The sequence below is a fragment of the Lactuca virosa genome, chromosome 8 (assembly GCF_052849685.1).
Source record: "Lactuca virosa cultivar CGN04683 chromosome 8, Lactuca_virosa_CGN04683_v6, whole genome shotgun sequence".
Lineage (NCBI taxonomy): Eukaryota > Viridiplantae > Streptophyta > Magnoliopsida > Asterales > Asteraceae > Lactuca > Lactuca virosa.
In genome coordinates this window covers 126,853,193-126,925,281 of record NC_136433.1, presented here as the reverse complement: position 1 = coordinate 126,925,281, position 72,089 = coordinate 126,853,193, and the positions used below count along the sequence as shown (strand labels likewise).

At 39.7% G+C, this 72,089-nt stretch overlaps 1 protein-coding gene and 1 non-coding gene across 2 annotated transcripts; one reads left to right on the top strand and one right to left on the bottom strand.

Annotated features, from left to right (window-relative positions):
- Positions 1-17,224: 17,224 nt before the first annotated feature.
- Positions 17,225-22,343, bottom strand: LOC145132587 (ABC transporter B family member 20-like). The gene is made up of 9 exons (XM_079067432.1): positions 21,889-22,343; positions 21,753-21,807; positions 21,501-21,676; positions 21,220-21,420; positions 20,878-21,137; positions 20,483-20,802; positions 19,357-19,921; positions 18,663-19,278; positions 17,225-18,583 (listed from the first exon to the last, which is right to left on the bottom strand). Exons 1-9 carry the CDS (start codon positions 22,249-22,251, stop codon positions 17,348-17,350), a joined length of 3,792 nt encoding a protein of 1,263 aa, XP_078923558.1. The 5' UTR covers positions 22,252-22,343; the 3' UTR covers positions 17,225-17,347.
- Positions 22,344-43,779: 21,436 nt separating this feature from the next.
- Positions 43,780-43,851, top strand: TRNAH-GUG (transfer RNA histidin (anticodon GUG)). Its single transcript has one exon. It is a non-coding gene; the product is annotated as a tRNA-His (tRNA).
- Positions 43,852-72,089: the final 28,238 nt, after the last annotated feature.

Genomic DNA, 72,089 nt, shown 5'->3' with positions numbered 1-72,089 from the left:
GTGGGTTTTGGTCTCCCGATATTATGTTATTTATCTGATGACTTGAATATGTATTTCAGTATGGTGGTGATGAGACGTGTTGCTACTGGATCCGGATCAGGATCAGGATCAGGATCAGGATCAGGAGACGGAGGGTTAGACGTGCCGATAGCACCTGAGCCCGTGGTACAGATAGGGACCGAGGAGTTGGATGCCAGGATCCGGGAGATTATGCACGACGAGATTGCTGCACCGTTCCGAGCGCAGCTGCAAGAGATGTTTGGGTCGATTATGTTGGATAAGGTGTCTAAGTCCATAACTATTTCTGGTATGTACTTGACCCGACCCGGCATGGTCCATTTGGGTTGCATGGCACCATGCAATTGGATAAACTAAAATGAGAGAAATAACATTTATGGTTTATTAATATATTATAAGTTCTAATATATTAATAATATTATTTAATTAGTTTGATCAAGAATTAATTTAGAATTAATTAAGTGATCAAAAGATAACTAATTAAATATATGGGTAGATTATGTAAATCTTTCATATCTTATATAGTGGGCTAAGAGGCTCCATGGATTATCAAGTTGGGTTCCACCCATAGGATGCTCCATGGATGCTCCATGGGAGTTACAAAACCATGGGTCATGGAAATGAAGAGTCATGACACATTAGGGTTTACATGGTGTAACCCTAGATATGTCAACACTATATAAGAAACCCATTCTCCACCAAAATTGGGACACATAAGAAACAAGAGGGCTAGAGCCGATTTTGCAAGTGTAAGATTCTCTCAAAGTTTACAACTTTGCATTTGGTGTTGTGTGAAGCATTTGAGGCATCACACTTGGGGTGCTAGGCTCACAAGGTTTCAAGGATCATAACCAACAACAAGGTAAGTTATTCTATCTTTCATTCAAGTTAAAAATGTTCCCCATGTATGCTAGATAGGAATATAACCTTGGAATTCAACTTTGCATGATAATTAGACAAACATAGATCCAAGGTTATTAGGGTTGCATGTACACTTAGGAAGTGTTAGAATGCTCAAAACCCATCAGTGGTATCAGAGCATGGTTCGTTTGTTGTTTTTTATTTTTGTGTGCAAACAGCTTGGAAAAAAAACCGTTTTTCTGTTTTCTGCTCGTATGAAAGTTTGCACATTTGTTGCTGGAAATGGACTAGAAACATTACCTTAAACTGTTTTGATGTTTTAAAGCTTGTTTTAGATGGTGTAATGTTTATGCTAATCCATTTACAATGGCAATTATTAAAATTACAAGTTTTTTTTTTAAGTGTAATTTTTGATTCTTGAAAGTGTTCATATTCATGTTCTTGAACTTATGAAAATTAGATGATCATAGGAATTGTTTGTAACCTTCATGGTAATTTAATTCATGATCATAATGTGTTTTAATGGAGTCCATAACTTGTCCTCAAGTTATGGAAAACCAAAAGTCTCACTTTTATTAAAGCCATTAAAAGACCACAAGAGTTATAAAAATGAAGAGTCTTCATTTTTATTACTCAATTAATTCATAAGTTATAAGAAATGAAAAGTTTTGGAAGTTTACAAAACTTGCCCTCAAGTTTTGGAACATGTAAAGTCTTGATTAAAACTTTAGTTCCAACCCTTAGAATTTTAAAAGTTAAAATTCAACCCTTATACTTTATAATATTATAAGTTACTAATATATATATGTATAACGTCAAGTCGTCTTACCGCTAGTACGCCTCATTCACGAAGCCGGTCTATAAGGGGGTATAAGGTTGTTGCCTATAAAATGGCAACTTAATGGGTGTCCACTCTCACCCACCGCTTCCTTGATCGGTGGAGGGTCGTTAGCCGAACGGGTAAGACAAGGACTTATAAATTCTCATTAAAAGTATGATGAATATTATAAAGTAACTAAATGCTTTTATTAAATTCTCAATCTTAGTTACTTTAGGAAAATGTGAATAAGGTGCTAATCCATGAAATTACACTTTACACTTTGTTTAAGTCGTTGGTGGAGCGTGTGTGGTTAACCGGCACACTAACTTGGACTTAACAAGGTAGGTAAAGGGTGACTTAAGGTTTACCATAGCATCGGTGGAGCGTGTGTGGTTTACCGGCACATCGATTGAGTGATAAACCTTGAGGGTACCAAGTGATTTGCATGGTTACTTCACACCTCGTTTTGTGATCCTCGGTATCCCAGTCACAAAACTTGGAGGGCACACTCGAGATTGAAACATGCCTTTGAAAAGTTCATTGAATCTCAAAAGAATCTAGGAATTTCTAAGAACCAATTAAAACCTAATATTTATATTTCGTTTTTCATGGTGGAAATTGGTGAATCGTCATTCACCTACCTTTCAAATATGTTATAGCTTGGATTACGGCATACCTCTTCTAAGTTATAATATATTGTGATTGGATCCTAGCCTTAATATTACATTTGGGTGTTTTATTAAGGACTCTCTTAATATCTAAACTAATCTTGTCCTCTTCTTTCAGATGTCTTCAAACAATGCTGTTTCTGGCTCTAATCCTAATGGCTCCTTTACCCTTATGAACTTGTGTGGGAAAGTCACTTTTGATGGATCCAACTTCAATGAATGGATCAGAAACATCAGGATGATTACCCGCTACAAAGAATATGTCCTTGACAAGGAGCTTAAGGAGATTGATGAGACCACTGCAACTCCCCAGGAGATCGCTGACTTCCGGGCACATGAAGGGGATGCTACAAAAGTGGCATGCATCATGTTGGCCACCATGACAGCGGAACTCCAAAAGTCCTATGAGGACTTCTACCCTTTTGAAATGCACCAAGATATGATGGAAAGATACCATCAAAGTGCACGACAAGAGAGGTACGAAATCATATGCTCTATCATAACAAACATGATGAAGGACGGGGAATCCGTCACGAGCCACATGCAGAAAATGCAAAGGTATGTGGATCGGTTGCTGAAGCTTAATGTGAACTTCCCTGAGGAGCTTGCAATAGATATCATTTTGCACTCCTTACCATCGTGCTATGATCAATTCCGCATGACATATCACATGAATAACGAAGAGGTCACACTCAGCAAACTTCAGGGACTCCTCAAGACCGCAGAAACAGGTCTTAAGGGTAAGTCGGTTGTTAACACTCCTACTCCAAACTCCGCCCCGGTTTTGGCAATCGGGAAAGGTAGAGGGAAGAAGAGGAAGAGCTCTTCGAAGGGTACCAAGGCTAGGACCCTTGATGGCTCTTCTTCAAGTGGAACCAAGAAAGGTTTTGTCACTCCTTCTTCTGACCCTAAAGAGGCTGAATGTTTCTATTGCCATGAAAAGTCACATTGGAAGCGGAACTGCCCAAAGTACCAGCAAGATGTGAAGGATGGGAAAGTTAAACCCAACCATGCAGGTATTTACACTATCTTATCTAATAACTCACCCCATTCTAACTCTTGGGTCCTTGATACCGGTTGTGGTATTCATATCTGTTATGATTTGCAGGGACTAAGAAGAAGTGAGAATGTGGAGCATGGAAGAATAAACTTAATCATGGGGAATAGGAAAGCTTTACCTGTCACCAAGATTGGAGTTTATAATTTATCGCTAAGTAGTGGGTTTAGTTTAGATTTGAATAAATGTTGTTATTCACCAGAAATGGCAAGAAATATTATTCCTTTCATGCATTGTATAAACAAGGTTTCACCTTTTCATTTGATAATGAAGTTGGTTCGATTAATGCTTTCTTTAATAATGTTCTTTATTTTAAAGCATTACCTTGTGATGGTCTGTATGAAACTGTATCTGTGGTTGATAACTTAGGAAATAATGTATTGTGTATTGATTCTGTTAATGATAATAACTTGGATAAAGCATCATTATGGCATTGTCGTCTTGGACATATAAGCAAGAAACGCATAGGCCAACTCCAAAAGGATGGAGTATTGGAGTCATTTGACCTAAAGTCAGATGATAGTTGCGAATCATGCTTACTTGGAAAAATGACAAAGTCACCCTTCACAGGTTCTTGTGAGAGGGGTGAAGGTTTGTTGGATCTTATACACACGGATGTGTGTGGGCCCTTCAAACATGCCACAAGGGATGCTAATCGTTATTATTTGACTTTTACTGATGATTACAGTAGATATGGATATGTCTACTTAATAAAGCATAAGTCAGAGACTTTTGAGAGGTTTAAAGAGTTTAAACAGGAAGTCGAGAATCAATTGGGCAGGAACATTAAGATGCTTCGATCCGATCGAGGTGGTGAGTATCTTAGTTCAGAGTTCCTCGACTATCTTAGGGAATGTGGGATTGTCTCACAATTGACACCTCCCAGGACACCGCAGTTGAATGGTGTAGCTGAGAGGCGTAATCGAACCTTGTTGGATATGGTTCGTTCCATGATGAGTCGAGCTTCGCTACCAATCTCATTTTGGGGGTATGCCTTAGAGATTGCCGCCCATATCCTTAATCTAGTTCCCACAAAGAAAGTTGCCAAAACTCCTCATGAGATGTGTACTGGTAAAGTACCCAAACTAGACCACATTAAGATTTGGGGTTGCGAGGCTTTCGTGAGATGCGAGACTCATGATAAGCTCGAACCTCGAAGTGAGAGGTGTATTTTCATCGGCTACCCATAGAAATCCTTTGGTTACCTCTTCTACAGACCTAGTGAGAATGTGGTCTTTGTAGCTAGGAGGGCTTTCTTTCGAGAGAGAGAGTTCATAAGCCAAGGAGACAGTGGGAGGCAAGTTGACCTTGAAGAAATTCAAGAGTCAAGTGGTGAAGGAACTTCAAACCCTAGCACTCAACTTGAGGAGGAAACTCCTGTTGAGCCAATTGACAAGTCTGTACCTCTGAGGCATTCCACAAGGGTTAGGAATGCACCTGAGCATTACTATGGATTCCATATTACTGCGGAAGGTGATACATTTATCAGTGAGGAGACACTGATAGGTCTGGATGAACCTAACAGTTACGCGGAAGCCATGGCAGGCCCTGAGTCAGCCAAGTGGAAAGAGGCAATGGACAGCGAGATACAGTTCATGTATGACAATCAAGTTTGGAACTTGGTTGAGAATGTACCAGGTCGTAAGACTATATGGTGCAAATGGATCTTCAAGAAGAAGACCGACATGGATGGTAATGTACACACTTATAAGGCACGACTGGTTGCAAAGGGTTTCTCACAAACTCCGGGAGTTGATTATGATGAGACCTTTTCTCTAGTGGCCAAGATTAAGTCTATTAGGGTTCTGTTAGCCATAGCTGCATTTCATGACTATGAAATATGGCAAATGGATGTCAAAACCGCTTTCCTTAATGGAAAGTTGGCTGAGGATGTTTACATGAGTCAGCCAGAGGGTTTTGTCAATACAGAGTACCCTAATAAAGTGTGTAAGCTTGAGAAATCCATTTATGGGTTAAAGCAAGCACCTCGCAGATGGAATCTTTGCTTTGATGAGAAAGTCAAAGAATTTGGCTTTTCTAGGAGTGAAGATGAATCTTGTGTATATGTCAAGGCTAGTGGGAGTATAGTTAGCTTTTTGGTATTGTATGTGGATGACATACTACTCATAGGAAATGACATCCCAACTCTGCAGGAAGTTAAGTCCTGGCTTGGGAAGTATTTCTCTATGAAGGACCTAGGAGAAGCTGTCTATATTCTAGGGATAAGGATCTTGAGAGACCGGAGTAAAAGACTAATTGGACTTAGTCAGAGTACCTACTTGGATAAGGTGCTGAAGAGATTCGGCATGCAGGACTCCAAGAAAGGAGAGTTACCCATCCAGAGTAACGCCAGATTGAGTAAGACACAAAGCCCTAGTACTGAGGCTGAGATAGCAGAAATGAGTCGAATACCTTATGCATCGGCTGTAGGATCGATCATGTATGCTATGACGTGTACTCGACCTGATGTAGCCTTTTCTTTGAGCATGGTTAGCAGGTATCAGGGGAACCCTGGCAAGGCACACTGGACTGCGGTAAAGAATATCCTCAAGTACCTACGGAGGACTAAGGACTGGGTCCTTACCCTCGGTGGGAGTGAAGACTTGAGAGTTGTAGGGTATAGTGATGCTAGCTTTCAGACTGATAGGGATAATTTCCGCTCTCAGTCAGGCTGGGTCTTTACCTTAAATGGAGGAGCAATTTCTTGGAAGAGTTCCAAGCAAGAGACAGTGGCTGATTCAACTTGCGAATCAGAGTATATAGCAGCTAGCGAGGCAGCAAATGAGGCGATATGGCTGAAGAACTTCATTGGAGACCAGCTATTAAAGAGCCAATGGAAATTTTCTGTGATAGTGAAAGTGCAGTTGCCTTAGCCAAGGAACCAAGGGATCACGGGAGATCCAGACACATCGACAGAAAATACCATTTCATCAGACATCGAATAGAAGAAGGACTCCTCGTGGCAAAGAGGGTATCATCGGATGAGAATCCAGCAGATCCCCTCACGAAGGGACTGACTCGGGTTAAGCATCTCCAGCATGCTCGGAGCATAGGGCTGAAGGATGATATTAGATTTAGTAGTTAGATAACCTTGAAATTTGTAAAGTGTAATTGACATTAGATGATGAATAAAAGGTGTTTTATTTATGAGTAAAGTGTTGCTATCTCTTGTCCATCGTTTACTATATTTCTTTTGCATGTTTTGACTTCCAGAATAATTATGTTTGGTATATCATATTATTCGAACCTCCACAGTCGGTCATATGTCGGAAGTAGGTATGAATCAAGACTGTCATGATTGGTTGCAGAGGTCTAAGTTGTTGGACATGGCTACAACACTCATGAGTGCTCATAAGTTCTGAGCATTGGACTCAACCCACGCTCACTGGAATCACTTCATGGAATTTATCTCGAGTGATCGTGAGACGGTAATATCATATAAGTCTTCAAACCTAGAGATATGATTTGTTACTTATGAGTTGGTTATGCATTGATTGTACGTTAACGCATTGGTAACTCGATGTTATAAAACGTGCTTTTGTGTATAATTCAATGAGTGGTAGAACAAACATATGAGTCGAAGTTTATCTGTTCCTTCTTGGATTAGAAGCTGATATCTGGGCCCCTCGATGATTTTGTTTTGACCTATGTACCGGGCCCGGTCAGAACTAAGTTGATGTGTTCAATTAAGTTCTTTGTCAAACAAATCGGAAATCGGGAAACAAACTGCTGGACAATAAGTAAGACATTGTTCCATGTATTTGTCCGGCTGATATCTAGAACAGAGGATTATATGATCACTTATCTTAAATGGCGTATCATCATCTTCTCAGTTCCGAGAGACCTTGAAAGAGCTACGATTGTCGATCGGTTCCTGAAGTATTGCAGTTATAGTTATTAGACTTATCCAAGTGGGAGACTGTTGGATAAGGTGTCTAAGTCCATAACTATTTTTGGTATGTACTTGACCCGACCCGGCATGGTCCATTTGGGTTGCATGGCACCATGCAATTGGATAAACTAAAATGAGAGAAATAACACTTATGGTTTATTAATATATTATAAGTTCTAATATATTAATAATATTATTTAATTAGTTTGATCAAGAATTAATTTAGAATTAATTAAGTGATCAAAAGATAACTAATTAAATATATGGGTAGATTATGTAAATCTTCCATATCTTATATAGTGGGCTAAGAGGCTCCATGGATTATCAAGTTGGGTTCCACCCATAGGATGCTCCATGGATGCTCCATGGGAGTTACAAACCCATGGGTCATGGAAATGAAGAGTCATGACACATTAGGGTTTACATGGTGTAACCCTAGATGTGTCAACACTATATAAGAAACCCATTCTCCACCAAAATTGGGACACATAAGAAACAAGAGGGCTAGAGCCGATTTTGCAAGTGTAAGATTCTCTCAAAGTTTACTCCTTTGCATTTGGTGTTGTGTGAAGCATTTGAGGCATCACACTTGGGGTGCTAGGCTCACAAGGTTTCAAGGATCATAACCAACAACAAGGTAAGTTATTCTATCTTTCATTCAAGTTAAAAATGTTCCCCATGTATGCTAGATAGGAATATAACCTTGGAATTCAACTTTGCATGATAATTAGACAAACATAGATCCAAGGTTATTAGGGTTTCATGTACACTTAGGAAGTGTTAGAATGCTCAAAACCCATCAGATTAAGACCGCGATGGTCGAGTACTTTGATGAGCGATATGCAGCTCTAGCAGAGACAGCTGCCGCTGCAGCCACTTCGGCTATAACTGCGGCAGGGGTTGGAGGAGGAGCCAGCAGGGCTTTCCAGTACAGGGACTTCGATAATACGAAGCCCCCGATGTTTGATGGTACACAGGATGCGATCAGGGCTATGAGGTGGTTATCTGACGTGGAGGGATGTTTCTTCACGTGTTCATGTCCTGCTGACCAGAAGATCAGGTGTGCCCTGAACCTGCTAAGGCTTGGGGCAAAGGACTAGTGGAGATTGACGACAAGGTCGTACACAGATGATCAGCGAGCTGCTGTTACTTGGGAGCAGTTCCGGGATATGTTCCGCACCCGCTACGTTCCACGTGTTGAGCGGGAGCGGCTTGCTCAGGAGTTTTTGACATTGAGACAGGATGGGGAGTCAGTGATGGAGATCACTCGTATGTTCACGGAGAGGGCTATGTTCTGCCCGGAGTTTGCTTCAGAGCAGTCTCAGATGACTCGTTATCTGAGTATGCTCAAGACTGATATTCGACAGTTTGTTGCTACGCAACATTGTGAGACACTTTTGGATATTCAGGAAGCCACGAGGCGGCGCGAGTTGGAGATAGAGCTGCAGTTGAAGGAGCAGCGTCAGGTTCCGGCACAGTCTCAGCCGGCACCTAAGCGGTCTAAGACCGTTGATACTCGGACCGGGGGTCAGCAGAGCCGCACTTGTGGAAAGTGTGGCAGGGGTCATTCAGGGATTTGTCGAGCAGGAGGTGGTTGCCACAAATGTGGCAAGGAGGGGCATTATGCCAGGGACTGTCGCCAGTCCGCCCCTCCAGCAGATATGAGGATTTGTTATCATTGTCATCAGGTTGGTCACGTGAAGACCAACTGCCCGCAGCTCGCTGCCAAGCCGGCGCCGGGATCCGCACCGGCTACTTTGAGGATTGGGGATGGGAGGCCAGTCAAGGCGGAGCCTCCGAAGGCTCAGGGGCGCGCCTTCCAGCTCACGGCCGAGGAGGCCAAGGCAGCACCGGATGTGGTTGCTGGTATGTTTCTATTTTCTGTTTCAGTCATTTTATCTATGTTGTGCTTATCGTTGGTGCCTGTGTTTAGGTACGTTTTTAGTAAACTCTTTGCCTGCATTGGTTTTATTTGACTCGGGGGCGAGTCGGTCGTTTTTATCTCAGACTTTCAGTAGAGAGTTCAGTGTGTCGGTAGATGAGCTTGAGTGTCTGTTGCGAGTTTCGATCGCCAACGAGCACGGGATTTCTGCTTCTTCAGTTTACCGGGGATGCGAGCTGGAGATTTTCGGGGTATCATTCCCGATAGATTTGATTCCTATTCCCATGGGGGAAGTATGTGTGATCGTAGGGATGGATTGGCTCAGCCGGTTTGGAGCCATGATCAACTGTGAGGGACAACGAGTAGTAGTTCGAACCCCAAGTGGGGGAGAACTGGTGGTATATGGTGAGGGCACCAGAGTAGGATCAGGGTTTTGTTCGGCCGCCAGGGCTCGACAGTATATTCAACACGGATGTGCAGGTTATTTAGCGTGTGTGGTGGACACGCGGGTCAGGGATCAGACTTCAGTTTCAGAGGTCCCGATGGTTAGAGAGTTTGCTGACGTGTTTCCAGAGGAGTTACCTGGAGTGCCTCCGGAGAGGCAGGTGGAGTTCAGGATTGATCTGGTGCCGGGGGCGGCCCCTATCGCTAAGGCGTCGTACCGACTGGCACCGCCAAAGATGCAGGAGTTGTCATCTCAGTTGCAGGAGCTGCTGGGTAAGCAGTTTATTCGTCCGAGTAGTTCCCCATGGGGAGCACCGATCCTCTTCGTCAGGAAGAAGGACGGTTCGCACAGGATGTGCATCGACTACAGGGAGTTGAATAAGCTAACGGTGAAGAACCGTTATCCACTCCCAAGGATAGATGATCTTTTCGATCAGTTGCAGCGTGCATCTTGGTTTTCCAAGATCGACTTGAGATCCGGGTATCACCAGGTCAGGGTGAGGGAGGAAGACGTGGAGAAGACCGCGTTTCGGACTCGTTATGGTCATTACGAGTTCGTGGTGATGCCGTTTGGGCTCACCAACGCACCGACAGTATTCATGGATTTGATGAATCGGGTCTGCAGACCGATGCTCGATCGCTCGGTCATTGTGTTCATAGATGATATCTTGTTGTATTCCAAGACCCGAGAGCAGCACGAGGAGCACCTCAGGGAGCTGCTGGAGATTCTGCGACGAGAACGGCTGTATGCCAAGTTCTCGAAGTGTGAGTTTTGGTTACGAGAGGTCCAGTTCCTCGGACATCTCGTTAACCAGGAGGGGATTTTGGTCGACCCGGTCAAAGTCGAGGCGGTTATGCAGTGGGAGATTCCGAAATCTCCCTCCGACATCAGTAGTTTCTTGGGATTAGCAGGGTACTACCGGAGATTTATTCGAGATTTTTCCAAGGTTGCAGTACCCCTCACTCGTCTAACGAGGAAGGGGGTGGATTTCCGGTGGGGCTCTGAGCAGCAGAGAGCGTTTGAGACCCTCCGGCGATGTTTGTGTGAGGCGCCAGTGTTGACGCTCCCCGAGGGAGTCAAGGATTTCGTAGTATTTTGTGATGCGTCCATCACAGGTCTGGGGGCGGTCCTCATGCAGAGGGGACGGGTGATAGCCTATGCATCGCGGCAGCTGAAGCCGCATGAGACGAGATACCCTACGCACGATCTTGAGTTGGGAGCGGTGGTTTTCGCTCTCAAGATTTGGAGGCATTATCTGTACGGGGTCCGATGTACTATATACACGGATCACAAGAGTTTGAGGCACATCATGGATCAGCCGAACCTGAATATGAGGCAGCTCAGGTGGCTGGATGTAGTCAAGGACTATGATTGTGAGATCCTTTACCATCCTGCTAAAGCGAATGTGGTTGCGGACGCTTTGAGCCGCAAGTCAGCTGGGTCCTCTACCCCGACAAGGTGTATGAGGATAGCGGTGGATTCCCCGCTTGTGAGCTTGATTAGGGATGCTCAGGTCGAGAGCATGAGACCAGAGAACTGGAAGATGGAGCGGATTAAGGGCGAGAACGCCCGGTTTGTTCAGGATAGCCGCGGATTATTGACCCGACACGGTCGGGTTTGGGTTCCGATGTCCGGAGGGATCCGACAGACAGTGATGGAGGAGGCTCACAAGTCTCACTTTTCTATACACCCGGGGGCCACCAAGATGTACCGGGATTTGAGTTTAAGCTACTGGTGGCCGTTCATGAAGCGAGAAATCGCTTGGTACGTCGAGAGGTGCTTGACTTGTAGGATGGTCAAGGCCGAGCATCAGAGGCCGCATGGTAAACTGCAGCCCCTGGAGATTCCCATGTGGAAATGGGAACAGATCACGATGGACTTTATTACCAAGTTGCCGAGAACGGCGAAGGGGCTTGATGCTATATGGGTCATCGTGGATCGATTGACCAAGAGTGCCCATTTCTTGGCCATACGGGAGAGTTCGTCGGCCGAGAGATTGGCTGATATGTATGTCAGCGAGATTGTCTCTCGCCATGGGGTTCCAGTCTCCATTGTCTCCGATCGGGATGTCAGGTTTACTTCCCGTTTTTTGCAGAAGTTTCACGAGGAACTGGGTACGCGGCTGGACTTTAGTACAGCTTTCCATCCGCAGACCGACGGTCAGAGCGAGCGGACCATTCAGACCCTCGAGGATATGTTGAGGGCGTGTGTTATTGATTTCGGTGGGAGCTGGGATTCTCACCTACCGCTGGCAGAGTTCGCCTACAACAACAACTATCATTCCAGTATTGGCGCCGCGCCTTTTAAGCTGTTATATGGTCGGAGATGTAGAACCCCGGTCTGTTGAGGTGAAGTTGGACACAGAGTGATGGGTCGAACAGAGGTAGTCTTGCAGACTACCGAAAAGATCCAGCAGATCAGACAGCGGCTGCAGACCGCTCAGAGTCGGCAAAAGAGTTACGCTGATAGACGCCGATCGGATTTAGAGTTTCATGTTGGTGACATGGTACTTCTGAAGGTCTCGCCCTGTAAGGGTGTGATCCGCTTCAGGAAGAGAGGAAAATTAGGTCCCCGTTATATTGGGTCATTCAGGATTATTGCCAGGGTTGGCAAGGTGGCTTATAGGCTTGAGCTACCGGAGGAGCTCAGCCGAATTCATAGCACGTTCCATGTTTCGCAATTGCGGAAGTGTATTATGGACCAGGAGGCAGTAGTATCGATGGATGATATTCAGGTCGATGAGCGCCTGAATTACGTGGAGAAGCCTGTAGCCATCTTGGAAAGGAAGAAGAAAATTTTGTGGAATAAAGAGATACCTTTGGTAAAAGTGTAGTGGGAGCATCGGAGAGGATCCAAGTGGACGTGGGAGCCGAAGGCGGAAATGCAGGAGCATTACCCAGCATTGTTTATTCCAGCAGACTTCGAGGGCGAAGTCTAGTTCAAGTAGGGGAGAATTGTAACGCCCCGATTCCCAGGTATTGTTTAAATAAGAATTTAATTGGTTTCAAGGCCTACTCGACGAGTTGGTTGCCCTGCTCGTCGAGTAGCAAAGGGTTTGGTACGCGTGTTTAGTGACCTACCCGCTGAGTCCATGAAGGGACTCGACGAGTAGGAGCTGGCAGAGGAAACCCTAAATCCCGGGGTTTTGCACCCTATTTAAGGAAGCATAAGCCTCCTTTGGCCTCTTTGCAGTTCTAGAGAGCTCTTGAGAAACCCTAATTCGTGTGGTGCTCTATTGTGTGTGTATTAAGCTTGGGAGGAAGATCTTTGGAGAAGAGGAACTTGGAAGGCAAGGGAATTGGAGCAAGGGAAGTGTGGGAATCAGAATCTACCTCAGTTAGCATCTTCCAGAGGTATCAAGTCGCCACCTTTACTTCTTTTCCCTTCTAGATCTCTTTTTGGTTGAGTTTGGGGCTTTTATGGATCTTTGAGTGGATAAGGTGGACTATGGGCTAGATCTGAAGTTGTAACTTCAGATCTGGACCCTTCTTAAGTCCTAGAGTCATAAAGTTTTTGGTTTGGGCGTGAATGAAACCTCTTTGAGTATGAAACCCCCATTGTAAGTTTGGATTTGACATTAAGAGCCTTTGTAGCTATACATGCACGTAAAGTTTGCAACTTTACGTGAAAAGCATGCCTTAGAAGCTTGGATCTGTAGTTTGGAGCCGCTGCATGGCTCAAATGAGTCTGTATGGCAAAAAGGACTGAAGGGACTCGGCGAGTCGCATGGTCGACTCGGCGAGTCATATGAAGATAGGCATGAACTCGGCGAGTTGGAAGAACAACTCGGCGAGTCCAATGAAGATTGTCGTAGACTCGACGAGTGTATGAACAACTCGGCGAGTCGGATGAGGTTGCCCCAAATTATGTATGCGCGGGTAACTGTCGAGTTGCAATAAGGAAGCTCAACGAGTGGTCTTAGGGTCTCGATCGTAAACCAAAGGAACTTGACGAGTCACTCAGGTGACTCGGCGAGTGGGTTAGTACTTCAAGGAACTCGGCGAGTAGCCGGGGGTACTCGGCGAGTCGAGGTCAACATGGACTATTGACCTTGACTGATGACTCTGACTTTGACCAGGATTGATTAGTTGGCTTATGGGTATGATTATACTATGGTTATAGGTGGTGGAGTTTGTGGCAGTGATCCGAGGGTTGAAGTTTATCTACCGAGTCGACATCTGCAAGGTGAGTTATCTTCACTATATCGATAGGGTCTAAGGCACCAAGGCCGGCCCTTTTAGTTGTTATCGTTATGGTATGCTACATGTGGATGTGATCTGTTAGATCAGAATCAGGATAGATAGTATGTTATGCTCTTATGATCCGTAGGGATTGATATGTTAGTGACCTGCTAGGTCAGTGCTCTAGTTATAAGAGATTGCTATGTTTGGATGCTCAGTGAGATAGATATGTTTGATGGTTGTATATGCCAGTATATGTTAGTTATGTGCACATGGTTACTTGCTTGTTGCTTGGGTTGAGGCGGTCCTGCTTTGTGCTGAAGGCCAACACACCCTATGAGCGGTCCGGGAAGACTGTAGGCCCACGTGGCGGTCCAGTCATGCCGAAGGCTCAGTATAAATTCAGTTGGACTGTAGGCCCTGTAGGGCGGTCCAATCAGGCCGATGGCCCAGTATGCATGTTGATTGATTGATTATTACGGATATGGTATTATCAGTGTGGTATTGGTATTTTGAGGGGTAGCTCACTAAGCCATCGGGTTTACAGTTTTCAGTTTATTGTTTCAGGTACTTCAGGAGTTCATGGCAAGGCGAAGGCGTGACCGTACCGCTCATCATCCTTATGATCTGGCTTTTGGGACACTCTGATTGAATAATGAATTGTAAACATTTTTGTAAACAATACTATTGGGTTTTATTTATGCTTGAAAAGTTTAAATTTGGCGTAAAATTTTTGGGTGTTACATCAAAAATGAAGGAGAGGGATTAACGTTTCTCAAGAGGGTTTTGGAGGTGATGGAGGCTGAGGGTGAAGGAAACCCTAGCCCTTCACTTCCTTTAAATAGGGTCCAATGTCCGAAAATTAGGGTTTTCCCCTTATCAGGTGTCACGTCGTGACCAACATAGTGTCATGTCGTGACACTTAAATGATCTTTCCCGTTTATCGTGGCCATGTAACAACGTGACGGCGCTTCCCTCACATCGTGAGCCACCCACAAATCATATTTTACTTCAAATTTCATACCTCGAGGATCCAGATGTTACAACCAAAACTACAAATTCTATATAAAAAACTTTCTGCTTCAGTTACCTTCAATGGATTCCTGAGGCAAAGCTAAACAAATCGGTTATAGCCAAAGACATAAATCCACGTTAGGTGGTTCAAGTCAAGATAATCCATTTTATTCTCCAGGATTTCAAAACCCAAACTATCAACAATACCAAAACTACCAACAAAACCAAAACTATCCACAACAATATTACCCGGTGCAATAATCTTACAACACATTTAGGCTTTCAGAGGAAAATTCGGGTTATAATTCATGTAATCAGTTTTCTCAAAGGGTTCCAGAAACCCAATTCCAATATTCTCATCCTAAGACTTTCCATTTTTGTGATTCTCAGAACGTAGAACATGACAGTTCTAGTGACGTCCCAGCTCCCGAAAGAAACGAAGAAGACGATGAGTTACAACCCATTGCCGAGAAAAAACGCAACTATACAAAGCGTCAGAAATCAAAGAAATGGGTGGAACGTGAAGAGTTGGATTTGGCTAGGGCATATGTCGATGTTTCTGAAGATAAACAACGTGGAAATCAACAAAGTTCAGATGCATTTTGGGAGCGGGTTCTAGAACATTTTAATGCTCAAATGGGAGGTTCGGATCAGTCATGACACCTAGTAAAATCAAAATGGAAAGACCTTCAAAAGAAATATAATGATTTCAACTGCATCTACAACCGTAGGATGAAGAGTTTGGCTATCGGGAGATCTGAGACCGATGTTTTAAAAGATACACAAAGCGAGTATTAGAGGACTAGTAATCATAAAGTTTTTCCTCATGAAAAAGCTTGGGAGTGGTTGAAAGACCATGTGAATGGGCGTTGGTTAAAAAAGTTGGTGAAGACTACCCACCTCTTTCTTCAAAATGAACCAAAACATCTTTATCCAACGCCTACACAACACCTTCCGATGCACAGTATCCTCCCGGACTCCCCCAACAAAAACAGGCGTTTAATGTTGAAAACTCACCGCTCAGAGAAAAAGAAAAGGAAAGAAATCGGCATCGGTATCGTCAACACAAAATGAATTATTTGATCTCATCAATGAAATTGCTGCCATCAACACTGTAACCCGAACATGGGTGGAACAGGAGACAACGGTACCGGGATGAAAAATTATGCATTTTTCAAGCTAATGAAGAACGAAAAGCTCAATTGTTGGACCGGGAAATAGAGAACCAAGATATGCAGTATTTTTCTCCAACCGCATGATCATTTGACTGAAAGCATTATGTGCACAGTGTGTAACATCATGAGTGTTATCCCAAAAAAATTCATTTTATTTAACACCTTTTTAAGAGAAAATGCAACAGAAGTCTTTTATTAATTCGTAATTTAAAACAAACCACACGTTACCATCTTTCAAAAACAACTCAATTAAAACCGTTTAAGTTTAAGAAAACCGTTATGGAACAAAAATAACAACCAAAACATGTCAAAGTGGTATCGTCTAACTAAAAACATACTACCCAAATCCACGCTCCTAAGCTACATGTACTGAGCCAAATGCGCAAAGTACAACAAACAAGTGTCAGACGCTGCTGAGTAAGTTAATAAAAGTTGCATATAGTCATAAGGATACTACAATTCCCACACGGACCAACAATTCAATTTACGACAAAACAAAATTAAGCAACTCACATATACAACACATATAATAACAAATTCATCGTGTATCACCAAAATCATCTCATACCACCAAAAAGAGCACATACCACCAAAAGCAACACATCACAAAAAGCATCACATATCACCAAAAACAATAGATATCCCCAAAAAAACATCACATACCACCAAAAACAACACATCACAAAAAGCATTACATATCACCAAAAACAATAGATATCCCCAAAAATGTCCTATGATAGGCATGAGTTTCTCCGTGCATCCTATCCCAAGGGAACTACCCAATTCCCTACTCGTGTGCCCACATTATTGAGTGTTCTAAGTGGCTCATGACTTCCACCCGAAACACCCATTTCACTACTCCGACTCTACGAAACACATGTATTAGCGGTGTCGTTCATAAATTGGTATCAACGGTGTCGTACATCCATAAGACATCTCAATCCAGCGTGATGTTTGTACTGGTCCACACCACTCTGGTCCACAAACATGTAGTGACAAAGTACATGTACTATGTGTCGCGAGATCTTCTAGAAAGCCTAGCAATGCATCAATGCACTTGACAGGCTCTTTAGCATGGTCATCTAGCTAGTCTGAAACCAACAAATAACAAATAGCAAAACCACTCATATAAACCAATGTGTAATTGTATCATCTTCATATTCTATATACACATGAGTTCACCAACTCAAAGTATTATCAATAGCCTTTACAAAAGATAAAAGAATCATATATCATTGACCTCTTTGTGCAAATTCAAATGTATATAATTAAAGATTTACAAAAACATGCAAGAATCATAAAATAACACGTGATTCATACACACTATCCAAATCTTACCTTGTAGAACCAATAAATTGAGGCCGAAGTCCTGTAACAAAACAAGGCTGTGTCAACTTCGCATAAACACCATCTTTCATCGCCGCAAGCGAATCATGAGTCCCTTGCTCCACAATTTGACCTCCATTGACAACCAAAATCTTATCAACTCGTTTCATCATCGCCGCCCTTCTCGCAACCAAAATCGTCGTTTTACTTCCGATCAAAAGCGTATCAAGAGCCTCCTGCACCACACGTCTCGATTCATGTTCAATCGTCCCATCAGCTTCATCAAGCAACAAAATCGGTGCGTTTTTCAACACCACACGCGCAATCGCAATTCTCAGTTTCTGTCCTGGCGTTAACTCCACGCCACCGGGACCCACCAGAGTGTCGTATCCGTTTGGTAAACTGCTTATGAAATGGTGAGCGTTTGCGATTCTTGCCGCCTCTTTGATTTCAGTTTCGCTCGCATTACGTCTCGCGTAGGTTATGTTTTGTTTAATCGTCGTCGCGAAGATTACCGGTTCTTGTTGGACAAACCCTAGCTGGTTCCTTAGCCATCGTAGATTGAATTTTCTCAAATCTTCTCCATCTAGAAGAATCTCCCCGGAAATCGGATTGTAAAATCTTAAAATCAGAGAAAGTATCGTGCTTTTACCGGAACCGGAAACTCCGACTACACCCACCGTATGTCCGCCGTCGATTTTCACGGTAAAATCTCTCAACACCATGATTTCCGGACTATTTGGGTAACAGAAATCGACATTTTTAAACTCGATTGTCCCATACGCGCTAACTGGTTTAAGTGCAGAAGCTTTATCAATCTCAGAAACATGATCGATGATCTTAAAAACCCTAGTGAGAGTTTTTCGTGTCTTGTGTATGTTAAACGCGAGCCCAAATGGTTCCACTAGTGCGAAAGTTGCAAATGAGAGAACGATGTATTCTCTAAGAGCTGTTGGAAGATCGATATTCCCGTTTTTTACAGAAACACAGGTGTACCAAAGTAGAACAGAATTGCAGGCGAAGAGGATGAATCTTGAAAACCCAAACATGAATCCTACAGACATTCCATGATAGAAAGTTTTTCTGTAAACTTTCTTTAGGTATAAACTGTAAAGCCTTGATGCTTCGTTTCCAGCAGAATACGCCATGAAAGTAGAGATGTTTCCCACTACATCTTGTAGAACCATGGATGCTTTCTTGTGAAGCTTCTCGATGCCACGTGAGAATCCAGAAATCCATGTTTTCTGAGAAGTTAAGATCAATTGTTTTAAAAGCGATAAAAAGGTGAAGATTAATTGTGAATATTGACAAAAAGTCAAAAACCTGTGCAGATGCAGAGAGTGTGAGAAATGGTATGGTGGTCAACGCCACCATGGTCAACCTCCATTCGAGAGTCAACCCAATAATTACAGCAGTAAAAGCAGCAGAAAAGTCTTGGGCAAGAATAGGAAGCTGATCAGTGAAAGCAGCACGAACATACGTGGCATCATTAGCCAAGTGTGTCAACAACTTGTCACTATTATTCTCTTCTTTATCAAACCATCCTACTTCACTCTCAACCATGGCTGAAAACATCATCCTTCTAATTCTTTCTGTTATTTTTTCTCCCACAATTCCAAAGTAAAAATGTTGCAAAACAGTGGCTACTAAAATAACGATAGCCATACATGCGATTATCAAGCACCATTTGTTAACTTCAATTTGAATGTTATGGCTTTTATCAGCTTTATAATATGAAGTCACTATCAACCCAACAATGTAGGCAAGAATAGGTCTAAAAGATCCATAAATTGAAGCCCCTACACTTCCCAAAACTGCATACATCCACTCTGGTAAACTTAGCTTCATGACTCTTGTTAAAGATGGTGAATTTTGATCTTTCTCTTTTAACTGAGGGGCATCATCATCTACCCTTTCATTGTGATTCTTACTTGGTAATCTACAAAATATAAAAACTCATTTAACCACCATAAACATTGCTATGAATATCTTGCATTTTGGTGAAAGAATATTATACCTTTCAGGAAGTTTGACTACTTGTTCACATTTAAGAAGCTCATAATAAACACCATGTGTGTTGATCAGTTCATCATGTGTACCCATCTCAACACATTGACCACTTTCCACAACAGCAATAAAGTCAGCATCTTTTACAAGACTTAATCTCCGAGCGATCATGACCGCTGATCTCCCAAGTGTAATCATCCTTAAAACTTCATGAACACCGTTTTCTGCTTCCAAATCAAGATTACTTGTAACTTCATCAAGCAATAGAATTGGAGGGTTTGAAAGAACAGCTCTAGCAATAGAAATTTTAATCTTGTGTTCATCTGTGAATTCTAAACCAAGTTTATCCACGTGGGTTTCATATCCATTTTGAAGGGAGGTTATGAATGTATGCACATGTGCTAATTTTGCAGCTTTTTTGATCTGTTCTGAAGTGATGTCAGGGCGTCCATATGCAATGTTTTCTGCTATGCTTAAAGATACTAAAGCTGGTTCTTTTGTAACAAGTCCTATTTGGCGTCTCAACCATTCTAGCTTTAGGGTTTTAGTGTTTACTCCATCCAAAAGAACAGAACCTGTTCCCATAAGACGATGATGACAAATATTAGAACTGAAAACAGAAAGAGTAAATTAGAATTAGGGTTCATGTGATTTCTATTTTTTATTAGTTGTAGTCCTTATTTCAAGTTTTCATATCAATTTGGTCACTAGAAATTTTGTCCTTATTTCAATGAGCATATGGATTTTGTTCTTTATTGAGTAAATCACATTTTCAGACACTATATCTGTTTTTCAATTTTTGTTCCCAAAAGTTTTCTCTTGCAATTTAGTCCTTGTTTAAGGTTTTTGTAACATTTTTGATCCTTGTTTCAAGTAAAATGACTGTTTTTTGAACCAAAATTGCAAAAATCAGCAATGGTTAGTGACCAAAAATGTACTTTACTCTTCATTCTAGGACCAAAATCAACATAAAACCTTGTAAGGAGGATCAAAACTGAAAAAGATTTCAATTTTGGACTAAACAAAGTAAAACTCAGATAGTACAAAGTACAAACACTATTTTTGTAATACAATAAAAAAAAATTAAGATTGTAACAGCTAAATGTAAAACCCTTGTAGAGTCAGAATCATGTTACCCAAAGTTGGATCATAATGCCTTTCCAAAAGAGGAATTAAGCTGCTTTTTCCTGATCCACTTCTTCCCACAAGTGCCACAGTTTTCTTGGCAGGGACAGTAAGGTAAATTCCATTCAAGATAGAAATCCCAGGACAAGAAGGATAGCTAAAATAAACATTCCGAAACTCAATCTTTCCTTGAACACAAACTAAACTATGTCCATCTGAATCATCATCTGTACAAGTAGACCCCGCATGTCTTATAACCTCATACAGTCTGTATGCAGCTATACGCCCTTCCTCAAATGAACACAAATTCCTAGACGCCTGATTCAACCCACTACAACATAACATCAGTAAACAAAATGACAATATTACCCTTTTCCAAGAACTTAAAAAGGAAAAATATGCTTACAGGCCACTTAAAACTATAGCGAAAATGGATGTCACGATTTCAGCACCTGTGCATTTTCCAGTTGTGACCAAAAACCTTCCAACCCAAAGTTGTAAAGCACAAGAACACATTCCAAATCCATATGTGAATCCAAATCCAAGTCCTTGAACAAGACTTATAATGATCCCATATTTTAATGTATCTTGAAGAGAAGAAGCGTAAGAATGCTTGGCTAATGCTTCATTTGTGAATGCATATAGTGTCCTAATGTTTGATAGTGCCTGAAAAGAGTATTAATTTGTCATCAACCTTTCTTTTTATTCCATATGTAAAAACCCACAAAAGATTTACATGTTTACACACCTCTTTAGCAACACTTGCAGCATGATCATTAGCATCTTGAAGGTTTTCTTGAAACCTATAGAAAAATACATTTGAAATCCTACCTGCAGCAATGATTATTGGGCCTGTTGCTAATGCTACAAATGCAATCTGCCAGCTGTTTAAAAATGCAATGACAAGTCCACCCAAGCATGTTGCTATGTGCTGAATGTAATTCCCAACCTGATTAAATTTTGTTCTTTAAATTAAATATGGAAAAACCAGAAGTGATTATGAACAAATATGAGAGAAAATCTTTATACCTTTTCACCAATAACAGATTGGATGACTTGAACATCAGTCAAGATTTCGTTGACTATGTCCCCATTGTTTCCATATGTATCGAAAAAGGTCATGTTCTGGTTTAATATAACTTGAACATATTTGGTCCTAATTACAGCAGTTTGTCTTTCAGCAGTAAGAATCCAACACCAAACCTCTGTAAGTATGAAGGTAAATCAAAAGATTCATATGGTATTTAGTAAAATTTAAAATGTAATAAACTTTTATCTTACCAATCCATCCAGCAGTAAAAACAGTTAAGCCTATATACACGATATACAGAGCATACTGCATATTGAAAACAACAAACAGTTCGTGAGAAATTCTGAAAGAAATTAGAGAATTCGAATAGAATATGACACTGAGTACCTGGGAAAAATGGTCGAATAGTTGATCTGCATTATTACGTAAGCTCAATAAATGAATAATCTTTCCAAATAAATGTAAAAACACTACGAGGGATGCACCATGAACAACAGCACCTAACGAACCCAACATAATCAGAAGAAAATCAAGCCCGTCTGCACAGGCAAACAATGCCAGAAATGGCACAGCCGATGGCGGAATCACTTCCTCCTCCTCCTCCTCCTCGATATCATCATTCCTTCCATTAAACTTCCGGCGACTGGTGGTTGTGTCCAAGTAAGGCAACGGGGAGTCAGGAACTTCGGGCTTCTCCAATACCGGCGTCAGGGGCTGGGGCTCCACACCTTCCGGCGGAGTCCAGAACATTGTTCAGAATGGAAGCTCGATTGGGTGGTGTGTAGAAAGTAATTTGAAAAACGTAATGATTGAAAGATGGAGATATCGATGATTAGAAGAAATAATCATAGGTTAGGAGATATAAACATGAAATGTGGAATCAAGAGGTTTGACTGATTGTTTGGAGTTTGGATTCTTGATTCCGTTTACTGTATGTGCATGCGTGGGTTTTCTCCCTCTAGGTTCCCGCCACCATATTTTGGATGTCACTCTCGTAAGCGTTAAAGCAGAGGAAAGAAAAGGTTAGGGTGCCTTGGAAAATTGTTTTTATTTTCTAAAAAAATGTTTTCAGAAAATAAAGTTGAGTTTTCATTTTCAATTTTCAATGAAATTTCTACGAAACGCGTTTGGTTGAAATCGGAGGAGTTTTCGTTTTCCATGTTAGAAATTTGGAAAACTGTAAAAATCACTTTTCTAATTTACATACAATTTGGAAAACTGAAAATTTTCATTTTCTTGGAAAATTTTGAAAAAATGAACGAACCAAACGCGTTTTCAAAATTTCCATTTTTCTTGAAAAGTTTTCCTAAAAAGCTGGAAAATTTTCCACAACCAAACGCACCCTTAGTTTTTACTTTTTAGACAAAAGAATTAGGTTTTTACATAAATAGCCAATAGTTTTGTGGAAATTATCCTATGGGCTGTGAAATTGGTTTCATAAGCACCATGGTCATGCAGTGTTGGGGTCCCACGGATGTTTTTGACATCCTTATAAGTATGATTCCAATAAGATTGATTTCCATTAACACGAGACTAAAATCTAACATAAATTCTAGGGAAAATGAATTATAAGCCCAACAAAGTCTTCAAACCGTTCAAAAAACCTCAATTATGTTTTGTCTATTCAAGATAACCCAACGAACTTAACCTTTTGTCTAAAAAAAACCCAACTAACTTACACTTCTCATTTAGGGTCAACCGGCTAATGAAAGTCAACGAATGACATGGCTTATTACGTGTAATTACATATCGGAAAATGACTTGTAAGACCAACGAAGATTCAAAACCGTTCAAAAACCCCAATCATGTTTTTTTTGTTGAAAAAAACCCAACGAACTTACGCTTTTGTTCAATTCTCATTAGAGGCAACCAGATTCATTAGGTATACAACTAGTTGGAAAATGACATGACATTATATTTAATGACATGGAATAAACATATTAGAATTGGCCCTTATATATCGATTTAGGGCTTGGAGAAGAGAAAAACGAATGACGTCTGTGTTCGATCTCTTGTAATATCTACTTCTTCTTCTTCCTCTCAATCGTTGATGTCCAACTCAATATCTACAAAGAAGATATTTGATGATGCAAACTCTTGTGGATGTAGACGTCCTTCTTAGATTTTGACATCTAGAATGGAGGATCATCCAGAGATAATGTTTAGGGCTTGTTCGAACAGATGGGTAAGTGTAATTGAAAGCTTTATCATGTCCATTTTGATAAGTTTTTGTTTTAGAAAGAAACCAAACAAATAGATAGAGTATGGACATGATAAAGCTTTCAATTACACTTACCCAACTGTTCGAACAAGCCCTGAACTTTGTTCGAACAAGCCCTGAACTTTTTTCTCTGGATGATCCTTCGTTCTAGATGTCCAAATCCAAGAAGGGCGTCCATATCCACAAGGGTTTTCATCATCAAATATCTTCTTTGTAGATCTTGAGTTGGACATCAACGATTGAGATGAAGAATAAGAAGTAGCTATTACAAGTGATCGAACACAGACGCCATTCATTTTTCTCTTCTCCAAGCCATAAATCGATATATAAAGGGCAATTATAATCTGTTTATTCCATGTCATTATATATAATGCCATGTCATTTGCTAACTAGTTGTATACCTATTGAATCTGGTTGCCTCTAATGAGAATTGAACAAAAGCGTAAGTTCGTTGGGTTTTTTTCAACAAACAAAACATGATTGGGGTTTTTTTGAACGGTTTTGAAACTTCGTTGGTCTTACAAGTCATTTTCCGATATTTAATTACACGTCATAAGCCATGTCATTCGTTGACTTTCATTAGTCGGTTGACCCTAAATGAGAAGTGAACAAAAGTGTAAGTTAGTTGGGCTTTTTTAGACAAAATGTTAAGTTCGTTGGGTTTTCTTGAACAGACAAAACATAATTGGGTTTTCTGAACGGTTTAAAAACTTCGTTGGGCTTATAAGTCATTTGCACAACAATATTAAGACATAAACATAAAGATGTCATCTTTATATACAAACAAACGAGCAACACCAACAAGATCTCTTACATCATAATTATATACTACATCCATAAATTCTATTTGCACAACAAGATCTTTGATAAAATTATGCAACCCGTGACGCTGGTAATAAAAATTGGTGTGCCTATCTACTACATCCATCTTGGTTACCATCAAATGAATCGACACATAATAATTTATATCTGCAAGCAAATTTATAACCTAGTCCCTCCATTATGATGTCAGTTTCAACAATATTAACTGTAAGGGTAGAATTGTCCTTTTACTGTATCAGGGGCATATATGTAATTTTGGTTATCTGGTTGTTATGAAAGTAGTTAGTTAGTTGATTTCTGTTTATGTAATAAGCTTTGTAATGATTCAGCATGATTGAATGAATTCATAAATGAGAAAAGTTTCAATCTCTCTCAATCTTCTTTCAATCTAACATGGTATCAGCTTGATCCTTCATTTTTCTTCCACAAATTTCATTGTTCTTCCTCGAAATTGTTTCAATTTCTTTTGTTTCAATGACTTAATCATCAACGATTTCTTCTCAAACATTGACTATTAACATCACGAGTCCTTACTATCTTGGATCTTCTGATAATCCGAGTCAAATTCTTGTTACTACTGTCTTTAATGGCGTTGGTTTCTCTGCTTGGAAGAGATCGATGATCATCTCTCTTTCATCCAAGAAAAAATTATCATTTGTCGATGGCGCAATTACTGCACTACCTGTCAATTCTCCAACATATTTTGGATGGCATCGTGTCAATTCAATGGTAATCAAGGGGATTCTCAACTCTTTACACAAGAACATCGCTGAAAGCGTTCTCTTCATACCAACTGCACACGAGATCTGGCAAGAGCTGAAACAGAGGTATGATCAGTCTAATAACGCATTGATCTATCAAATTCAACAACAGCTTTATTCCATTGCTCAAAATTCGGATGACTTTTCCACCTATTTCACGAAATTGACTAAGATATGGGATGAATTACGTGTCGTTCAAGACATTCCTTCTTGTACTTGTAGATCTGCTACTAAGATACAAAAATTCCTTGAAGATCAACGCCTAATTCAGCTTCTCATGGGACTTAATGAGTCATACAAGATCATTCGAGGACAAATCCTGATGATGCAACCTTTGCCATCTATTTCCACATCATATTCATTGATAATTCAAGAAGAACGTCAACGCAATATTACTGCTTCCTCTTTTGTCAATACTGAAGCTATTGTTATGCATTTTTCTTCTGATCCATCACCAAATTCAGTCAAGAAAACTTTTACATGCACTCATTGCAAGAAGACTGGCCATAGCAAAAGTCAATGTTACAGATTAGTTGGTTTTCCTTCCAACTTCAAATTTACTAAAGCAAAGAAAGAGGAATCTAATTCAAGTGTTCATAATGCCACTTCTTTTTCATTTACTTCAGAGCAATACCAACAACTACTTCAATTGCTCAACAACACTTCTCAGTCTTCAACAAGTCATGCCAACACATCTATTGCTGATAATGCAATGACTCCAGAGGGTAATTCTTTTTCATTCAAATCCTTTGCTGCAAATGTATACAAATCATCATTTCTTCTTCACAAACATTACTCATGGATTGTTGATTCTGGAGCAACTGACCATATGTGCTCTAACAAATCTTTTTTTGTTTCTATGACACCAATTACTCAGCCTCACACGATTGGTTTGCCTAATGGTCAACACACATTTGTTTCTTATATTGGAGATGTCAAATTACATGATTATATTATGTTACATGGAGTATTATATATTCCAGAATTCAAGTATAATCTTGTTTCTATCTCCAAATTGACATCTCAACTCAATACTTTTGTTATTTTTACAGATGAAGTCTGCCTTCTGCAGGACCCCTCATTGAAGAATAGCTTCTCTCTTGGAGTTCTTGCAAAAAGAGTCAATGATTTGTATATCTTTGATCATAATCATCTTAAGCATACTCTTTCATATAATTTTTATGTATTTTCATCCTTTTCTAGTTCCAAATCTTTTGTTTCAAACTCTGTATTGAATTCATCTTCTCAGTTATGGCATAATCATTTAGGTCACATTCCTGTTCATAAGATGAAAATGATGTCAATAACATTTGATCATTCTGATCATTCTTCTATTCAAGGTTGTATGATTTGTTCTAAAGCTATGCAACAAAGGTTATCCTTTCCTACAAGTGAATATGTTTCTAATGCTCCATTTGAACTTATACACATTGATGTTTGGGGTCCTTATAAACATGCAACCTATGATGGATTTGATGGGTTTTATGCATAAGAACAATCCTATGTGTTCATACAAACCCTAATGCTTGGATCTAGGTTTCTCTATTGTACATGCTTTGAATCCAAGACTTGCAAACCCTCATCTAGCATACATAATATCAAAATAACATATGACATCAGATCTAGATGTTTACCTCTTCAATAGTAGCTTGAATCTTCTTCTCTTGAGCTTAGAATCACAATTGTAATTCCTCTAATGGATCACAAACACCACACAAGCAAGAAGGTAACTTGAGAGAGGAGGGAGGATGCTTAATTTCGGCCCTAGGGTTTCTCTTGGGAACAAGTGGCCAAAAATTGAAGCCTTTGGGTCTTATTTATACTGTAGGGTGCTAAGGTTTCAGTCTAAACCCTAATGGATAGCTTAGCCACCAAGCAGCCCAAGGAACCTTCTGGAATGAGGCCTTGGACGAAAATATGATGATCCTTCATCATAATTTCGTTCCCCCCTTAGTCCATTAGGTTTCCCAGCCCAAAACTCAACTATCACACATTTGACAGTTTATGCCCCTTTATTTAATTAATCTCTTTTAGTCACCAAATTAATTCCTAATTAATTTATGACTAATACTAATTAAATAAATATGATTTCTCCTTTAATATATTATTCTTATAATATATTAATAAACCATAATATCCTCTCTCTCATATCAAATTACCTTGTCAAGTTGCTTTGGTGAAGGCAACCCAAAAGGACCATGCACAACCGGGTCAAGTACATACCAAATATAGTTACGGGCTTAGACACTAATCCAACAGGATTCAAATACTTTATAACCATTGTTGATGATTATAGCAGACATACATGTATTCAATTGTTAACTCACAAAAGTTATGCTTTTTCTTTGATTAAAGCATTTATTTCCCTGATTCAAACTCAATTTCAAGTTGCCATTAAAACCATAAGGACAGACAATGTAACATCCCAAAAATACAGTCTGAAAATTTCATTTTAATTTAATACAAATACCATAGTCATCAAACAATCATATAAACATCTGTTGGATTAATGTCTAAGTCCATAACTATATTTGGTATGTACTTGACCCGACCCGGTATGGTCCATTTGGGTTGCACTTCACCGACATAATTTATATGGATAGTCTTTTGAGAATAGTATATTTATGATTTATATTAATATATTATAAGTTCTAATATATTAATATATAATCATATTATTTAATTAATATTGATCAAGAATTAATTTATAATTAATTAAGTGATCAAAAGGAACTAATTAAATATGGACTCTTAGATATATATATGTGTAGTGGGCCAAGTTCATTTAGGTTGGGCTAAGTCTTCATGGATAGTCCATGGAGCTTTAACCCATGGATCCTAGGAAATGAAAGGTCATGGGTATTAGGGTTTAACCCTAATCCTCCACACTATATAAAGGGTCTTATGGTTCATGAAATTATGCTAGTGGCTAGTGTGGATACACTAAAGAGGGCAATAACCGATTTCATAGTGTGAGCCAAGTATCCATATTCTCTAAAGGCTTTCCAAGGTGTTTTGGTTATTTGTGATTCCACTTGAGGCTTCCACACTATTGGGGCTAAGCTCTTAAAGCTTGAAGACATCAAGCTACATCAAAAGGTATGTCATCTAACTAGAACTTTGTAGTATAGGTGCTTCATAATATGCTAGTTAGGATGAAACCTTGGAATATTTAATATTTGCATGTATAATAGAGAAAACATAGATCCAAGGTTTATAGGGTTGCATGTACACCATAGGAGTGTTAGAATGCGGAAAACCTAACAGTGGTATCAGAGTCATGGGTTGTTTTCTGTTATATTGATGCAAATGTATTTTTTTTTTCAAGTTGAAGGAAAAAAAAAAGAAAAAAAAACATGAAGTTTGTCAAATTTTATTATAATTACTTGATTTTATGAAAAACTAATTATTTATAAAATTTGAGTCACTTTACTACAAGAGTTGAATTAGGTCAATTTATTAAAAGATAGAATGATATGATTATTTTATTTTATTTGTTTTAAAAGTTTGATCTAAATGGTTTTAAGGAGTTACAAATTTTGTCATAAAATTTTGGAACTCAAAAGTTTTTTTGAAGTTATGATCTTAAGAGTTTTGAAACTTCCATAAGTTATGGATGTGAAATGTCTCATTTATTAACTCTTTAGGTTATGAATTCCAAGAGTCTTCAAAGGATAATTGTCAAAGTTTCAAGATTTGTATTAGTTTATATGATTATCTAATTTCTTGAAAATTGTTGATGTGAATTATCTTTACTTATGAGTTTAATCTAGATCATAGAAAAATTATTTGATTATTGTGTTAATTGGAATATTTGATCTTAATGGTTTTTATGAACTCCATAACTTGTCCTCAAGTTATGGAAAGTGAAGAGTTTTTCTTTTTAAAGTGTCATTAAGTCTCATAGGTTATGAAAATAGAAGAGTCACTATTTTTAATGTCATCATTAAATGATTTAATGTCTTCCATAACTTGTCCTCAAGTTATGGAACTTGAATTTTTTTTTTCATTAAACCTTAATTAAACTCATAAGTTATGAAATGAAAAGTTTTGAATAGTTTCAAAACTTGCCCTCAAGTTTTGGAATTTGTAAAGTTTTCACTTATGAATATTTTAATTCCAAGTTAAGCCCTTAGAATTTTAAAAGTTAAAATTCAACCCTTATACTTTATAATATTATAAGTTAATAATATTTATATATATGTATAAGAGTAAAGTCGTCTTACCATTAGTAGGCCTCATTCACGAAGCCGGTCTATAAGGGGGGTATAAGGTTACTGCCTATAAAATGGCAGTTTAATGGGTGTCAACTCTCACCTACCGCTTCCTTGACCGGTGGAGGGTCGTTAGCCGAACGGGTAGGACAAGGACTATAATTCTCCCTTCATTAAAAGTATTAATGATAAATACTAAGTAACTAAACTGTTATTAATACCCAATCTTAGTTACTTAGGAAAATGTGAATAAGGTGCTAATCCATGAAATTACACTTTGCACTTTGTTTAAGCTGTTAGTGGAGCGTGTGTGGTTAACCGGTACACTAACCTGGACTTAACAAGGTAGGCAAAGGGTAACTTAATGTTTATCATAGTATCGTTGGAGCGTGTGTGGTTAACCGGCACATCGATTGAGGGGTAAATATTAAGGGTACCAAGTATATTTGCATGGTTACTTCACACCTTGTTTTGTGATCCTCGGCATCCCAGTCACAAAACCTGAAGGGCACACTCGAGATTGAAACATGCCATTGAAAAGTTCAATGAAACTCAAAAGAATCTAGGAGTTTCAAAACCAATTAAAACCTAATAATACATTTCGTTTATCTTGGTGGAAATTGGTGAATCATCATTCACCTACCTTCAAATATTTTATAGCTTGGATTACGGCATCCCTCTTCCAAGTTATAAAATAGTTTGTTGGGTCCTAGCCTTAATATATCATATTGGGTGTTATATTAAAGACTTAAATCAACTTTACGTGAATTTCTCCCATTGTTGATGTCTGGTTTAGACAACAATGATCTTCCCAAACCAAGCTTTCCTAATGAATATGACTTCCCAAGTTTGGCTCATGGAAGTCATACTTCTCTTCCTCCACTTCCTCCAATTATTCTTCATAACCCACAAGTTCAACGTCACTCAAGCCCTAATGGCAAGCAAGGTCTAAGTGTGATCACATCTTAGAGATGAAGTCACATATTGACAAGCCAGGAGAGTTGGGTGTCAAAGTCTTGAAAAAGTTGGATGTTCAATCACTTTCTAAGTCACATAGTGAGTTCCTTTGGGACTACTATGAAACAGACTATGACATGAACCTTAATGATCATATCTATTTGCTTGGTGTTGTTGAATCAGCAATGATTTGGAATGATAGTAAAGCAAATTTGATTAGAAGATCAACTTCCCAAAAACTTTATGGACAGTGACAATGGTGACACTGGAAATCCAGAAAAAGCATTCTCTTCCCAATGGAAAGGGAATGGCCATAGTCAACCCGGTTGACCAAATGGTAAAGAGAAAGGCTAAGTCTGAGATAGTCCCATTACCAAAGGGTCCATATGTTTATATTGCCAAAGGAAGGGGCGTTGATTGCAAAGCTGCCAAATTTACCTAAGGATGTTAAAGTCAATAAGTTTGACTCTACATCAGGTAGAGCCCATTATCTAACTCTGTTAAGTTCTATTCTGAGATCCTCATTACATGATGTGACTGGGTCACATGTTGATGTTTTAAGAATCAAAGAATAGAGAGAAATCTTAAAGGAAGTATATGCTGATTCTGATCGCGAAGGTGGATTTCGATCGCATCAGAATTTTGAGCAGTTGCTTAAGAAGTTATGATATATTGCTAAGGAATAGATAACAACAATTTTCCATGTGGATTGTAAGGATAAGTTTTTCCGCAAAGTTTTAAAATAAAAGAAAATTGTTTAATTTTATTTATTTGAAGTATCCTTACAATGGCATTTGTGGAAAATTGTTGCTTATATGATTCCACTGACAGCAATATTGGAAAATGGATTTGATTCTTTCATTTGTGGTAGTGTCTAAATTTACCAAATCAGGAAAGTTCCTCATCGCCCAAGTTTCAATTGGACCGAAACTTGGAATCATGCAAGTTGAATAGTATGATGAATGAGAACTTTCAAGCATTGGAAAATCAAGACTAATTACTTGTTCACATGGATGTGTGAGTCAAGTGAAGGACTAAAGGGATCGAGTACACATTCTTGTGCACTGGTCATGTCCACCACAAAGCTCGTTAAGACTATTTGATTTACTAAAGTTTAGTAAATATGGTTATACTTACAAGTTTAAGTATAATTCTGAAACATTGGAAAAGTCTCAATGTATGGCAGAACGAATGGGAAGAATCAAATTAGGCAGAAAGATAAAAGTTTCTCAAATCTGAAAAGATGGGAGAGTACTTTAGTATCATGTTTGTGATCATCTTAATGATTTAGAAATCATATCACAATTAGTCCTCTAAAGGTCATCTTAGTGCATTCTTATGACTAAGAAGAGGAGTCATGAATTGTTGAAATGGTTAGATCAGGAAGATGAGTCATACTTCGTTCCAAAACAATTCTTAGAGTCATACTCCAAGATTGTAACTTGAGTGACATATCTTAAAGAAAGGTTTAAAACACTTGTCAAATGTAAGAGTAAAAGTGTCCTACTCTTGTACATTTGAAATTGGTAAGTTGTGATGTTTTGGATAAAACAAAGACCAACTAAGGCCAATTGTGTGAAGTGTTTGTCTTGATAAAGAATCTGCACTATCTCTTGAATATTTGGCAAGATAGTCTTATATGTCAAGAGGATAGTGGGAGTCTTAAAGATCCTAAAAAGAATTTCAAGAACTAATCAAGAATAAAACTTGAGGTTCTTCACTAGCACACGACTTGAGGTTTATAGCCTATCGTGTTGACATATTCTGTGCCCATTCCAGTTTAAGTTGGCTTTGCATAGGAGTTCTGAAAGTTCTCAATTGGTTGCATAACAACTTGGAAGCAATGACAGGCCCTGTACTGCCAGGTGGCAAGAAGTTAAGATTGCATAAGTTCAGTCCATATGAGTTTGGATTTGTCATTATCCTTGTCTTGTGACTATGGTTTTGACGATTCACATGGATAAGAACACATACACCATAAAATCTAAGGGTCATAAGGTTTCTCTCCGATTCATGAAAATGATGGTGAGGAAACACTTCCACCAAGTAGATTTGAAGCAGATGGCAAAAGGTCTAAACAATTGAGACTATGATTACGGCATCCCTTTTCATAGTTCTGAAATTGTTAAGACACACATGCATGCTATCTAAGGAAAGGTGTATGATTTTGATAAAGTTTTATCAAAGCATCTCGTATCAGAAATCTGAACTTTGGTAAGAAAGTCAATAAAGTATTGATTTCTAGAAGTCCAGCTGATTTCTGAGTATATGTCAAAGCTAGTGGGAGCATAAGTGTTATGCTAATAATCATCATGTTAGTGTGAGCATGATAATTATTGTTAGTGTTGCAAGTTAGCAATGTTAATTATAGAAAACAAAAGTTTCAATTCGTGAGGCTGCAGGGATTGAAAAAATTGTTTTGCTATAATTAAGGGAGAGGATATACTTCATTTCAGTTCTAAAGGCTTATATTGAGACCTTAATCATCCTTAGTCAAGAATATATATATGAATTTCATGTTGGATTGGTTCAACTTAAGGAAATTCTATATATTGCGTTCTCAAAATTCGATTATGATTACGACATCCCTCTTCATAGTCAAATTTTGAAAACATGGCAAATAAAAAATATTGTAGCAAAAGACTGGTCTAGAATCATGTCTTTATGTGAGACATCATGAATCGTGTACCATTTGCTTTGGGTACAGGATCGATTGCATGTGCTATAATATTTGTCATTTCTAAATTTTTCCAAATGCCCAGAGGCATTAAGAAGGGAAAAGGTCTAGAATTGGATATGACTAAAATGATTAAGCAATTGTCGAGGACAATCTGAGGTTTACCAAAGATTGGTTGCTCAGGGACAGTTGGAAGTATAGTGCTAATTTTGGAAGGACCATATTGACATATTCTGAAAATAGGCATCTCTTATTCAGAAGTGATAGTCAAAATGAGAATATGGAGTTGTCTCCATAGGTGGAAGTTATCTGTGTAAGATTAGAAAACTTAATGCAAGAAGCATGTCCAAAGCAATGTACTTTGAATATGAGACTTAGTTTCCATGGAGTTGATCTCCATTGGAATACCTTATAATGACTGTTGACAAGTCTTTGTGACTTTGTACATATTCATTACAGGAGGGTCAGTGCATATAAGTTTAAAATCTAAACAGATTTCGATAAATGATAGGAATTTGAAATTCTCACATTTTTCGATAAGGATTTGGGAGTGTGAAATTAGAATCATTGAAATTATGTTCAATTGGTTTATTTCACAAAGTAAGGATCATAGACAAACATAGAGTGCATACTTGGTGTATGGCAAAGCTATTGTTTAAGAAAAACATAGTGTACATGCTTGGAGCATGGGACAACTAGTGTTTTTAATTCAAGTATAAAGTTGATAAAACCGAAATAATGAATAATGAGTAATCAATATGGTGATAAATAAAAGTGTTTAATTATATTCATAGGGTTTGATACCATATTTGATTCATTTATTCTTGTGTTTCACTTTGCATGTTTTGACTTCCAGAATAACTAAGTCGCTCTTCCTGAATGATTAAGTTATTCAAACCATCCACAGTCGGTCATATGTTGGAAGTAGATATGAATCAAGACTGTCATGGGTTGGTTTGTAGAGGTCCAAGTTGGTGGACAAAGTGGTGCTACAACACTCATGAGTGCTCATAAGTTCTGAGTATTGGATTCAACTCGCGCTCATTTGAATCACTTCATGGATTTTATCACGAGTGATCATGAGACGATAATATCTTATATTCTTCAAACCTAGAGATATGAGTTGTTACTATGAGTTGGTTATACATTGATTGCACGAAAACACATTTGGTAACTCGATGTTATAAAACGTGCCTTTGTGTATGATTCAACAAGTAGTAGAACAAGCCATATGAGTCGAAGTTTATCCATTCCTTTTACCTTCGGGATAAAAGCGATATATGTGGGCCCCTCGATGATTTAGCGATGACACATGTGAGTGCTTGGCCAAGCCAGGACTGATTTGATTGGTTCAATCAGTCAGTCATCATAAATCGAAAATCGGGAAACAACAAATGGACAGAGAGAATGATTATAATCCATGTCTCAGTCCATATGATATCTAGAATGGAGGAATATATGATCCCTTATCTAATGGACAAGTCATTGACAGAGGTCAGAGTTCATTGACAAGATCAGAGTTCGACAGCGGCTTTAAGAGCTACGATTGCCAGTTGGTTTTTGAAGTCATACTCAATAATAGTTTTAGACTTATCCAAGTGGGAGACTGTTGGATTAATGTCTAAGTCCTATATTTGGTATGTACTTGACCCGACCCGACATGGTCCATTTGGGTTGCACTTCACCGACACAATTTATATGGATAGTCTTTTGAGAATAGTATATTTATGATTTATATTAATATATTATAAGTTCTAATATATTAATATATAATCATATTATTTAATTAGTATTGATCAAGAATTAATTTATAATTAATTAAGTGATCAAAAGGAACTAATTAAATATGGACTCTTAGATATATATATGTGTAGTGGGCCAAGTTCATTTAGGTTGGGCTAAGTCTTCATGGATAGTCCATGGAGCTTTAACCCATGGATCCTAGGAAATGAAAGGTCATGGGTATTAGGGTTTAACCCTAATCCTCCATACTATATAAAGGGTCTTATGGTTCATGAAATTATGCTAGTGGCTAGTGTGGATACACTAAAGAGGGCAATAACCGATTTCATAGTGTGAGCCAAGTATCCATATTCTCTAAAGGCTTTCCAAGGTGTTTTGGTGATTTGTGATTCCACTTGAGGCTTCCACACTATTGGGGCTAAGCTCTTAAAGCTTGAAGACATCAAGCTACATCAAAAGGTATGTCATCTAACTAGAACTTTGTAGTATAGGTGCTTCATAATATGCTAGTTAGGATGAAACCTTGGAATATTTAATATTTGCATGTATAATAGAGAAAACATAGATCCAAGGTTTATAGGGTTGCATGTACACCATAGGAGTGTTAGAATGCGGAAAACCTAACAACATCATAAACAATGTATCTCAAAAGTATCATAACATTGATTAAACATATCAGAGTATAAACATTCGAGGCTAAACAAATGGTGTGTGCACTGCAATCTTCCCGAGCTCCTCTTTTGAAAATTGAGTACCTGAAACCAAAACTGAAAACTGTAAGCACGAAGCTTAGTGAGTCTCCCCAAGCTACCACATACCATACACAGAATCACATACTGGGCCAATCCCACTGCATCGGGCCCCGCCCGGCATCGGACTGAAGTCCTGAATAACTTGGGCCCCGCCCACTGCATCGGGCCCCGCCCGACATCGGACCGAAGTCCGGAGTAACTTGGGCCCCGCCCGACATCGGACTGAAGTCCGGAATAACTGAACATAACATAAACATGAACATATAACATAATCACATATACTGCATCGGGCTTGCCCGACATCGGACCGGAGTCCGGAACATATAACACATATGCTAAACCTACTCTACTGTATTCATGTACTAAGGCCTCGCCTATCTTGGGCCCCGCCCCTGTCCTGCTACTGATGAGTCATAGAACCCCGTCCATACTCCTGCTGATAGTGAGATACGGGCCCCCGCCCACACTCACCTCCCTCCTAGCTCGGGCCTCACCCATACTCTGCTGCTAATGAAATACGAAACCCCGTTCGTACTTGGCTAGTGATGAGATACGGGACTTCGCCCAAACTCACCTCCCTACCAGGCTCACAAAGACAACAAGTATAACTACACATACACTACTGCCTCGGGTACCACCCGGCATCAGACCGAAATCCAGAACATATAAACTGCATCAGGCTAACCCAGGTAGCGGATATAAATCCGAAACATGTCACAATGAGTGCCTAGGGATAACCCCCGGGGTCTTACTACTATACATAAACATAAACATAATGGGCCGGCATTGTGGCCGTAGACCCATGCACACAGTGAGGAGACTCACATTGCCCTGCTGAAGACCTGCTCATACTCTTCTGGCTGCTAGTTGGTAATCCCCCGGATTGCTGATCCTTCGACTCCCCGAACTATCAATACCCCAAAATAACACTTAGACCACAACACCCTTGGAGGTCAATTTAGGTCAAACTTGGTCAAAGTCAAAGTCAACGGTCAATGGTTAAAGTCAACACTCCAAGTTGACTCAACTCGCCGAGTGGCTCATTCAACTCATCGAATACAAAACCCAGAACACTGAACTCCTGAACCCACTCGCCGAGTCAGCCCCTGACTCACCGAGTTCCCTGGCTAAACAGACTCGCGGTTCATCAAATCAACTCGTCGAGTCAACTCGCAGACTCGCCGAGTTCTAGCTTGAACAGAAACGGGAAAATACACTTCGACTCGTCGAGTCCCTCCTTGGGCTCGCCGAGTCCCTCAGTCTGAATGGGCCATCTTAACAGTTTAAGCCCCTACACTTCAGATCCAAACCCCAAACTGCGTCTACATGTTGGAAATTATCTCATGAGGGTAAAGTTTCCAACTTTACCCGCTCCTAATCCTTCTTAATGGGTTTAGACAAAACCCTAGCTCATTAAGACATAACTCCATGATCCAAAACCCTTATTACTCCAAACCAAAATAGGGAAATCAAGATCTAGGCTCTAGGCATCCAATAACCACGTAAAGTCTTGGACTTTACTTCCTTGCATGGCCTTTAGGGCTCCAAAAGGCCATGATAATTTCTTTAAGCTTGCATGGGACATCCTAATGGCATAAAGCTTGCACCTTTATGCCTTAGCCACCCCTAGGGGCTCCAGATCTGAATGTATCTAAGCTTGGGACGTCCTTGTCCCCATAGATCTAGCTTTTGAACCAAAACTCAAACAAAAGGGACATAAGGAGATCTAAGAGGTTGATGAGCAAGGTCAGGACTTGATTACCAGAAAGTGATGAGATTGAGAAGCTATTTCTGGATCTACAATCCTCTTCTTGATTCCTCCAAGCTTTTCTCCTTCTTCAAGCTTCCAAGTAGACCACACACTCTCCAAAAATGGCTCACAATCACAAGAAAGGCACTAGGGTTTCGTTCTGGACTCGAGGGAGAATTAAGGAGGCTGAGGGAATGAGAATATGATGCTTAAATAGGGCACCAAGTCCCGAAATTAGGGTTTCCCAACCCAGACCAGACTCGCCGAGTCAGTCCCCCGACTCGCCGAGTCGGCCACTTAATCTGTGACACGGAACACGCTCCTACTCGTCGAGTTCTTCCTTGGACTCGACGAGTTGACTCCTTGACTTAGGGTTTTCATTTCCATTCTTGGTCTGCTGGATTAGGGGTGTTACAGACAATGCTTTTGAACTTGGATCCAGTACAAAAGGAGTTGCTTATTTTCAGTCTAGGAGCATAATTCATCAAAAATCAACACCTTACACCCAACAACAAAATGGCATAGTGGAAAGGAAACATAAACACATTTTGGAGACTGTTAGAGCATTATAATTTCAATATGGAATTGGAATTGCTTATTGGGGTGAATGTGTGAAGACTACAGTACATCTGATTAATAGAATACCTTCAAAATTTCTTCAAAACAAATCTCCTTTTGAAGTTCTTTATCACAAGCCACCAAACTTACAACGGTTAAAAGCACTTGGGTATTTGTGTCATGTTTCCACTGGTTTACAAGGAAGAGATAAATTCATGCCCAGGTCACATCCTTGTATTTTTGTGGGATACCCTTATGGTCAAAAGGCATACAAAGTAATGAATTTACTTACTAAACATATTACCATTTCAAGAAATGTCACATTTTTTGAAACCACATTTCCATTACATTCCTCATCTATTTCTTTACCCTCTTCCACACCATCATATTTACCAATTCCTTCTGTTGAATCAACCATTTCAGAAATTCTTCTTAATCTGTCCATACATCTTCTGATCCTCAACCATCAACTTTGCCACGACGAACGAATACGAACTAGACAACCATCAACAAGATTACATGATTACATATGTTATCATGTTCATTCTCAAGATCAATCAGAAGTATGTACCCATACTCTAACTAATATTTGCGTATCCACTTCATCATTTCATGCTACTTGTAACACCCGGAATCCAAAAGGTCAAGAAAAGAAAGAAAAACTCCAAGTCAATAGGTCTACTCGCCGAGTCCAGGTAGGAACTCGACGAGTAGGAGCGGATTTTTAAGTCGCGGATTAAGTGACCGACTCGACGAGTCAGGGGACCAACTCGACGAGTTGGACAGGGTTTGGGAAACCCTAAATTCGGGCCTTGTACCCTATTTAAAGAACATGAGGCCTCTCACTCATCTCCTTTACTACCCTCTCAAGTCCAGAAACAGAACCCTAGCCACCCAAATTCATTTCTTGGGCTTTGTGAAGATAAAGGTTCATTTGGAGTGCACATCTTGGAGGATTGGAAGCAAGGATCAAGGAAGGAAGTGTAGATCCAGCTCTTACTTCAGTTTGGCAGCTAATAGAAGGTAACAAGTCGTTACCTTGAGCATTCATTTGATAGATCCCTTCATCTTGAGCTTCATGGCCATTCCTAGCACATTTGTGGAGTAGTGCTTGCATGGAACACGATCTGAAGTTGCAACTTCAGATCTGGACTCTCCAAGGTCCCTAATGTATTAAATTCTCAAGATTTTGAGGCTTGAAGCCCTCCTCCATAGCAAAACCCGTCCTTGTAGTTTAGTTTTGGCTTTTGGGAATTGTTTACACGTAAAGGTTGCAACTTTACGTGGAAAGCATGCTCTAGGAGGTTGGATATACCTTTGGGAGCAATGGTTTGGCTTAGAATCGTCTGAATGAGAAGTGGAATGAACGAACTCGGCGAGTTGGATAGCCAACTCGGCGAGTTGAAGAGGGTTTTCCCGTGTTTGGTTACTGCATGAACTCGGCGAGTCGATACGGTGACTCGACGAGTGGATAGGGTTTTCTTGATTATGGATTTTGCATGTGCTCGACGAGTTGATGGAACAACTCGGCAAGTTGACCAAGGTTTTGCATGGTTCTGAGTTCTAAGGAACTCAACGAGTCTGAGGATGACTCGACGAGTTGACTCGGTTAATCCCGAGTCTGAGTAACCAGGGAACTCGGCGAGTCAGGGGTTGAATCGACAAGTTGGTTCAGGATTTCAGAGTTCTGAGTTTTTAGAACTCGACGAGTTGATGAAGCAACTCGACGAGTTGAGTCAACTCGAAGCGTTGACATTGACCATTGACCGTTGACTTTGACTTGGACCAAGGTTGACCTAGTTTGACTGTTGAGGGTATTTTGGACTAAGTGTTATTTTGGTATTGGTAGCTCGGGGAGCCGAAGGAGCAACAGTTCGGGGAATTGACAATTAGCAGCCAGAGGAGTATCAGCAGGACTTCGGCAGTGTGAGGTGAGTCTCCTCATTGTGTGCATGGGTTTACGGCCACAATGCCGGCCCATTATGTTTGTGTATAGTGGGAAGACCCGGGGGTTAGCCCTAGGCATTTTTATGATATATGTTCCGGATTACGATCTGATGCTGGGCGAGGCCCGAGGTATGTTACTATGCTAGAGGTCCTTGTGATTCTTGCATGTGTCGGTAGTATGTTTCCGGACTAAGGTCCGATGTCAGGGTAAGCCTGAGGAATGTTGTATGTTGCATAGTAGATTATACTTGTTGTCTTTGTGATACTTGTATGTGCCTGGTAGGGAGGTGAGTATGGGTGAGGTCCCGTATCTCATCACTAGCTGAGTACGGAAAGGGTTCCGTATCTCATTATTAGCAGAGCAGGGGCGGGGCCCGGTATAGGAGAGAAGTGAGTGTGGGCGGGGGCCCGTATCTCACCATTAGCAGGAGCGTGGACGGGGTTCCATGACTCCTCAGTAGCCGGACAGGGACGGGGCCCAAGATAGGCGTGGCCTTAGAACAGGAATTCAGTAGCGTATGGTTGCTTTTTGTGCTAGTATGTTTATGTGGTTATATGTGTATAGCGGGCAGGGCCCGGAGACAGGCGAGGCCTAAGAGAAACAAATATGTATACCGAGCGGGGCTTGATGCCGGGCGGGGCCCGATGCCGGGCAAGTCCCGATGCAGCGGGCGGGGGCCCAGTATGCGGTTATGTGTATGGTATGTGGTAGGTTGGGGAACTCACTAAGCTTCGTGCTTACGGTTTTTAATTTTGGTTTCAGGTACTTCTGGTAGCAGAGGGAAGAGCTCGGGATGACTGCATCGCACACACCATGATGTTTAGCCTGGGATGTTTTACTCTGATTTTTGATATGGAACTCTGATGACAATGTTTTGATGAAATGTTTGATAACTTATGGTTTTATTAATTAATTAAAATGAAATTTTCGGTCTGTATTTTTGGGCTGTTTCACTACTTTTGAGGTTCCAACTACTTCATTTGCTTTTCATGTGGAAACTACTTTAAAAGAACCAACTTTTTATCATGAAGTAAAAGGAATCCCAGAATGGGAAGAAGCAATGACCAAAGAACTTAATGCTTTAGATGCCAATAACACTTGGGAAATTGTCAAACTTCCTAAGGGTGAAAAACCAATTGCTTGTCGATGGGTCTACAAGATCAAATACAAAGCAGATGGTACAGTTGAAAGGAAAAAAAGCTCGCTTAGTAGCTAAAGGATTTACATAACAAGAGGGAGTTGATTTTCATGAAACCTTCTCTCCTGTTGTGAAGTTCAACATTATTCGTTGTCTTGTATCTTTAGCTGTCAAAAGAAAGTGGAACATCCATCAATTTGATGTGAATAATGCCTTCTTGCATGGTGATCTCCATGAAGAAGTGTATATGAAACTTCCACCAGGACATCTTGTTCTTTCTTCTCCATCACTTGTATGCAAGCTCATAAAGTCTCTCCATGGATTAACACAAGCTTCACGACAATGGTATGACAAGCTTTCTCACACACTTCTCAACAAAGGGTGTCATAAGTCTACCAATGATTACTCTTTATTTCTAAAATTCACACATCAGAAGATAGTGGTGATTGCAGTCTATGTTGATGAAATTTTAGTTACAGGGAATGATGAAGATGAAATTGCAGCTATCAAGTCCTCTCTTCATACTCAGTTTCAAATCAAGGATTTAGGACATATTCATTATTTTTTGGGACTAGAATTCAACAAAATTTCAAATGGCATGGTAGTTCATCAACAAAAATACATAAAGGAACTCCTACACTCATATTCTTTATCTGATTGTGCTTCTGTTCCAATGCCTTTACCATCCAAATTATCACCCTCATCTGATATGTATGTTCTCTTAGAAGATTCCACAATTTACAGGCAATTAATTGGCAAATTGAATTTTTTAATTCATACCAGACCAGATATTGCTTTTTCAGTACAATATCTAAGCCAATTTAATAAAAAACCATCTCAATTTCATTATGATACTGCCTTGCATGTTCTTCGTTATCTCAAAGGCACACTCAACAAAGGATTGTTTTTCAATGACACTCCTTCATATCAAGTTCAAGCCTTTTGTGAGTCGGACTGGGCTGCGTGTCTAATTACACGAAAATCTGTTAGTGGATTCTTCATCATGTTTGGTGATAGTCCAATATCATGGAAATCGAAGAAGTAAATTACAGTTTCCCTCTCTTCAGCTGAAGCTGAATACGGATCAATGCGTCGCATATGTGCAGAGCTTGCATGGTTGAGTCGCTTACTTAGTGAACTCCAAGTAGAAGGTGTCACTCTTATACCTTTGAAATGTGACAACCAAGCTGCTATTTACATTGCCACAAATCCAGTATTCCATGAGCGAACTAAACACATAGAACTGGATTGTAACTATGTTCGTGAAAAATTACGAGCAGGACTTATATCTTTACATCATGTGCATACAAATGATCAATTAGCCGATGTTTTCACAAAGAATTTGTCTGGTATTCGTCATCAAGATGCTATTTCCAAGCTTGGTCTACTTCCCTATCCTCCAACTTGAGGGGGAGGGGGTGTCAGTTTCAACAATATTAACTGTAAGGGTAGAATTGTCATTTTACTGTATCAGGGGCATATATGTAATTCTGGTTATCTGTTTGTTATGAAAGTAGTTAGTTAGTTGATTTCTATTTATGTAATAAGCTCTATAATGATTCAGCATGATTGAATGAATTCAAAAATGAGAAAAGTTTCAATCTCTCAAACTTCCTTCAATCTAACATATGATGTAATGCACTACATCACATCACCTTCCTATGCCATGATCCTCTAGTTTGCAAAAGAACTCTAATATATCACACATTGATATTTTTTTTGAAATATATTTGAATAATTTCTGAAAATTGTATTTCAAGATATTCAAAACTAAATAGTATAATATGTAGTATGTACACTGTGCTTACAAAAACTTTCAATTATAGGACAAAAACATCATAGGTTCAAAATTAGAAGAATTTCGAAATCCGATGGTCCGTTTTTTAAAGTTGACATAAATATCTTGTCAACATAAAGAATTAAGGACAGAAATCTAGAAACTAGTTCAAGTTCCAAACTATATTTGTCAGAAAAAGAAGTCGGCAAAATGATATGTAACTGGAAACCGTAAATTGATGGTCATATAAACAAATTGCAAGAAAGAATACCACATCCTTGTCATCTTAAACTTACCTCACAAATTATAATCTGTAACAAACTAATATCACATTCACCAATCGAAAATTTGAAATTACAAGACATACGAAAAACATTTCAGTGCTCATCGATCCAATTAATATGTAATAAAGTCCCTAATCTCTATTAATTACAATTGATAAGTTAAATACCTACATTTTATCTGAAAATAAATCAAGAAAGCACAAGTCTCTAAGTAGTAAATACACAAGTGTTGGAAATGTCAATTGGCTGGCTATTGGCATAGACCATCTATGAAAAAGTTGAAAATCAGGAATAAACAAAACTTATTTATGCTTACTCTTGTCCCTAAAAACACCTTTCTGTCCATATATTATTTTAAGAAAGAAGATTATAACTTTATACTGTAAATTGGAGGCAAGATTCGCCCAACAATAACAAATAACAATCCTTTTATCCAAACTTGATAAAACTATAAGAGGTACATTTGTCCGTAAAAACAACTATCTATCTAAACACTTTTTTACAAAATAATAATAATAATAATAATAATAATAGTTTATAATGATATAATTATGAAAATTTGAGGCAAGATTTACCCAAAAATTGAAAATAATGATCTTTTTATCTAAAACTCATTTTAAGTCTAATCTAATGTTTAGTCGTTTTTAAATAAAGAGCTGAAAAACTAAACAACAATGTGGCTGTAGTTTAGTGGTAAGAATTCCACGTTGTGGCCGTGGAGACCTGGGCTCGAATCCCAGCAGCCACATTCTATTTTTGCTTAATTTCAGGTTTATTTTTTTGCTTTACAAATTATTTTGACGTCTAAATGGTATTTTTAGACTCTTTTTAACTGATAGCCAATGATTTTGTTAGATATCTAATATTAATATTTTATTAGAAAATTATACATTGTTTATTTAGAGTTTCATAAAAAATTAAAATTCTCTTAAACCTGACTTTTCTTTTTTATTTTTATTTTTTTATATGATAGTGTTTTCTTACTTGTTTGATCAGTTTATAACATAAAAATAGTAACTAGGATTTAATATTTTCATATACTAAACAATCAAAACAAATCCAAAGCACTTTGATTTCTTTAACTATTATTATCTATTATTAAAAAAAAAGTCATAAATGTGTAAACAATTTGGCTGTAGTTTAGTGGTAAGAATTAAATAATAGCCAATGATTTTGTTAGATATCTAATACTATTACTATTTTATTAGAAAATTATACATTGTTTATTTAGAGTTTTATAAAAAATTAAAATTCTTTTAAACCTGAATTTTCTTTTTTGTTATTTTTTTATATGATAGTGTTTTCTTACTTGATGTAAAGTTTGATCGGTTTATAACATAAATTATTGGTAAAATAGTAACTAGGATTTAATATTTTTCACATACTAAACAATCAGATTGATCCAAAGCACTTTCATTTGTTTAACTATTATTATCTATTATATAAAAAAGTCATAAATATGTAAACAATTATTATTACTTAAAAAAAATCATGAATTAGGGAATATGTGGGTTATCAGCCGAATTGTAACACCCTTGATCCAGGTATTTTCCGTTTTTACCTCTTAGTATGAAATTTGTTTGCAAATTGGTCCCTTAAAATGCGCCTTTTGTGGGTGCGTTGGGCGTATACTTATATACGATGGGCATACTTGTTGATGCACAAACCCTAATTTTTAGGGTTTGAGCCCTATTTAAACATCATTATCTCATTGAGACCCCTTCATTCATCAGCCTCCATCCCCATTTTTGTCCCTAGCAAAGCCTAATTCCGTGTGTGAGCCCTTATGAGTTTAAGAGTGCATTTGTAGTGTTCTTGAAGGAAGGAGAAGGAAAGGAAACCATCTTGGAAGCTTAAGGCACTTTGGATCCAAAAGTGTTTCGCCCTCAAGCATCAGCTCATGTCTGGGTTGCTCTCGATCCCACAACATAAGTCTGTCTTGCCGTTCCGGCCCTCCTTATGTCTGGCTTGCTCCCGAGCCCTCAGCATAAGTCTAGCTTACCTTTCCGGCCCACAACTTATGTCCGGATTGCTTACGGGTTTGTTGGCTTTCCGCACAGAGCAGTATTGCATCAACCCAACCATACTATGTCGACATATGCAACAAATAAACATATAAATAGCAAACAGATAATCATGCAGATCTAACAGATCACTACAACATATCAACATCCTATATACTAGGATACATAACCGAATGGGCCGGCATTGGTGTCTTCGACCCATAAGTACAGTGAGGAAACTCACCTTACAGTATGAAAAATAGCAGAAAGGAACGTTGCTCCAAAAGTCAACACTATAGGTTACTTATACAACAAACAGTGACCTAAACTCAAAGTACATCTCAAAATACCCAAAATGCCCCTAAGTCAAACTTGATCAAAATTCCGGTCAAAGGTCAAAAGTCAAAAGTCAACAGAGTCAACTCAGACTGAGTACGTTCGGTGTACTCAGCCACTACGCCTAGCTTAGTGTACTCTCTTGGTCAGATTACGGGGTGTCGACCAGGTACGCCAAGCGTACTCGGCTAACACCTTTTCTTGCTATTAAGTGGTAAATCTATTAAGACACCACGTCTAAAACTTAGATCTAGTTCCAAATAACGTTCTAAGTCATAAAGTTTCCAACTTTATGACTTTCCAAGGCTAGAAAGGGTTCAACAACTAAACCCTAACTTAATACATAAACCAAAACCTCATATATCATGCATGAAGAAAGGAAAGGGACTAAGATCACATTTTTATTGTCCTAAGCACCTAAAAACGTCTGGAAGGACAATCCTTATGGGTTAGAGTAAGCCATACTCATGAACACCAAGCTTATGGGACCAAAATGAACACAAACTCCAAGCTAACAAGATCTATGCAAATACTCATCAAGTGTCAGACTTTATACCTCCAAATGATGCTTGAGGGTGAAAAACTTCTGGATCCAAAGTGCATTAAGCTTCTAAGATGGTTTCCTTTCCTTCTCCTTCCTTCAAGAACACCGCAAATGCACTCTTAAACTCACAAGGGATCACATAAGGAATTAGGGTTTGCTAGGGACGAAAATGGGGACGGATGCTGATGAATGAATGGGTCTCAATGAGATAATGATGCTTAAATAGGGCTCAAACCCTAAAAATTAATGTTTGGGCATCAGCTACGTACGCCCAACGTACATAAGTGTACGCCCAGTGTACCCACAAAAGGCATGTTTTCCTCTTAAGGAGCTAAGGGATCAATTTGCAAACAAATTTCATACTAAGGGGTAAAAACGGAAAATACCTTGATCAAGGGTGTTACACGAGGCAATCTAGGTAAAAATAGAATGTGAGTTTTAGAATCTGTGTTTTTCCATAACATGGCTCTTCTACTCTAAACCGATTATACTACATACCTACTGATAAAACCGACAGACCAAAAGTAATCTTCTGTATTTCAATAATCAAATCGGATTACAAGGAAAGCTAGCTAAACGGAAAGGTCAGATAAACATAAAGGGCTAAAAATAAGGCTAGATATTATAACATAAATATGGGGAATATTTTATTCCAATACCCCCCTCCCACCCCCACCCCCACTAAAGTTGGAGCGTGTGGTCTCTAGCGCCCAACTTGCCAAGTACGGATTAAAGTTGTTGAGCCCCTAATCATTTTGTAATGAGGTTTGTGATTTGCATTTTGGTATCGATGTGGAGAGGTTGTATTTTTTTGTAAGTTTACTATTTCTCGAACAAAATAACAATCCATCTCCAAATGTTTCATTCGTTCATGAAAAACTGGACCGTTGGTAATATGAAGAGCAACTTGATTGTCATAAAATAATAGAGTTGGTCCAGTGACGACCACCGTTAATTCCTCTATGTAACACCCGTTTTCCAAAAAGTATCAGGTAAAGACTTAAAGGGATCAAAATAGGGTTTTCTCCAAAAACCCTCTTCCACAACGTGGTGCATGGATGCCTACGACATGGCATGAGTTATACGAAATGCGTTCTCCTGGTGAGATCCATGATGTAGCATGAGGATGTACATGACGTGACAATTGTTATAGCCCAAGCCCGTGATTTTATGGTGTCTCCTATATTTAAGGACCTTAACTTTATATTTAGGTAATCCTCTTCAGCCTCTACCCTCTTATATCGAAACCCTAGCCCCCATTTCATGTTTGTGAGCTTGTTTGGTTGATTGGAGGCCTTATTCTTGTTTTTTGGTGAAACTTGAAGAAGAAGGAAGTTCATTGTGGTGCAAGGAATCAAGGAGCTAGCTTGGATCCATCCTTATCTACAAAAATTCTGAGTTGTTGGAGGTATAAAGTTCACATCTTGAACTTTTTTCTTCTTGTTTCAAGTTTGAGCTCATTTTAGATGATTTTGGTCCCTTTCATGAATGCTCTTGGAGTTTGAGGAACTCCAGATCTTGGTGTGACTCTCAAATGGTCCTTGGGTTTCTGAGAATGAGAAAAGAGTCATGTTTGGAGCTACTTTGGGTCCATGAGAAAGATAGGGTCATATTAAGGACTTAATGGACTTAGAGCTTAAGATCTTGTCTTATGGTGAGGTCATAATGGATAAAGTTGGAAACTTTTTCCATTAAGTCATTGAGAAGGATTACATCTAAAGTTTTGAGCCTTGATCTGTAAGATGACAATTGACTTTGTGGACCATTTACCATTGACTTTTGACCAGTTTGACCTTGGTTCAAACTTGGAGGATTTGGGTTGCTGATTGAGGATGTATATGTGTTGGTGATTAGTCAGTTCGAGGGATTGATCAGTGCAAGAGTTAGAGTGTTGTCGTGTTTCTCCGGTTCTGCGATTCAGGTGATTTTATAACTATGCCAAATATCCCATTATATATCATTTGCATGGTAGGATAGAAGTATTGTTAGAGTACAAGTATGCTAGTTGGCTAAGATAAATCCTTGTATGCATGTGCAGTTTATGACACATGGTGTCTTGGTATGATAGACTGGTATGGTCTTTCCTGTTGATCATATGATAGTGTTAGGAGGTATGTTTCGTTAGGGTAATTGGGATAGTCCAGTTATTAGGATTATGTATGACTGACCAACGAAGGACTTAATTCAGAATTGGTCAATGGTAGGGTAATTAGGGATGACTAGTTGCTAACGGTATCGATATTCTAGTATTTGTTATGCGTTTATGATATATGGTTAGGTGGTAATGATATCTTGGGTTCTATTTAGCTTAAGTTGGATAGACTGAGAACTCTTGGTCTAATGACTAATTGTGATGTTCTTGTATGATTGTTCGTTCTTGGGTGGATCATCTGTTCGACTGTCTATCTGATCCCTGACTACATATGACTTTATGTATTGTATGTAAGAACCAAGATCTAGCCCCTGTAATTTGTATGGAAGACCAGGATCTGGCCCTTGGCAATTATATGCAAGACTAGGATATGACCCCTGGCAGTTGTATGGAAGACCAGGATCTGGCCCCTGACAGTTGTATGTAAAACCGGGATTTGGCCCTCGACATTGCAAGGAAAGACCATGATTTGGCCCATGGCAAGATGTGACTGTAAGACTATGATGTGGCCCATAACATTCACCATTGGTTGGAGCAGACCCGTTATTTCATTTATGATTGCTACATATATTTATGTGGATAGGAGATTTAGTTGGTTGGCGCTAGAGTCGAATGCTTTGTGTGGATGCATTGTATGTATAATAGAATATGTGTTATGCTGGGGAACTCACTAAGCTTTATGCTTACAATTATGGATTAATCATTTTTCAGGTTGTTCGTGAGAAGAGCTCGGCGAGACTGTACACACGCACCTGTGACAACCCTGAGAAATTTCATCACTAGTCACCACTAGGAAATAATAGGAAAATAAATGTAATAGAATGCATTGTAATATTCAATTTTTAATACAATAAGAATCAGATATGTTGTTACATTTATTTGCTAAAAATCGTCCATTAGGCTCTAAAAATTAGCGATCAAAAAGTTATGACGTTTTCCGATTCGGTTAACATACTTGGAGTACTCGTTAACCTGATCTCAATGATATAAGATTCGTAAAAATCCGACTCCGCAGGAGAGAGTTATGTATTTTATAAAAATAGAAATCAACTGCGCAGTTAAAATTAATTACGTCAAAACGATACTTAGTGATTGGTTGAGTTTTAACTAAAAGTGCAAAAAGGAGTTTCGTAGTACTCCTCGAGATATAAACTTTAGGAAAAGTTTGTTGAAAACTTGATCCATATGATTAAGTTATGATGTTTAAAATATCATTAATTCTTACCCCCATTGGGCTCGAAAATGAAAGTCAAAACTGAAGGATCTAGTATGCTCAAAAATCATATTAAAGTGATATTGCTAATTAACATATGATATTAATGGGTCACACTAACAACAACTTGATATAATTGATTATTTATTAGAAATTGATTTTAATAAATATTTAAAACACTCTTATAATTAAATTGGAAATTATTTATTTCTAGGAAATAATAATTTTTATTAGCAAGTAACATTATATATAATTCATATGGTATGAATGAATAAGTCATGCACAACATTTTGGACTAGATAAATTCTATCTTCTTTTACCAAAAATTTAAAGTTTATATTTTATAAACTTGGTTTATAAAATATAAAAGGCTTTTGTCTTCTTTTGCCTTCATATTTTAGAAATATGGCTAGACAAAAGAGAGTATGGGTTTTTCATTTGTTTAATGAAAAGAACATTTCTCTAGAAGGACAAGCATGGAAAATATGATTAAAATAAAGAGTGATGGTCTTTTGATTAATTTATTCAAAACAAAGGCATGGCTTGAAGCATGGGGAACACATAGGCTTTAGGGGTATGGGTTCTTAAAGTGTTAAGAACTTATGGACCAAAGATTTTCTATATAAAGTGAGGCTTTCATATCTCTTTCACAACCCATGCAAAAACCATAACTATGTATGTATGTGTGTTTCTCTCTAGTTTTAGTTGAAGACTTGAAGATCACACTCATGCTTATGCTCTCTTTATGTTCTTATTCTGATAAGAACATAAAGCTTAAGAGTCTTAAGAGTTTTATACAAAAGAACTAGCATTCTACATCCAGTTTAGTCGTTGTTGGTATCTCTTAAGGTCATCATTCTTCATCAACTTCCAAGCCTCCTAAGAGGATCCAAAGAACTACAAAGGTTGTGATTTCTTCATCTTCTTCTTTGGTGCTTGTTTTTCTTTCCAAACTTTGCAAGTAGATCCTTGGTGGGTTATAAACTTGTTTTATGTTATTCAAATCATCAAGTATTCCGTTGCTAAATCTTATGTTTTTGAAACTAATTTTTGAATAAAAACACAACAAAAACCGCCCAAAACAACCAAAAGGAAAGGTGTAGTACCTGTTGAGATCATCACATAAATATAGAGAGGGTCTAGATTGAGCACACATGAGGAAGTAATGATTTTTGAAAAATATTTACTTGCACGTCAAGTGCGCGCCATCGCGCGCCACGCACCTGACACCGGATTCAATCAGATTGCGAGTGACGTGGCTGAGTGAGGTGGGGACACATGGCAACTTCCTGTGGAGCCACAATGTTCAAATGCATGTCGCGGATAGGAAAGGCGCGACACGCACCCCCAAAACTCGACTATAAATAGAGGGTTGTGCCATTCAATCCAGTACACCTTCAAAACACTCCTCTCTTTCTCTCTACTTCGTGTGTTGTAACGATCGAAAATTCTCCAAGGTATTTTCTATAATTATTGGGCTAGTTATTCTATATTGATTGGGCTTGGATCCATTGGACACTTACTAAGTTGGGATTCATGGTGCCGTACGCTGGGCGTACCACCCTGTGTACCCGCAACGTACTAACAAGAATGATCATGCATGCCTTTCACTTACGCGTAACGTACCAAAGAGTACGCGCGGCGTACGAGTGCAGACCACAAACCCTAAATGTTAGGGTTTGCACCCTATTTAAACAACTTATAATCTCCAAAACCCTTATCCTCTCAGCCTCTCTTGTCCACTCAGTGCCCAACTCGAACCCTAATCCTCTTGTTTGTATTTTGGATCTTACTTTGGAGGTATAAAGGTTTCTACTTGGCTAATGCATGCTTAAATTTGGTTTTGGGGTGTTTTATGTCACTTTTGGACTCCATTGTTGAGGTTTCTTGTGTCTTGGTAGTTCCAAGCCCTAAGAGTTTTCCTTTTGAGCTCTTGGAAGCATTTAAAGTCATAAAAATCGGACCGTGATGGTTAAGCCACAACCATGCAAGTGTTTGATGGTCACAAAGTTTGTTTAAGGACTTAAATCATGTTTTAACCCCCATCTACGCATGCAAAGACATAAAGTTTGTAACTTTATGGATTAGGACGTCTTAAAGGACCTGGATTTATGTTTTGGACGTTAGGACTTAATGGATTAAGTCACAAAAGGAGTCTTTAGGAAGCTAGCCAGTACGTTGGGCGTACACCCTGGTACGTTGCGCGTACTGGGTCAACTTCCCACTTCTGGTCAAGGCCAGCGTACACTAGGCGTACGTGCAAGGTACGTCGCGCGTACACATACAGAGTGATGAATAATGGTTTTTGGGCCTTAGAAGTTTGGGCCTGGATTGTTGGGCCTCATGGCCCACTATGGAGTAAGGCCTCTGGGCCTAGAACTGAGATTTATGGTATTAGGCCTTTTGGGCTTAAGATAAGGCCCATTTGAGGAGTTGGGCCCAATTTAGAAAATCGGGCCATTGGTGAGCCACTAGTGGGCTTGGGAAGACTATTTGGATTTGGGCCTTTCATGTTAAGGTGTTGGGCCTTAGGCATTGGCCAAATTAGATCAGGGGTAAAATAGTCATTTTACCCTAAGAATGATTATTAGTTTTTTACTAAGTGTTATTGTGGTAATGATAGCTCGGGGAGTCGTCGGAGCAGTTGTTAGAGATTTCTTACCGTGAGATTCTGCATTCAGCCTTGCGAGGCGAGTTACATTCCTAGTAGTAGTGGGTCTAAGGCACCAAGGTCGGCCTACTAGTAGGAGTTTGTAGTTAGATAATTGTCTTTGTGATAATTATCTGGTATGCCACTATCTATTATGATTTATGTGCTAGTATGTTATGGTATTATGTGATAGTGGTAGGGGTGAAATAGACCCCGTATCCGGTCAATAAGACCGAAGGGGTAGGTCAGGCACCCATATATGACTGGCAGTATGATTATGTATGCTATAATGTGGTAGTGGTAGGGGTGAAATAGTCCCCGTAACAGGTTGCAAGAGACCGAAGGGGTAGGTCAACACCCTGATATGCTAGGTGGTTACCGGTTGAAAGAGACCGAAGGGGTAGGTCAACACCCTGATATGCTAGGCGGTTACCGGTTGAAAGTGACCGAAGGGGAGGCCAGCACCCTGATATGCTAGGCAGTATGTTATTGTATGGTATGTGGTATGATGGGGGAACTCACTAAGCTTTGTGCTTACGGTTTTCAGTTTTTGTTTCAGGTACTTCTAGTTCGAAGGGGAAAGGGCCGACTTGATCGTATCGCATCACACCATGGATTTTCCGCACTAGTGATTTTGGTATTATGACTCTGATGATGATTTTATATCTATCATTGCACAACTAAACTATTTTATGTTTTCATGGTTTTGAAAAAAATGAAATGGGTTTTTTATGATTGTTAAACTTAAAAATGAAATTTTTGGGTTGTAAATTTAAGGGTGTTACAAGTTGGTATCCGAGCCTTGGTTTGGGGGATTCGGACACACCTTCGGGGGTGTCTGGACTCAAATCGAGGGTTTGAAAGGTTTTTACAAGAAAAATAATTTTACTAAAATTAAATCCAAGTTTTTGAGAAAGAACAAGGAGTGTGATGCATGCAATCTGCCGAGCTCAAGTAAGTTTTCCCCAAGATACCCATACATGTTTGTTATGATATATGATATGATTATGAGAATTGCATGCTAGATTAGGGCTAAGGATCTAGGAAGGATGCCTTATATGCCTGTTGTATGTGTATGAGAACTGCATGCTAGATTAGGGCTAAGGATCTAGGAATGATGCCTTGTATGCCAATTATATGAGCTTATTGAACAACATGCTAATACTGATTAGTCCGTGATATGATGGTTTGATTAGGATGTTCTTGGTTTTGGTTACTCAATGCTCGAATGTTGCTTGCTTTGTGATTTTAGGAGTTCTAGTTATCTTTAATTAACTAGTAAACGAATACGTTAAGTTACATATTACGAGGACTAAATAATTTTAGAAGGTTAGGTCTAGCCCTATTTCGCAGCTCTTGTCTGAGTGCAACCGTTGTAGGATAGGACCTCTCATTCGAAGAATTATCTGGTCTTAGTGATATGTAATGGTATTCGCAAGCTAGTTAGGGAGAGGTAGCAGGGACTTCTTATGCAGCTGATGGCGGTGAGTGGGTCGGAGATTACCCTAGGGTAAGCCTAGGATGAGACTAGCATGGAAAGCAATAGTAGTAGAAGGGACTTGGTAAATTCAAAGCAATCCTTGAGGAAAGTACGGATAGATGTAGAAGGTAGTATGGGCCCGTACTACTAAAAGCAGAGGATTCGTACTCGAGTCAAGGAGGGCTGGGATAGAACCATGGAATTTGTAGTGTGTGTGAGACCTCTCGAGGTTATGTATGACCTCTCATTCGAAGAATTATCTGGTCTTAGTGATATGTAATGGTATTCGCAAGCTAGTTAGGGAGAGGTAGCAGGGACTTCTTATGCAGCTGATGGCGGTGAGTGGGTCGGAGATTACCCTAGGGTAAGCCTAGGATGAGACTAGCATGGAAAGCAATAGTAGTAGAAGGGACTTGGTAAATTCAAAGCAATCCTTGAGGAAAGTACGGATAGATGTAGAAGGTAGTATGAGCCCGTACTACTAAAAGCAGAGGATTCGTACTCGAGTCAAGGAGGGCTGGGATAGAACCATGGAATTTGTAGTGTGTGTGAGACCTCTCGAGGTTATGTATGACCCTGACGATTGTGTGTTTTGTTTCAAAATGGTGGTGACACGTCACAGAGCAGGAGGTTCAGAGTCTGGGTCAGGTTCGGGTACGGGTTCCGAGCTAGTCGATGATGGATTGCGCGAGTTCATAGCATCCAAGATTATGAAAGGCATCATTGGGGCGACCCCAATGATTTTCGGGTCGATCAAGGAGGGTATCATTGAGCTGATGGAGGATCGCCTTAGGGCATTCAGGAGTGACATGGCACCTGGCCACTCAGGGACTCACACACTCTCCTTCAAGGATTTTAGGGGATGTAGTGCGCTAGACTTCAACGGGGTGAATGACCCCATTGTGGCTAGGAGATGGATTGCAGCCATTGATTCTGCACTGTTGACGAGCTTCTTCCCTGAGGGGTCGAAGGTCAGGTATGTTGCTGGTTGTTTAAGGGAGAGAGCTAGAGACTGGTGGGAGGAAGTCAATGATACGTTGGGAGCCCCAGCCATTGAGGCTATGACCTGGTCGGACTTTGTGACCAGATTTCGGGCTGAGTTTGCGCCGGCTGTGGAGATTCAACAGCTAGCCAGGGAGTTCCTGGATATGAAACAAACTACTGAGATATTGGCGGAGATTACTGCTAAGTTCAGGGAGAGGGCCTTGTTGGTGCCTCAGTACGCGGGTGATGAGGAGATGAAGAAAACCCGGTACTATGACATGTTGAGAGCTGACATTCGAAAACATGTCGGTTACTCTGCGTGCCCGGCCTTGGAGGACATGATAGCCAGAGCACGTGAGAGGGAGATTGATATAAAGCACATCAGGAAGAGGAAGGCGGAGACTGGGAAGACGACTAGGGTTTCGGCAAATAAACCCAAGGGATTCGACTCGAGGTCGAAGGGTCAGCAGGGTCGGAGCCGCTGTGGGAAATGCGGCAAGACGTATGAGGGAGTTTTACAGATTGGGGGCATCGGGCTGATATACGTGCGACAAACTTGGGTACTTTGGCAGGGATTGTACTGCCCCTGCCCCCACCATTCATACATCATACCTAATTTGCTTCCATTGCAATCAGAAGGGCCATAAAAAGGCCAACTGCCCGAGAATGGTATCAGGAGCGCCAGTGGCGGCGCCAGCTCCAGCGACCCTGCAGATCACAAATGGCCGACAGGGCAAGCCATATGCTCCTGTGGTGAGGAGCCGAGCCTTCCAGCTGACCGCCGAGGAGGCGCGTGTCGCGCCAGATGTGGTGACGGGTAGGGGTGTTCACGGTCCGGTTTTTTTGGTTTTTCGGTCAAACCGAAGCCAAACCGTTAGTAACGGTTTTTATCTAGCAAAAACCAAAGTCGAACCGTTGAAGATTTAAAATCGAACCAAACCAAACCGTTACTAACGGTTGGCTCCGGTTTGTTTTCACAGTTTGAGCTTTTTAGGCCCATTTTAGTCGAGTCCATTAGACTAATTTAGTTAAAAAAAACTGCACTAGTAAAGCTATTAAAACAACAAAAATTCTGCAAAATATTGTTAAAAAAACTGCAATATTAAAGCTGTCAAAACAGCAAAAATTTTGCCTAATATTGTTAAAAAAACTACAATATTAAAGTTGTAAAAATTTTTGCCTAACAAACTAGATAATTCATAATAGAGACTACACTATAACCCTGATTATTTGAAAGACATATACATGTGCGAAGTTGGAAGGATATGTAAACTTTTCAATTCATTAACCCAAATTCACAACTAATTATAACATAAGACTTAAAACCATGCAATGCACACTTTGACTCTTTTGGTTTGGATGTATATGACTTGCGTCGTCATCTGATTTGCTTGAAAGTTGAAACCAACCAATGTATTCACAATAATATCCTTGCAATTAACCCATATTCAGATTACCTGCTTTCACCATTTGACTTAGACTCGTCATATATGCTACCTAAACACTTGATTATTATTAATTCCCAACTACTTGAAGACCATGTCATCAGCTTCTGGTATCCCCATGGGTTCTGTTTTGCCCAATTCCATTGACCCCTGCACATCTCCTCGATCCCATATTTTACCCTGCAAACCACCACCATAAAAATATATAACACAAATTCGTCTAGCTCTTTAAGTGCTGCAACAAGACCATCAACCAAATTCATCACATGGATGTAATCCCGGATCTGCAAAGATAAATAAAAAATTATAAGTGAATGGAAGAAGTACGCTGCTATAACAAGAATAGATAGATACATACAACACTGCCATCTTTTGTGTGGTAATCATGACCATAAACATTCAACTCTGGTAAGCTTCCAACAGCTACTAAGAATATCTCGAGCTATCTCTTCAAAGAAGAGCTAATAAAAACACTAACAGACATATAAACAAATCAAATTTCAAACATTATCAATTATATATACTCTTCATTGGCTAGTAGCTTTAATATTACAGTTTTTTTTAACAATATTAGGCAGAATTTTTAACAATATTAAGCATAATTTATGACGGTTGAGGGGTTATCTGGAGGAGGGGAAACAGATGAGACAAGTCCAATACCATGTGAACAAGAATCTTTGTGAATCTGTCGGATATGCATAACTAAGCTCAGAATATACCTTCAGAGAGGGAGCAACGAGATGAGCAAGCACCAAGCGGACCAGGAAGTGGAGCTGCTACAAGCGAAGCTGTAGGCAGAGGCAACGAGGTGTAGTCGGAGGGCTTGATACTGTCGGACATGTTCTACCTCTCCGACTCTCAGACTCAATTAGCAAGTGGCAACGATAGAGAAGGAAATAAGAAGAACAACAAGAGTCGAGAGATTGTTTTGCATCTTTGGATTAGGGCAAGTGGAAACGATTGCTTGGAGCTGGTCTCAATTGGGCTTCATTTACCTGTTCACAAAAGACACTACAATTGGGCTCGCATAATTTAATGTTGTGGGTTTAAATTTTATATTTATATATAAAAATTAATATATAATATAATAAAATACAAATACATATAAAAAATTAATATATATATATATATATATATATATATATATATATATATATATATATATATATACAAACCCTACGGTCCGGTCCGGTTTTTATACGGTTTGAAATCTTAAAAACCATAAGCCAAACCGTTCATTACGGTTTAGAAATTTCGAAACCGCAAGCCAAACCGTAAATAAATATACAAACCGTAAAACCAAACCGATGACCGGTTTCACGGTTTTCAAACCGAATCGTGAACACCCCTAGTGACGGGTATGTTTCTTCTCCCTATCTTTTACTATGTTTCAGTTTTGATAATTATGTTTTATGTATTATGTTTTAGGATCGTTCCATGTGAACGGTATCCTAGTGTTGGTGTTATTTGATTCGGGAGCTACCCGATCTTTCGTTCTATTGCACTCTGCAAGAGGTTTACTGAGCCTTCAGGCACGTTAGATTGTCCTTTAGAGGTTGAGATTGCGGACGATCGATCCGTCCGGGCATCAGAGGTTTATAAGGATTGTGTACTAAGGAGGCATGACGAGCGTTACCTCGTGGATTTGGTTCCCATTCCTTTGCGTGGGAACAAGGTCATCATAGGCATGGATTGGTTGAGCCCTAATGGGGCGGTGATCGGCTGTGAGCATCAGTTGGTTTGGGTCTGGACCCCAAGTGGGGAAGAGTTGGTGATTCAGGGTGAGAGACAACAGTGTGGGACGATCATGTGTTCGGCAGCGAGAGCCAGATGCTACCTTCATCAGGGATGTGAAGGTTTTGTCGCCTACGTTATGGATACCCGGGAGGAGGGTAAGGCGAATGTGGATGATGTGCCAGTTGTGCGGGAGTATCTGGACGTGTTTCCGGAGGACTTGCGTGGGGTACCTCCAGAGCGTCAGGTGGAGTTCAGGATTGACCTAGTTCTGGATGCGGATCCGATAGCCAAGTCACCGTATCGGTTGGATCCTACCGAGACGCAGGAGTTGTCTACATAGCTGCAGGAGCTGTTAGACAAGGGGTTTATCAGGCTGAGCAGTTCGCCATGGGGAGCCCCGATCCTATTTGTGAAGAAGAAGGATGGGTCACATCGGAAGTGTATAGACTACTGGGAGTTGAATAAGGTGACGGTGAAGAACCGTTACCCACTCCCGAGGATCGACGATCTTTTTGACCAACTTCAGGGAGCATCTTGGTTTTCCAAGATTGATTTGTGTTCCGGCTATCACTAGATGAGATTCAGAGATGAGGATGTATAGAAGACTACTTTTCGGACTCGCTATGGTCACTATGAGTTCATGGTGATGTCGTTTGGTCTTACCAATGCTCCTGTCGCGTTCATGGATCTCATGAACCGCGTATGCAGACTGATGCTGGATCGGTCTGCGATAGTCTTTATTGATGATATCTTGGTTTATTCCAAGACACAAGAGCAGCACGAGGAGCACTTGAGGGAGGTGTTGGAGACACTGAGGAGGGAGAGACTTTTCACGAAGTTCTCCAAGTGCGAGTTTTGGTTGTGCGAGGTGCAGTTTCTGGGGCACCTCGTCAACCAGAACGATATACTGGTTGATCCGGCCCAGGTAGAGGCCGTGATGAGATGGGAGGTTCCGAGGTCTCCATCCGAGATTCGGAGCTTCCTCGGTTTAGCAGGCTATTATCGGAGATTCATTCAGGATTTCTCCAAGATAGCGGTACCATTGACCCGACTGACCAAAAAGTCGGTGACTTTCAGCTGGGGGCCTGAGCAGCAGGCGCCTTTCGAGACTTTGAGACAGAGGTTGTGCGAGGCGCCGATCTTAGCCCTGCCAGAGGGCATGGAGGATTTTGTAGTGTATTGTGACGCGTCCATCTCGGGTTTGGGCGCACTATTGATGCAGAGAGGGCACGTCATCGCTTACGCCTCGAGGCAGTTGAAGCCTCACGAGACGAATTACCGACGCATGACCTGGAGGTGGGGGCGGTTGTTCTCGCCCTCAAGATTTGGCGACACTACCTCTATGGGGTCTAATGTACCATTTACACGGATCACAAGAGCTTGAGGTACTTGATGGACCAGCCAAATCTGAACATGAGGCAGCAGCGGTGGTTTGACGTGGTTAAGGATTACGATTCCGAGATCCTCTAACACCCGGGGAAGGCCAATGTTGTGGCCGATGCACTTAGCCGCAAGGAATTCATGGCCCTGATCAGAGACATCTGTCTAAGGATTATAGTGGTGACTCCGCTTTTGGAGCAGATTCGGGAGGCTCGACAGGAGGCTATGAAGGAGGAACATCATAAGAGCGAGCGTATTATGGGTCAGATTTCCTCATTCGACTATGATAGTCGCGGGCTATTGACACTCCATCGTAGAGTGTGGGTTCCATATCTTGGGGGTGTGCGTCAGGTTCTGATGGAGGAGGCACACAAATCCAGATTTTCTATCCATCCCGGGGCGATGAAGATGTATAGGGATCTTCGTCCTGACTATTGGTGGCCCTGCATGAAGCGGGATGTAGCCTGGTACGTTGAGAGATGCTTGACTTGCAAGAAAGTCAAGGCAGAGCACCAGAGACCGCACGGAAAAATGCAGCCGTTGGATATCCATGTGTGGAAGTGGGAGGAGATCACTATGGACTTCATTACGAAGTTACCTCGGACGGCGCGCGGAGTTGACGCGATATGGATCATCATGGATCGATTGACCAAGAGCGCCCATTTCATACCGATTCTGGAGAGTATCTCGGCCGAGAAGCTGGCAGATATCTACATCAGAGAGGTAGTAGCTCTACACGGGGTGCCAGTTTCTGTGATTTCTGACAGGGATGTACGGTTCACTTCCAGATTCTGGAAGAAATTTCATGACGAGTTGGGTACTCGTTTGCACTTCAGCATGGCTTTCCAACCGTAGACAGATGGTCAGAGCGAGTGGACCATCCAGACCTTGGACGATATGCTACGGGCGTGCGTTCTAGACTTCGGTGGTAGCTGGGATACCTACCTTCCCTTGGCAGAGTTTTCCTATAATAATAGCTACCACGCCAGTATCGACCGTCCTCCCTTCGAGATGCTTTAGGGGAGGAATTGCAGGACCCCAATATGTTGGGGTGAGGTGGGCCAAAGAGTCATGGGGAGTACCGAGGTGGTACTCAAGACGACGGAGAAGATCCAGCAGGTCCGGAGTAGACTCCAGACGACCTAGAGTCGGCAGAAGAGCTACGCTGATAGACGCCGATCGGACTTGGAGTTTCAAGTCAGGGATATGGTCCTTCTGAAGGTGTCACCTTGGAAAGGTGTCATCCGTTTCAGAAAACGGGGCAAGCTGGGCCCCAGGTATATCGGACCTTTCAGGGTGGTAGCCCGGGTGGGCAAGGTAGCATATCGGTTGGACCTTTGGGAGGAGCTTAGACAGATCCACAACAGTTTTCATGTCTCGCAGCTACGGAAGTGCATAGCCAATGATTCCTCAGTGGTTCCTTTGGAGGACATACAGGTGGATGACCGCCTGAACTTCATCGAGAGGCATGTAGCCATTCTCGACAGGAAGACGAAAGCTCTGAGAAATAAGGGAGTAGAACTGGTGAAGGTGCAGTGGCAGCATCGTAAGGGCTCGGAATGGACGTGGGATCTAGAAGACGAGATGAGGGAGCATTACCCCGAGTTATTCCCGACAGCGGCAGCAGACTTTGAGGATGAAGTCTAATTCAAGTGGGGGAGATTTGTAACGATCGAAAATTCTCCAATGTATTTTCTATAATTATTGGGCTAGTTATTCTATATTGATTGGGCTTGGATCCATTGCACACTTACTAAGTTGGGCTTCAGGGTGCCGTACGTTGGGCGTACCACCCTATGTACGCGCAACGTACTAACAAGAATTATCGCGCATGACTTTCACGTACGCACAACGTACCAAAGAGTACGTGCGGCGTACGAGTGCAGACCACAAAGCCTAAATTTTAGGGTTTGCACCCTATTTAAACAACTTATAATCTCCAAAACCCTTATCCTCTCAGCCACCCTTGTCCTCTCAGTGCCCAACTCGAACCCTAATCCTCTTGTTTGTATTTTGGAGCTTACTTTGAGTTTTTGGTGTAACTTTGGTGATTTTGAAGAAGAATGAGTTTGAAGAAGGAGCAAGAGCTTGGAAAGGGCTTGTAGATCCAGAAGTTTGGCATCATTTCTGACCCATTGGAGGTATAAATCTTTCTACTTGGCTAATGCATGCTTAGATTTGGTTTTGGGGTGTTTTATGTAACTGTTGGACTCAATTGTGGAGGCTTCTTGTGTATTGGTAGTTCCAGACCATAAGAGTTGTCCTTTTGAGCTCTTTGAAGCATTTAGAGTCATAAAAATCGGACCTTGATGGTTAAGCCACAACCATGCAAGTGTTTGATGGCCACAAAGTTTGTTTAAGGACTTAAATCATGTTTTAACCTCCATCTATGCATGAAAAGACATAAAGTTTGTAACTTTATGGATTAGGACGTCTTAAAGGACATGGATCTATGTTTTGGACGTTAGGAATTATTGGATTAAGTCACAAAAGGAGTCTTTAGGAAGTTGGCCAGTACGCTGGGCGTACACCCTGGTACGCTGTGCGTACTGGGTCAACTTCCCGCTTCTGGTCAAGGCCAGCGTACGTTGGGCGTACGTGCCAGGTACGCCGCGTGTACGCATACAAAGTGATGAATAAGGGTTTTTGGGCCTTAGAAGTTTGGGCCTGGATTGTTGGGCATCATGGCCCACTGTGGAGTAAGGCCTCTGGGCCTAGAACTGAGATTTATGGTATTAGGCCTTTTAGGCCATAATGGGCCATCAAAAATTATTTATTTTAGGCTAAGAGTATGTTGGGCTTAAGATAAGGCCTATTTGAGGAGTTGGGCCCAATTTAGAAAATCGGGCCATTGGTGAGCCACTAGTGGGCTTGGGAAGACTATTTGGATTTGGGCCTTTCATGTTAAGGTGTTGGGCCTTAGGCATTGGCCAAATTAGATCAGGGGTAAAATAGTCATTTTACCCTAAGAATGATTATTAGTTTTTTACTAAGTGTTATTGTGGTAATGATAGCTCGGGGAGTCGTCGGAGCAGCTGCTACAGATTTCTTACCATGAGATTCTGCATTCAGCCTTGCGAGGTGAGTTACCTTCCCGGTAATAGTGGGTCTAAGGCACCAAGGCCGTCCCACTAGTAGGAGTTTGTAGTTAGATAATTGTCTTTGTGATAATTATCTGGTATGCCACTATCTGTTATGATTTATCTGCTAGTATGCTATGGTATTATGTGATAGTGGTAGGGGTGAAATAGACCCTATATTCGGTCAATAAGATCGAAGGGGTAGGCCAACACCCTGATATGCTAGGCGGTTACCGGTTAAAAGAGACCGAAGGGGTAGGCAACACCCTTATATGCTAGGCGGTTACAGGTTGAAAGAGACCGAAGGGGAGGCCAACACCCTGATATGCTAGGCAGTATGTTATTGTATGGTATGTGGTATGATGGGGGAACTCACTAAGCTTTGTGCTTACGATTTTTAGTTTTTATTTTAGGTACTTATAGCTCGAAGGGAAAGGGCCGGCTTGATCGTATCGCATCGCACCATGGATTTTCCGCACTAGTGATTTTGGGATTATAAATCTGATGATGATTTTATATGTATCATGGATTGCACAACTAAACTATTTTATATTTTCATGGTTATGAAAATAATGAAATGGTTGTTTTTTGATTGTTATACTTAAAAATGAAATTTTCGGGTTGTAAATGTAGTGGTGTTGATTATGATGGCATGTGCGGAATAAGAAAAGATCTAGTGAATCATCATGTAAACTCAAGAACACAAGGAGTAAATAAATATGTGTAAGCTCATATTAGATTTAGAAAGGATATACAAATGGGTTTGTACACAATTTCTCTCTCTAGACTAACACTCCAAAATGATCATCCTAAATATGAGTGTCACTCACTTCCTATTTATAGGAAAGACAACTCATTTACACATACAAAGGAGTAAAGCACAAATACATCCAAGAGTGACTTTGCACCTTAACATTCTCGCCCTCAAAGTTAGGATTGGATGTTCGGCTTCAATATCCAACAAGCTCGCGCGATCAAGACCAAGCTCCCCCTCGAAGTAACACCGGTCTTCAAATCCGCAAATGAATATCCGACAAACCCCCTTCGAATACCCATCATTCTCCCCCTTTTTATAATCAAAAAATGATTATAAAACCCATTAAGGGTGAGAAGCGCCCGAGGAATACACTTCACAATACCCCCCCTTCATGTGTACCAAAAATGAATCACCAAAAATCTTGCACGGAAAAACAATCACGAAAAAGCCTCAAAAAAATTTCCAAATTCGTGAAATTTTTTGACTTTTTGGGTGAAAGTTGCAAGATTTTCCAAAAACCGAGTAAAAATCGTCACTTTCTGAATTCTGCAGGGACCCGTTGCGCCAAAAACAGTCTAAGATGCGAAACACTCCCCTATTTGCGAAACTGAGCATAAAGTGTAAGTTCACACCAACTGTAGGGGCCTGAAATATAAATTCCATCATTTCTCATAATTTTTATCCCAATTTCGAAGTTGGGTTATTTTTGCCAACATTTCGAAACATCAGGGCCTCAATGCGAAAATTCAGGTTATATCATCACTTTTACTCCCATTTCGAATCTGAACCTTTTCTACCATTTTGTTGACAGTTCAGGGGTGCAAACTGAAACTCTTTGTGTTCTTCCCCAAATCATTACTAGATACAAATTAACGAAGCACATACACGAGGCGAACTCGATGTTGACTCCAACTTAACACCATACAATTCGAAATACGTTCCAATCAATCGATTTCATCTCCAAGTAAAGGCTTTTGACTCCAACATCTCCAATTCAATCACCAGTTGAATTACTTCAAAAGATAAGACCTTTCCACTCGAACTTCTCCAAACAATACTGGCACTAGTCGAAATTGTCTTCTCCTTACAACGAGTTTGATCCCCAATTCATTTTCCAGTTCATCAGAATCCCAAGTTTGACTTTTGTTAGTTTGACTTTTCGTTCATTTGATGACAAACAACAAATCGAAAACTTTTCAGAGCAATTTCAGATCAAACATATTATTCCAACTGTTCTTCATGATAACGATATCAAATAGCGACTACCAACCACCAGGCGTTCAATTTCCAAAACCATCGAAGTCAATCTTTGGAACCTTATGAGCAGATCCTTGATAATTGATATCGAATCCAATCCTTCAACTAAACTGAAATCAATTTCGATCTTCCCTTAGCAAATCAATTTCAATTGCGAACATCCAAAAACCTTTCGAAATCAATTACTCCAAAACCCACTTTCGAAGGTCGTTTGACCTCTAAACCCAAACTCATCAACCGACAACATCAACAATAGATAACTGTTCATCAATCGATCATCCTTTGGCTTTCGAAAGTCAATCTAACCATCGATTATGAGCCTTCACTTTTGGAACAAGATCATATGTTCGATTCACAGTGATAGTAAACGGAACTTCAAGAACTCGATTATAAAGAAAACCATGAAGGTACAACACCTTTATGCATATTGAGCATAATGAAGAACTGAGAGTAAGACAATCGATTTATGGACTCAATTAATGATAAATGATCAAAAGATATTTGGGCTAAAATGTTTTGGACTAAATATCGATCAGTGATTGGACTCAATGATGAACAGTATCGAATATAACTTGGATTGGGTTCAAATCAATAATCAACGAATTGATTATTAATTGGACTTTGAATTATGTATCATATGAACAGTGCTCAAACAATTTTTAAATTCGAATGAACAGTACATATCAAAATTGAGCAACAAAACTGAATTTTAATTTTTATTTTTAGGAATTCGATCTAAAAAAATAATTGGATCAACAATAGGGTTGAAACGGATTAGATCCAATGAGTCAAATCGATCAAAAATGAAAAACGAAAAATATGAATTGAAATCATGGATGTTTTGGAATCCATTTTAGAATTTGTAATACCTTTTTGACGAATCGAGTTCTATTTTCAACGAACGAATCAAATTTAGAAGATCTTGGTTCTTTTGTTGGAACGAGAAAATCTCCAATTTGAACATTGTACCACCCATTATGCGTGTTGTACAACTCGTTCTTCGTGTTCTTCGTGAATCCAAGAACATCTTCAAAAGAACCACCCACACTTTTGGGTTTTGACTTCAAATTCAATGCAACACTTGGAGATTGTTGCTTTGGAACCCAAATTTGCTTCACGGATTTCGGCTTCATAACATTCGACGATTTTTGTGAGTAAACCCGCTTGTTTTTGTGTTTAATCTTCTTCTTCTTTTTCTTTCTCATCTTTTTGCATCTTGAAGACTTGATTTCATGAATAAACCCACTTTCCACAACGTCAACATTGTGAATTTGAATCAAATCTTTTGGAGTTTAATACTTGTGAATTTCTTGGATCATCGGCTTCCGATAAGGAATCATTCCTTCAAACGAATCACAAGAACACAAAATATCATCGGTTTGAACTCCAATCGAGCAAAAAAAAATTTCATCTTGAGAATAAACTTGAACTCCTTTTTCTTGAACATAATGATCATCATCAAGAACACCTTCCCGAGCTTCACGACAATCTGCATAATATTCAAGTTTATTGCTTCCATATTTGCATTCAGCACGAGGAATTCCTTTTATGACTTCTCCTTCTTTCTTATTTCTTCGTCTCTTTTGATACGTTGTAATCAATCGATCAAACAAATCTTTGGTTTGATAAATTGGACAACTAATTAATTCTCCAACTTCATTCTTTTCTCCATTTACAACGATATACCTTTCACTTTTCAATCCAACAGTCAAGTTATAAAGAAGATATTCAAAAGTACATTCACTTTGAAAATCTTCACTCTGTATCATCCATTTCTCCATAATTGCTTCTTTTCTTTTGAATCAAACGATATGAACTTGGGTTTTCTAGAGAGAGAAAGTGAAAATCAAGAAGATCTCTAGAGAGAGAAAGTGAATATGAACCAAATTCTAGTGAGAGAAAGTGGTACAAACAAGTATTCTAGAGAGAGAAAATCGAATTATGGATCAAATCAAGAAAAAATTCGATTTCTAGAACACAAAACACTCTCAAAACACGAAGAACAATAAGAACATGAAGAATCACCAAATCTAGAAGGCCATCAAGGATCAATTTTTGATCCAATCAAGAACACCCGTTCTGATACCAATTGATGTGAATTATGAACATTGGTTTGGCATGCGAAATTAAAGAACACACAATGAACACGGTGATTTCGGTGGTTAAGAGATGCATTCGATTATGTATGGTGTTACAAAAAGGGATCTAGATCTAAATCTACATAAATACCACACACTTACACACTCAATTTTAAATCCCTCAAGCACACCTCCATAACTGGTATGAACCCACCTTATATAGAGGCGTTTACATGTCTCTCTCTCACTCTCTATCTCATGTCAAAAGGCTAATGCACCACATGCAAGTGAGTCTACAAAAGTCAACCCATTTACAAAGTCATACATGGATAACTTTATACCCAACAGTAAATTTAAGGGTGTTACATGTGTTGCCTCGTGGAGCGATACCCGGAGTTTCAAGCTCGTCTCTACCCTATATCAGCGGTTTCAAACCCTAGAGTGAGTTCACGACCCCTATTTTACTGTTTTAAAATGTTTTCAGGGGGGGGGGGAATAAATGCTTAACAAATGATTTTATAAAAATATTTATCTTATAAATATTAAGTCATTTTATTATAAGCAATATACCTTAGGATAATATAACTGTAGATAATATGCCTAGATTTAAGCTATGATCTGTGTATAAAAGATATGATGCCCGATAATCTTGGAGTAGATAATACCTAGATGTTATAATGGTCAAATCCCTAGGAAATTTTAAGTACCTAGGATTTATGCTACACAAGATTTAGGATATGCATTGTACTTAATTGTTATGCTTCTCAAATATCCTGTTAAAATAATCTTAATTAGGGTGTATATATGACAATTTATATACATCAGATAATTATGAGATCGTAAATATAATTATCATATATATATATATATATATATATATATATATATATATATATATATATATATATATATATATACAAAGATCATTTGATGATATATACCCGGAAGAGGTATATACAAAGACACTATGATGTGTGTGTGTGTGTGTATATATATATATATATATATATATATATATATATATATATATATATATATAGGGGTAATGATGATAAAGATTAAAGATTAAAAGATAAAAGATAAAAGTCTATGGTTAATACGTCAGTGAGTTGATTATTCATCCAAAAGCCTTAATTAAATTCGATATATCCCCAATACCTATAATCGTTAATCTTGAGAGAGCTTGGAATTTATGTATAGATCTATACGGGGCCATGACAACCCCACCTACGATTGCTAGCTACAATCCCGACAACATACCTTCCATATAAGTTACTATTTGACGTCCGATGAAGCGTCGTGATTAGGGGTACATTTACGGTCGTAGCGTCGATTATAAGGGCTCACGTTAATATATTACAAATTTCCTTAGAGCTTAGATTACCATTATGGATGCCTGGTATGGTAATTAAAATACGTTAGGATCGTTAGAAATCCTTAAAATATAGTAAATTGGGATTAACAAAAGACAATCCTAATTATATTACGTTAGGATCGTTAGATATCCTGAAAAGATAATCATTTAAGATCAATAAAGGATTTCTTAAAAGATAAAAGACTATATAAATAAATAAGAAATGTTTTCACTAAAGAAAAGTATTGAAACATCCCAAAAATATGGTCCCAAAAATTTCATTTTTAATAATAGATAAAATAGTATTTTCCAGTATCATCCAAACATTCAAATAAAAACCAATGTATCAATTGCCATAAAATAAGAGTAAAACATCATATGCGGAATCCCAATGGTGTGTGCGATGCAGTCATCCCAAGCTCTTCCCTTTACAACCAGAAGTACCTGAAACATAAACTGAAAATAGTAAGCACAAAGCTTTGTGAGTTCCCCCAAAATACCACATACCATACATTCAATAAACATATAGTGGGCCCCGCCCGACATTGGACCCCATCTGGCATCAGGCCCCGCCCGACATCGAGCTGAACTCGATATTTGAACGGGCCCCGCCCAACATACAAATAACATATATCAAATAAACACACACACATGCAATAATCACATAGATATATAGCATACAGATAGTCATTGGGCCCCACCCGACATGGGGCCTTAGCCCGGAAAGCTTATAAACACAGACACATGCAAGAGTCACAAAGACAGCTAGCATACTAACATAACATAACATAAACATGGGCCGACATTAGTGCCTTCGACCCGCTGACTCAGTGAGGAGACTCACCTCGAATACAGAACGATAGCTGAACAGGTCCTGGCTCCGAATAATAGCTCTACTCAACTCCTAAACAGAAACAATTCCTTAAATACAACTCAAAATGCCCCAAAGCCCCTTATAGGTCAAACTTGGTCAAAGACTAAAGTCAATAGTCAAGGTCAACGACCCGAGTTGACCCAACACGCCGAGTTGTCCTTCAACTCGTCATGTTTCCCCATTAATTGCAAGGTCGGGGAGAAACCGATCCAACTCGTCGTGTTTATCAATAAACACGCCGAGTTCGACAGAAACCCAACATCTTAATACATTAAGCTGACATTAACGAATCTAAGAGCTTCAAAACTCAGATCTCAACTAAAATGGCATCTAAAAGTGTAAAGTTTCCAACTTTACCCCTAGGAACCACCAAAATGGGTCCAAAACCCAAACCCTAGGCTTAAAAGGGTGAGAGCTTAATCCTTAAGCACTTAATCGCCAAGACATAACCCCAAAATGCAGATATGGTCCTTTAAGGCTGAATGGCCACCTAAAGTTTCAACTTTACGCTCATGCATGACTAGGAGAGGCTCCAATGCTCAAAAGAGGCCAAAAGAAGGACTTAATGAATGCATGGAGCCCTTAAGACCATAAAGTTGGCACCTTTATGCCAATAGAGTTCATGTAGATCTTAGATCTGAAAGAATAAACATTTGGGACGTACTAATCCCCCATCATCCACCCAACCATGGCTAAAAGCATACAATCTAACCCAAGAAGAGATCTAAGCAACTAATAAGCAAGGTGAGAACTTAATACCTCAAAAACTTGGCAAATGAGATAGATATTCTGGATCCAAGACTGCTTCTTCAAGCCAAGCAACTCCTAATTCCTTAGCTCCTTCAAAATGCACCAAAAATGAACACTCAAGGCTCTCCATAAGCTCACACACTCAACAATGGAAGATGAAACTCGATTTTAGGGTTTCTGGACAGAGGAGGCTGGTAAGGAGTCCAACCAAGGGACTTAAGGCCTTTAAATAGGGTGCAACACCCTAAAAATTAGGGTTTCCTTCTCAGCTGCCAACACGCCGAGATGAGGCACCTCGACTCGCCGTGTTGGTTCATTAATCTTTGCGGCCAAATTCATCTTGACACGCCGTGTTGAGGCTTCCAACACGCCGAGTCCAAAAGGTAATTTAAACAATTGGAAAGATAAGTTCATACCGGAAACCAGGCGTTACAAGTATTCTTAAAAGGAATTCAAAATTTCAAAATAAAAACTCGTGCACTCACCAACATTATGTTGAATTTCAAAATACATGTATTCTCAGGAATATAAGTGTGGAAGAATGTCCCCCAAGTATGAACGACGTTTGCAAGGAAGTTGTTGAAGTTTAGTATAGTTATTTCAGGAGCTTGTTTTTGTCCCTAAAATAATGTAATCCTTCAAAATCAGTAATAAATTATTATTTAAAAAGATACCTTTGTGTTTGGTTGTACCTATTACTGAGATCCAGTTATCCCTAAGTTGCATTGCCCGGTGTTTCTGCCAATGGCTGGTCAAGATGTGTCAGATTGGTAGCAGAGCCTCGGCTTATAGCGAACTAGTAATTCCTTAGGAAATACGACTATAGCGTAGGGCATAAAAACTCTAAATTAGTAAAACCTAATAAAAGTATTAATAATAATAACTGTACGGATAAACTACTTTTGGTGAGGTGTCTAGACTGGAAAAAAACTTGTCAATAGGGTTGCTGGATTTCAGACAGCTATATGCCAAAATGGTCCCACCTTTCGACTTTTCCTAACTGGTCGAACCTTGTAGTTTAAAACTACACAAAGATAGGATTAAATAAAATACTCCAATCAAACATTAATTGAATAAAGAATTGTGTAAACTCTTATAAATACACCATCGTATCCAAAAAGGATTATCCATTCAAATCCCGACTTAAGATTTTAGGTCAAAAACAAATCATAGGTTTAGTTAGTACTGCGGCCGACCCCACAACAACGAGACCTAGAATGTGCAACTAAGTTTTATTATGGTTCGACCAACGCAGGCTCAAAACTAGATGTCGTAGTTGACAATCAAAAACGCTTAAGGATTTATGGATTGATAGTTAGTACGCCTAGTTAGGAAATGAAGACGAAGTCTACGACTAGAAGATGATCGGATCAGTAGCACTAATTGACTCCTCGAAGACTAAAGCCATATAAAGTGATACATCGGGAGAAGTTAAGGATTTACGTCGTAGAGTTTTAAAATCAAGTCTGACTTACTATTCGGAGAGTTCCATTCATAGCTCAAGGAGGATGATCTAGGCAGCGCTTACCCGACCACCCTTAGGAGAAAATCACAGTAGATCCGGTACTATCTAATATATACCTAGAATTCTAAAACGATACGTATTATGATTTTACTCTTATCTCTCATAAACATATAACCCTTTTGGATGTCGTATGCAGGGCGGCCGGAGCAGGCGTGATCATCAGGAGCTCATCCATGGAGGATATATGGGAATGGTTTTCTCATCCTTCCCTAGAGGGAGATCAGGTGGTACTGTACTCCCCAGTGACGGAGGAGGCAGAGTACAATCTGTGGATTCTGAGGCCACCTACCCCCAATGATACAGAGTTTATCGAGGATGAGGATCCCTATGAGGAAGAGGAGCCATATGAGAACGAGGAGCCACTAGAGGAGGATCCGCACGAGGAGCAGGCAAGAAGAGATCTAGGTGACAACTCACCATATCCTGACTCGTCATCCCACAGTGATGGACATCCTGAGACTCAGGAGGAGGACACTCTTGAGTCAGAGCCATCATCGGAATCTCCAACCTCAGAACAGCCTTCCAGTGTGTATGCCTCAGGACCCCGAGTGATCTACACCCCCAGAAAATCCATTCCTATTCCATCCCGAAAAAAAGCAGCCTCACCCCCATCATCCCCAAATCCATCCAAGAAACCTTGACGTACCCATAAATGGACGCCCCAAGTGGACGAGTGGATCCAGGAGGACACCACTGGACACTACGAGATCGGAGAGTCGTGCCAAGCTCTGAGACACGACCTTATCCCTGAGGATCCCACAGATCGAGTGATTTAAGTGTTAGTTCCATGTGTGGCACAACACAAGGATTACATTCATCAGTTGCAATGTCCCAGTAATAATACCATAAAAAATTTTGTTTTTAAATAAATAAATCGTTAATACATATCATTTCCATGAAACCAAAGTAATTCAGATTTATCAAAACATCATTAAATCAGAGTAAATCACAAAATGCGGAAACATGTGGTGTGTGCCCTGCAACCATCCCGAGCTCTTCCATTTGAAAACCGAAGTACCTGAAACATAAACTAAAAATCGTAAGCACAAAGCTTAGTGAGTTCCCCAAGATACCACATACCATACATAACTTATCACATAACGGGCCCCGCCCAAACTTGCATAATGGGCCCGCCCACACTCGCATAACGGGCCTCACCCACTGAGATACGGGCCCCATCCACACTCGCATAATGGGCCCCGCCCACACTCGTATAACGGGCCCCGCCCACTAAGCATATAACCATATAATCATATAACATTCAAACACATGCAGAAATCATAAAGATAGTAGCATACTGCACAATCATCGGGCCTCGCCCACATACAAATCATATATGCATAACCTGATACTAGCTTACAGAAGAACCATCAGGCCCCCGCTCAGT

Coding starts and splice junctions, on each gene's coding strand:
- LOC145132587 (XM_079067432.1), bottom strand. CDS start 22,251: ATGTTCTGGACTCCGCCGGAAGGTGTGGAGCCCCAGCCCCTGACGCCG. Junction 21,421..21,500: donor AATCTGTTATTGGTGAAAAG/GTATAAAGATTT, acceptor AAATTTAATCAG/GTTGGGAATTACATTCAGCA. Junction 21,138..21,219: donor CTGCAAGTGTTGCTAAAGAG/GTGTGTAAACAT, acceptor TACTCTTTTCAG/GCACTATCAAACATTAGGAC.